Source organism: Heterodontus francisci, chromosome 35 (genome assembly GCF_036365525.1).
Source record: "Heterodontus francisci isolate sHetFra1 chromosome 35, sHetFra1.hap1, whole genome shotgun sequence".
In the NCBI taxonomy this organism is placed as follows: Eukaryota; Metazoa; Chordata; class Chondrichthyes; order Heterodontiformes; family Heterodontidae; genus Heterodontus; species Heterodontus francisci.
In genome coordinates, this window is record NC_090405.1 from 24995942 (window position 1) to 25067845 (window position 71904).

The window sequence follows — 71904 nt, forward strand, 5'->3', positions numbered from 1 at the left end:
CATCAATGTACCGGAAAAAGAGTTGGGGGAGGGGGCCTGAGTAGGACTGGAACAAAGAATGCTCGACATATCCCACAAAAAGACAGGCATAACTAGGACCCATGCGGGTACCCATAGCGACACCTTTTACTTGAAGGAAATGCATGGAGTTGAAGGAGAAGTTGTTCAATGTGAGAACAAGTTCAGCCAGGCGGAGGAGGGTGTTGGTGGATGGGGACTGGTTGGGCCTCTGTTCCAGGAAGAAGCGGAGAGCCCTCAAACCATCCTGGTGGGGGATGGAGGTGTAGAGCGATTGGACGTCCATAGTGAAGAGGAGGCGGTTGGGACCAGGAAACTGGAAATTGTCAAAATGACGTAGGGCGTCAGAAGAGTCACGGATGTAGCTGGGAAGAGACTGGACCAGCGGAGAAAAGATAGAGTCTAGATAGGAAGAAATAAGTTCAGTTGGGCAGGAGCAGGCTGACACAATGGGTCTGCCGGGACAGTCCCGTTTGTGGATTTTGGGAAGGAGATAGAAGCGGGCTGTCCGGGGTTGCGGGACTATGAGGTTGGAAGCTGTAGAGGGAAGATCTCCAGAGGAGATGAGGTCAGTGACAGTCCTTTGGACGGTGGCTTGATGTTCGGTGGTGGGGTCATGGTCCAGAGGGAGGTAGGAAGAGGTGTCTGTGAGTTGGCGTTGAGCTTCTGCAAGGTAGAGGTCGGTACGCCATACAACAACAGCACCACCCTTGTCTGCAGGTTTGATGACCATGTCGGGGTTAGACCTGAGAGAACGGAGTGCCTCAAGTTCAGAGGGGGACAGGTTAGAGTGAGTGAGGGGGGCAGAGAAATTGAGACGACCAATGTCTCGCCGACAGTTTTCAATGAAGAGATCAAGAGCGGGTAAGAGGCCAGGGTGAGGGGTCCAGGTAGAGGGAGAATACTGGAGGCGGGTGAATGGGTCTGCTGGTCGGGGGGAGGACTCCTGGTCAAAGAAGTGAGCCCGGAGGCGGAGGCGACGGAAGAAGAGCTCAACGTCATGCCGAGCGCGAAATTCATTGAGGTGGGGGCGTAAGGGGATAAAACTGAGTCCTTTGCTGAGTACAGAACGCTCAGCATCAGAGAGGGGGAGGTCAGAGGGTATAGTGAATACACGGCAAGGGGTCAGATCAGAAGGGGTGGGGTCAGAGGGAAGTGAAGCGGAAGGAGGATCTGGAGGGGCATTAGTCCCCATCAGCTGCTGGAGCTTGCGTTCCTTAACACCTGAAAGGAAGAAAAAAAGTTTTTTGTTAATGCGTCGGATGAGACGTAAGATGAGATGAAACTTCGGAGTAGAACAGATTTGAGATAAGGTGAGACGGTGCTGCTGGAGAGAGAGGTCCAGTGTGTGCATATGGCGGCGCATAGCACTGAGTGTGGATCTCAGGATGCGGCGAGAGTAGCAGTCCGAGGAACGTTGTATTTCTCGGAGATACCTGTGATCCTGGGTGGTTTCAAAGCATGATGGGTGAAACTGCAGTTGGAATCCACGTGGAATCAGTCGGAGCCGGAGACAGTCACTGAGGAAGGAGATGTGGCTGTGAAAACGAGTTTTGGTAGATACCTTATCAAACACCAGGAGGGAAATAGAAAGCAATGAAGGTGAACAAGGTAAAAGAGACAAACGAAAATCCCGTCGGAGAGAAGAGCAGAACTTCTTCAAGGTAGGCATTCCTGGAAGAGAAGTGGCAGTGAATTAAACACTAAAATAAAAGCAAAATACTGCGGATGCTGGAAATCTGAAACAAAAACAAGAAATGCTGGATTCACTCAGCAGGTCTGGCAGCATCTGTAGAAAGAGAAGCAGAGTTAACGTTTCGGGTCAGTGACCCTTCTTCGGAACTGACAAATATTAGAAAAGTCACAGATTATAAACAAGTGAGGTGGGGGTTGGGCAAGAGATAACAAAGGAGAAGGTGCAGATTGGACCAGGCCACATAGCTGACCAAAAGGTCACAGAGCAAAGGCAAACAATATGTTAATGGTGTTTTGAAAGACAAAGCATTAGTACAGATTAGGTGTGAATATACTGAATATAGAACATCAGCAAGTGCAAACCTGAAGAAAAACAACCTGAAAAAAACAGTGGGTAAGCAAACTGAACAAACTAAGATGAAATGAAATAAATGCAAAAAATGTAAAAAGGAATGCAAAAAAAAGGAAGAAAAAATAACTAAAAATGACTAAAAATGAAAGTAAAGTGGGGGGCTGTCATGCTCTGAAATTATTGAACTCAATGTTCAGTCCGGCAGGCTGTAGTGTGCCTAATCGGTAGATGAGATGCTGTTCCTCGAGCTTGCGTTGATGTTCACTGGAACACTGCAGCAATCCCAGGACAGAGATGTGAGCATGAGAGCAGGGGGGAGTGTTGAAATGGCAAGCAACCGGAAGCTCAGGGTCCTGCTTGCGGACTGAGCGGAGATGTTCCGCAAAGCGGTCACCCAGTCTGCGCTTGGTCTCCCCAATGTACATCTGTTTAAAAAGGGAGTGAGGGATAGACCGAATAATTACAGGCCAGCCAGACTAACCTCAGTAGTGGGCAAATTATTGGAAACTATTCAGAGCGACAGGATAAACTGTCACTTAGAAAGGCACAGATAAATCAAGCATAGTCAGCATGGATTTGTTCTGGGAAGATCCTGTCTGACCAACTTGATTGAATTTTTTGAAGAAGTAACAAGGAAGATAGACGAGGGTCGTGCAGTTGATGTAGTCTGCATGGACGTAAACGTGCGGGTCACGATCCAAGAAATTTGCAGATGACACAAAGATTGTCCATCTGGTAAATAGCATGGAGGATAGCTGTAGGCTGCAGAAAGATATTGATGATCTGGTCAGGTGGGCAGAAAAATGGCAAATGGAATTCAACCTGGAGAAGTGTGTGGTGAAGCATTCGGGGAGGTCAAACAAGGCAAAGGAAGACACGATTAATAAGAACATGCTGATAGGTGTAGAGAAAGTGAGGGACCTTGGAGCAAATGTCCGCAGATCCCTGAAGGTAGCAGGACAGGTCGATAATGTGGTCAGAAGGTATGTGGAATCCTTTTCTTTATGAGCCGAGGTATAGTATATAAGAGCAGGGAGGTTGTGCTGTAACTGTATAAATCATTAGTCAGGCCACAACATGAGTACTGTGTGCAGTTGTGATCATCTCATTACAGAAAGGATGTAATTGCACTAGAGAGGGTACAGAGGAGATTTACGAGGATGTTGCCGGGACTGGAAAAATGCAGCTATGAGGAAAGATTGGATAGGCTGGGGCTGTTCTCCTTGGTACAGAGAAGACTGAAATGTACAAAATTTTGAGGGGTCTGGATAGAGTTGAGGTGAAGGGTCTATTCACCTTAGCAGAGAGATCAGTGACTAGGGGCATAGATTTTAAGTGATTGGTAGAAAGGTTACAGGAGAGAAGAGGAAATGTTTTTTCAACCAGAGGGTGGTGAGGGTCTGGAACTCACTGCCTGAAAGGGGAGTTGAGACAGAAACCTTCAACTCATTCAAAAGGAGTCTGGATATGCACCTCAAATGCCATAATCTGCAGGGCTGCGGACCAAATGTTGGAAGGTGGGATTCGAATGGGTGGAATGTTTTTCATCTGGCACAGACACAATGGGCCAAGTGGCCTCTTTCTGTGCCTTCAACTTTCTATGATTCTATAAATTACCCAGCTGCTTTAGTGGAATTTGAACTCATGTCTTTGGACCATTCGTGGAGACTTCTGGATTACTCGTCCTGTAAAGTAACCACAAAATCACCATACCTCTGAGATTTTTTACTGGTTTGTAATGTGGATTTCAGTATACACAAATGGAATTGATAATCTGTTTCACTCTGATAATGTATGAATTTTTTGACTGGTAAATAATATGTATCTCTGTCTTTGTATTTTTCAATTCCGCAGTCTGGATGAGTTCTGTACCGGCATCTAATTTATATCACAGTTTACACTTCATATCAGTTTTGCTCAATCTAATACTGTATGTGATTTTTGGATTGGCAATGTTTAGATCACGGTGTGGGTGAGTTCTGAACTAGTATCTAATTTGTGTCTCAGGTTACAGTATCTTTCAGCACCTTTGAAGCTTTCACTGTAAAAAATGTTGGACTTATATGTCACTCAAGGTACACTATGGGGATATTTAAACATCCTTTATCATGGGTGTGAGCTTTGGGTATGGTATTTAATTTAAATATCAGGCTATATCATTAGGTCAGATTCTGTGCCATTCAATCAGTACCGTGGGCCAATTCTATCTGATATTTAATTGCTAGCTAAGTCTGCATTATATTTAATAAAAGCAAAATACTGCGGATGCTGGAAATCTGAAACAAAAACAAGAAATGCTGGATTCACTCAGCAGGTCTGGCAGCATCGACATGGTCCATCTCTGACACTTCCCTTCCCTTCCTCGACTTCTCTGTCTCCATCTCTGGGGATAGGTTGTCTACTAATATCCATTATAAGCCCACTGACTCCCACAGCTACCTCGACTACACTTCTTCACACCCTACCTCCTGTAAGGACTCCATTCCATTCTCCCAGTTTCTCCGTCTCCGACGCATCTGCTCTGATGATGCTACCTTCCATGACGGTGCTTCTGATATGACCTCCTTTTTCCTCAACCGAGGATTTCCCCCCACTGTGGTTGACAGGGCCCTCAACCGTGTCCGACCCATTCCCCGCACCTCTACCCTCACCCCTTCCCCTCCCTCCCAGAACCGTGACAGGGTTCCCCTTGTCCTCACTTTTCATCCCACCAGCCTCCATATCCAAAGGATCATCCTCCGCCATTTTCGCCACCTCCAGCGTGATGCCACTACCAGTCGCATCTTCCCCTCCCTTCCCCTGTCAGCATTCCGAAGGGATCGTTCCCTCCGCGACACCCTGGTCCACTCCTCCATTACCCCCACCACCTCGTCCCCGTCCCAGGGCACCTTCCCTTGCAATCGCAGGAGGTGTAATACCTGCCCATTTACCTCCTCTCTCCTCAGTATCCCAGGCCCCAAACACTCCTTTCAGGTGAAGCAGCGATTTACTTGTACTTCTTTCAATGTAGTATACTGTATTCGCTGCTCACAGTGTGGTCTCCTCTACATTGGGGAGACCAAGCGCAGACTGGGTGACCGCTTTGCGGAACATCTCCGCTCAGTCCGCAAGCAGGACCCTGAGCTTCCGGTTGCTTGCCATTTCAACACTCCCCCCTGCTCTCATGCTCACATCTCTGTCCTGGGATTGCTGCAGTGTTCCAGTGAACATCAACGCAAGCTCGAGGAACAGCATCTCATCTACCGATTAGGCACACTACAGCCTGCCGGACTGAACATTGAGTTCAATAATTTCAGAGCATGACAGCCCCCCACTTTACTTTCATTTTTAGTCATTTTTAGTTATTTTTTCTTCCTTTTTTTTTGCATTCCTTTTTACATTTTTTGCATTTATTTCATTTCATCTTAGTTTGTTCAGTTTGCTTACCCACTGTTTTTTTCAGGTTGTTTTTCTTCAGGTTTGCACTTGCTGATGTTCTATATTCAGTATATTCACACCTAATCTGTACTAATGCTTTGTCTTTCAAAACACCATTAACATATTGTTTGCCTTTGCTCCGTGACCTTTTGGTCAGCTATGTGGCCTGGTCCAATCTGCACCTTCTCCTTTGTTATCTCTTGCCCAACCCCCACCTCACTTGTTTATAATCTGTGACTTTTCTAATATTTGTCAGTTCCGAAGAAGGGTCACTGACCCGAAACGTTAACTCTGCTTCTCTTTCCACAGATGCTGCCAGACCTGCTGAGTGAATCCAGCATTTCTTGTTTTTGCTGCATTATATTTAGACTGACACATTGCATTTCAATCTGCTAGTGGGTGTGATTTTGACCTGGGATTGAGGTATCTGACTGTCAATGGGACTGAATTGGGGTGAAATGGAAACAACCTCTTTCTCTCCTGCTTTGTTTGATTGTTGGATTGAAAATGTGCCTCTGGAACTTGGGATCAATGTGAGCCTGACTACTTCTGCAGTCTGAGACTAGGGACCTGATGAACTGTCTGTGCCTCTGTACTCTGAGTGATAATGTACCTACTGTGTGAGAGAGGAGCTGGCTGCACAGTTCCTTGTGCCTCAAGTGCAGGAACCATCACAATTCCTTCAAGTATCTGCCTGCATGAAGAAAAAGTATATCTTCTAACTCAAGAACAGATGCGGTGCAAAATATCAGATGAATTAAATTTCTCAATGAATAATCATTAATAATAGCCACAAATGTAAACCAGTGTCAGTATTTGCCTCCACCGAAGTACTGAAGCTCCCAGCTCCTGCATCACAAGTGTTCTGGGCAGATCCATAGAGTTATAGAGTCGTACAGCATAGAAACAGGCCCTTCAGCCCACCGCGTCCATGCCGACCATAATGCCCATCCATACTAATCACACCTGCCTGCATTAATTCCATATCCCTCTATGCCTTGCTCATTCAAGTACCTGTCCGGATGCCTCTTAAATGTTGCTACTGTTCCTGCCTCCACCACCACCTCAGGCAGCTCATTCCAGATACCCACTACTCTTTGTGTGAAAAATTTACACCTTTGATCCTCTTTAAACCTCCTCCCTCTCACGTTAAATCTATGCCGTCTAGTTTTAGTCACCCCTACCATGGGAAACAGACTCTGGCTATCCACCCACCTATGCCTCATAATTTTATATACCTCTATCATGTCCCCTCTCAGTCTCCTTCGCTCCACGGAAAACAGACCCAGCCTATCCAATCTCTCTTTATAACTCAAGCCCTCCAAACCAGGCAACATCCTTGTGAATCTTTTCTGCACCCTCTCTAGCTTAATCACATCTTTCCTGTCGTGTGGCGACCAGAACTGCACACCGTACTCCAAATGCAGCCTAACCAACGTTATGTACAACTGTAACATGTTGTCCTAACTCTTGTACTCAATGCCTCAGTCGATGAAGTCAAGCATGCCATATGCCTTCTTCACCATCCTGTCTACCGGTGTTGCTACTTTCAGGGAACTATGTAGTTGCACCCCAAGGTCTCTCTGCTCAACAACACTCCCCAAGGCCCTGCCATTCACTATATATGTCCTGCCCTGGTTTAACTTCCCAAAATGCATCACTTGACACTTGTCTGCATTAAATTCCATTTGCCAATCCCTTGCCCACTTTCCCAGTTTATCTATATCCTGTTGTAACCTTAGACAACCTTCTTCACTGTCCACCATACCACCAATTTTGGTGTCATCTGCAAACTTACTAATCATGCCCCCTACATTCACATCTAAGTCATTAATATATATGACAAACAGAGGGCAAAGCACCGATCCCTGCGGCACACCACTGGTCACCGGCCTCCGATCGGAAAAACAACCCTCCACTACCACCTTCTGCCTCCAATCACCAAGCCAATTTTGTATCCAATTTGCTAGCTTACCCTGGATCCCATGTGTTCGAACCTTCCGGACCAGCCTACCTTGCGGGGCCTTGCTAAAGTCCATGTAGAAAACGTCCATCGCTCTGCCCTCATCAATCCTCTTGGTCACCTCCTCGAGAAACTCAATCAAATTCATGAGACATGATTTCCCACGCACAAAGCCATGCTGACTATCCCTAATCAGACCATGCCTTTCCAAATGCATATAAATCCTGTCTCTCAGAATCCCTTTCAATAACTTTCCCTCCACTGATGTAAGGCTCACCGGCCTGCAGTTCCCTGGCTTATCCCTGCTGCCCTTCTAAAATAAAGGCACAACATCAGCTATCCTCCAGTCTTCCGGTACCTCAGCCGTGGCTAACGATGATACAAAAATCTCTGCCAGGGCCCCAGCAATCTCCTCCCTTGCTTCCCATAGCATCCTAGGATACACCTGGTCAGACCCTGAGGATTTATCCACCTTAATGCACTTCAAAACCTCCAACACCACCTCCTTTGTAATGTTGATATGCTTCAGGATATCGCTGTTCCCTCGCTTGAACTCACTAGATTCCATGACCTTCTCCACGGTAAATACGGACGAAAAATATTCATTTAAGACCTCGCCCATTTCCTGTGGCTCCACACATAGATTGCCACACTGATCCTTAAGGGGACCTACTGTCTCCCTAGCTACCCTCTTACTCTTAATATACTTATCGAATCTTTTAGGATTCTCCTTTATAATATCCAGGGAAATCTCATGGCCCCTTTTCAAAGAACAAAGAACAGTACAGCACAGGAACAGGCCATTCGGCCCTCCAAGCCTGCGCCGATCTTGATGCCTGCCTAAACTAAAACATTCTGCACTTCCGGGGACCGTATCCCTCTATTCCCTTCCTATTCATGTATTTGTCAAGATGCCTCTTAAATGTCGCTATCGTACCTGCTTCCACCACCTCCCCCGGCAGCAAGTTCCAGGCACTCACCAACCTCTGTGTAAAGAACTTGCCTCGCACATCCCCTCTAAACTTTGCCCCTCTCACCTTAAACCTATGTCCCCTAGTAACTGACTCTTCCACCCTGGGAAAGAGCTTCTGACTATCCACTCTGTCCATGCCGCTCATAACTTTGTAAACCTCTATCATGTCGCCCCTCCACCTCCGTCGTTCCAGTGAAAACAATGAGTTTATCCAACCTCTCCTCATAGCTAATGCCCTCCAGACCAGGCAACATCCTGGTAAACCTCTTCTGTACCCTCTCCAAAGCCTCCACGTCCTTCTGGTCGTGTGGCGACCCTCCTAATTTCCTATTTCCTTCTTACGTGTAGTCCTACATCCCCGATACTCCTCGAGGGACTCACTCGATCCCAGCTGCCTATACCTGACATGTGCCTCCTTCTTTGTCCTGACCAGACCCTCAATATCCCTCGTCAACCAAGGTTCCCTAAACTTGCCAGCCTTGCCCTTCCATCTAACAGGAACATGCTGGCCCTGAACTCTTCCTATCTCACTTTTAAAAGCCTCCCACTTGCCAGACGTCCCTTTACCTGTAAACAACCTCTCCCATTCAACTTTTGAGAGTTCCTGTCTGATGCCATCAAAATTAGCCTTCCCCCAATTTAGGGCTTCAACCTGAGGACCAGTCCTATCCTTTTCCATAACTGTCTTGAAGCTAATAGAGTTATGGTCACTGATCCCAAAGTGCTCCCCCACTGACACATCAACCACCTGCCCATCCTCATTTCCAAAGAGGAGGTCGAGAGTAGCCCCTTCTCTCGTAGGGCCATCCACATACTGCTTCAGAAAACTATCCTGGACACATTTAAAAAATTCTTCCCATCTGATCCCTTAGCACGAAGGCAGTCCCAGTCAATATGAGGGAAGTTAAAATCACCTACTATTACAACCCGATAATTCCTACACCTATCTGTGATTTCCCTACCTATATGCTCCTCCACTTCCCTCTGACTATTGGGGGGTCTATAGTATAATCCCATCAAAGGAATCACCCCTTTCTTATTTCTAAGTTCTACCCATATGGCCTCACTGGACATTCACCCCGGGATATCCTCTCTAAGTACTGCCGTGATGTCTTCCCTAATCAATAGTGCAACTCCCCCTCCTCTCTTACCTCCACCTCTGTCACACCGGAAGGATCGGTACCCCGGAACATTGAGCTGCCAGTCCTGCCCATCCCTCAACTACAATTCCGTAATAGCTATAATATCACAATCCCATGTACCGATCCATGCTCTGAGTTCATCTGCCTTACCTGTAAGGCTTCTTGCATTAAAATAAATGCAGTTTATCCATCCAGACAAAACACTGCACTGGGATTGTTCCAACTGCTCTATGCTCTACATATATTTCCAACCATCTTGCTTCATATGAATGAAAGATAAATAAAGTCCGATATGTATATCTCTCAATTCCTTTCTCCCCATACACTTGTTCCACCTTCCCTGCATCGATACTATTTGCCTCAACCTCTCCCTGTGATAGCAAATCCCAGCTTCTAACCATTCACTACATAAATACATATTTCATGAATTCCTCATTGGTTTTATGAATGGCGATTTTATATTTTTGGCTCTTGTTTCAGACACCACCACAAAAGTAAACATGCCTCCTTGTACTTTATAAAAGCCGTTCATTATTTCCTCACTTTTTGCATTTGTTCATGGGATGTAGGCATCACTGGCTATGCCAGCATTCATTGCCCATTCCAAATTTCCCTAAACAAAGTAGTAGTGAGCTGCCTTCTTGAGCCGCTGCAGTCCTTGAGATGTCGGAACACCAACAGTGCTGTTTGGAAGGGAGTTCCAGGATTTTTACCCAGCGACAATGAAGGAATGGCGATATAGTTCCAAGTCAGGATGGTTTGTGGCTTGCAGGGGAACTTGGTGTTCCCATGCATCTGCTACCCTTGTCCTTTTAGGTAGTAGAGGTTGCGGGTTTGGAAGGTGCTGTCGAAGGAGCGTTGGTGAGTTGCTGCAGTGCATCTTGTAGATGGTACACACTGCTGCCACTGTGCATCGGTGATGAATGTTGAAGGTGGCGGATGGGGGCAATCAAACAGGCTACTTGAGTGTTGTTGGAGCTGCACTTATCCAGACAAGTGGAGAGTATTGCATCACACTCCTGACTTGTGCCTTGTAAATGGTGGACAGGTGTGGGGAGACAGGAGGTGAGTTATTCGCCACAGAGTTCCTAGCCTCTGACCTGCTGTTGTAGCCACAGCATTTATGTGGCTGGTCCAGTTCAGTTTCTGGTCAATGGTAACCTCCAGGATGTTGATGGTGGTGGATTCAGTGATGGTAATGCCATTGATCATCAAGGAGAGATGATTAGATTCTCTCTTGTTTGAGATGGTCATTGCCTGGCACTTATGTGGCATGAATGTTACTGCCACTCATCAGCCCAAGCCTGGATGTTGACCAGGTCTTGCTGCATCTGATCATGGGCTATCTGAGGAGTCACGAATGGTGCTGAACATTGTGAATATCGCCACTTCTGGCCTTGTGATGGAGGGAAGGTCATTGCTGAAGCAGCTGAAGATGGTTGGGCCTAGAACACTAGCCTGAGGAACTCCAGCAGTAATGTGCTGTGACTGAGATGATTGACCTGAACAACCACAGCCATCTTCCTTTGTGCTAGGTCTGACTCCAACCAGCGGAGAGTTTTACTCCTGATTCCCATTTACTCTAGTTTTGCTCGGGCTCCATGGTACCATACACGGTCAAAGGCTGCCTTGATGTCAAAGGCAGTCACTCTCACCTCACAATGCAGTGTTGCTTTAACCCTAAAACAAAAGCAAAATTCTGCAGCTGCTGGAAATTTGAAAAAAAAAACAAAAATGCTGCAAATACTCAGCCCTTCAGGCAGCAAATGTGGAGAGTGAAACACAATTAAGGTTTCAGGTCTGTGTCCTTTCATCTTACGATATGTTTTATGTCCTGGTATGTAAGGTCAGGTGATAGGCGGGGTATAAAGAGTGGTGAGCCGAGGCCCGAGACCAGAAGCAGTGACAGTGTCGGTGGCGAGAGGAGCTGGGGTATAAAGAGCAGTGAGCCAAGGCCCGAGACCAGAAGCAGTGTCAGTGTCGGTGGCGAGAGGAGCTGGGGTATAAAGAGCAGTGAGCCGAGGCCCGAGACCAGAAGCAGTGACAGTGTCGGTGGCGAGAGGAGCTGGGGTATAAAGAGCGGTGAGCCGAGGCCCGAGACCAGAAGCAGTGACAGTGTCGGTGGCGAGAGGAGCTGGGGTATAAAGAGCAGTGAGCCGAGGCCCGAGACCAGAAGCAGTGACAGTGTCGGTGGCGAGAGGAGCTGGGGTATAAAGAGCAGTGAGCCGAGGCCCGAGACCAGAAGCAGTGACAGTGTCGGTGCGAGAGGAGCTGGGGTATAAAGAGCAGTGAGCCGAGGCCCGAGACCAGAAGCAGTGACAGTGTCGGTGGCGAGAGGAGCTGGGGTCTAAAGAGCAGTGAGCCGAGGCCCGAGACCAGAAGCAGTGACAGTGTCGGTGCGAGAGGAGCTGGGGTATAAAGAGCAGTGAGCCGAGGCCCGAGACCAGAAGCAGTGACAGTGTCGGTGGCGAGAGGAGCTGGGGTATAAAGAGCAGTGAGCCGAGGCCCGAGACCAGAAGCAGTGACAGTGTCGGTGGCGAGAGGAGCTGGGGTATAAAGAGCAGTGAGCCGAGGCCCGAGACCAGAAGCAGTGACAGTGTCGGTGGCGAGAGGAGCTGGGGTATAAAGAGCAGTGAGCCGAGGCCCGAGACCAGAAGCAGTGACAGTGTCGGTGGCGAGAGGAGCTGGGGTATAAAGAGCAGCGAGCCGAAGCCCGAGACCAGAAGCAGTGACAGTGTCGGTGGCGAGAGGAGCTGGGGTATAAAGAGCAGCGAGCCGAGGCCCGAGACCAGAAGCAGTGACAGTGTCGGTGGCGAGAGCTCTGTTCAGTTCTGTGGACTTGCTTGACCAGCAATAATTGAAGTGTGACATCACAGGAGAGCCGGTAAGTGATTGGTGGGTATTTCTTCCATGTCTCTGTTTTTTTTTAGATTAGAGATACAGCACTGAAACAGGCCCTTCGGCCCACCAAGTCTGTGCCGAACATCAACCACCCATTTATACTAATCCTACACTAATCCCATATTCCCAACAAACATCCCCACCTGTCCCTATATTACCCTACCCCCTACCTATACTGGTGACAATTTATAATGGCCAATTTACCTATCAACCTGCAAGTCTTTTGGCTTGTGGGAGGAAACCGGAGCAAACCCACGCAGACACAGGGAGAACTTGCAAACTCCACACAGGCAGTACCCGGAAGCGAACCCGGGTCCCTGGAGCTGTGAGGCTGCGGTGCTAACCACTGCGCCACCCTTTTGGCCAAGTGATTTAAATCAGGAGATGTCATTACAGGTTAAGATTACACTTAAATGTTTTTTTTTAAATACTGCAATCCAAATTAATTCATTAAATAGAATAGAGATGGCTGGGCAGGCGATGTGTTACAGCTGTAGTATGTGGGAGCTGGTGGACGCCGATGCAATCCACGGTGACCACATCTGCAGCAAGTGTTAGCTGATTGAGGAACTTCGGCTCAGAGTTGATGAGCTGGAGTCCAAGCTGTGGACACTGCGACGCATCAGGGAGGGGGAAAGCTACCTGGACACTGTTTCAGGAGACAGTCACACCCCTTAGATTAATTACATCCAATTTGGACCATGGTCAGGGACAGGAGGGTGTGACTGCGAGTGAGGCAGGTATGGGGATCCAGAATTTAGCTTTGGAGGAGCCTCAGCCAGTGCCCTTATCCAATAGGTACGAGATTTTTGCTTCCAATGTGGATAAGGGCACAGGCTGCAGGGAGGATGAGTGAACTGACCACCCTGGTTCAGAGCACCATTCAAGTGGGGGAAGAAAAGAGGAATATTGCAGTCATAGTGGGTAGCATAGTTAGGGGAATAGATACTGTTCTCCACAGCAAAGATATAGAGAGTCCCGAAGATTGTGTTGCCTACCTGGTGCCAAGGTTAAGGATATCTCTTCCGGGCTAGAGAGGAATTTGGAGTGGGAAGGAAAGGATCCAGTTGTTGTGATCCACGTAGATACCAATAACATAGGTCGGACTAGAAAAGAGGTTCTGCTGAGGGACTATGAGCAGCTCGAGGCTAAATTAAAAAGCAGAACCACAAAGGTAATAATCTCCGGATTACTATCTGAGCCACGTGCAAATTGGCACAGGGTAAATAAGATTAGAGAGGTAAATGCGTGGCTCAAAGATTGGTGTGGGAGAAATGAGTTCTGATTCATGGGACACTGGCACCAGTACTGGAGAAAGAGAGAGCTGTTCCATTGGGATGGGCTGCACTTGAACCATGCTGGGACCAGTGTCCTGGCGAATCGTACAACTAGGCTTGTAGATAAGGCTTTAAACTAAATAGTGGGGGGGAGGGTTCAATTGAAGGGAGGTTTATAAAGTTGAAAAGTAACGAGAGAACAGAGGTGCAGGGTAGTGAAGGGGCATACATTAATCAGAGTGTGACCGGTAGGAACAGAGAATACAAGCATAAGAGTACAGCAGAAATTAGAACTAGAATAGGTAAAAATGGGAATAAGTCATAGCCTTAGGCTCTTTATCTGAATGCACATCGCATTTGTAACAAGATAGATGAGCTGACGGCACAGAGAGAAATAAATGAATATGATTTGATAGCTATCACTGAGACGTGGTTGCAGGATGACCAGGACTGGAATCTCAATGTTCAAGGATATTCGACGTTCCGGAAGAATAGGCAGAAAGGAAAAGGAGGTGGGGTAGCTTTGTTGTTAAAGGAAGGGATCAGTGTTGTTGTGAGGAATGATATAGGTGTAATAGATGGTGATGTAGAATCAGTTTGGGTGGAAATAAGGAATAGCAAGGGGAAGAAATCACGGATGGGAATGGTCTAGAGGCCCCTGAGGAGTTGCGCCTCTGTAGGACAAAATATTAATCAGGAAATAATGGAGGCGTGTAAGAAGAACACTGCAATTATCGTGGGTGATTTTAATCTTCATATAGACTGGACAAATCAAATTGGCAAGGGTAGCATGGAAGACGAATTTGTAGAGTGCATCAGGGATTGTTTCTTAGAACAATACATTGCAGAACCTACCCGGGAACAGGCTATTTTAGACTTGGTAATGTGTAATGAGGTAGGATTAATAAGATATCTCGTAGTTAAGGATCCTCTAGGGGGAAGTGATCATAACATGGTAGAATTTCAAATTCAGTTTGAGGGTGAGCAACTGGGGTCTCAAACCAATGTCTTCAACTTAAACAAGGGCAATTACAGAGATAGGAAGAATGAGTTGTCTAAAGCAGGCTGGGAAAATAGACTACGAGGGAAGTCAGTCGATGAGCAGTGGCAGACTTTTAAGCAGATATTTCATAACACTCAGCAAACATTTATTCCGGTCAGAAGGAAGGACTCGAGGAAAACGATGAACCATCCGTGGATAACAAAGCAAGTTAAGGAGAGTATCAAATCAAAAGCAAAGGCATACAAAGCAGCAAAAGCTAGTACTAGGCCAGAGGAATGGGAATTTTTTAGAAACCAGCAGTGCATGACTAAAAAACGAATAAAGAGAGAAAATTGATTGAGAGTAAATTGGCAAGAAATATAAAAACAAACAGCAAGAGCTCGGGGGCCGATAGACCACTCCAATGCGTGATTTCTTTCCCTTGCTATTCCTTATTTCCACCCAAACTGATTTTACATCACCATCTATTACACCGATATCATTACTCACAACTGCACTGATCCCTTCCTTTAATAACAAAGCTACCCCACCTCCTTTTCCTTTCTCCCTATTCTTCCGGAATATCGAATATCCTTGAACATAAAAAGGAAAAGTACATGTGGGACCCTTAGAGGATGAGACTGGGGAATAAATAACATGGAACAGGGGAATGGCAGATAATTTAAGCCAATATTTTGCATCGGTCTTCACGGTGGAAGACACTATAAACATCCCAACAATAATAGATGAGCAAGGTGTAAATGGGAGGGAGGAACTTGTAACAATCTCTATCACGAGGGAAAAGGTGCTGGACAAACTGATGGGACTAAAGACAGACAAGTCGCCAAGACCTGATGGCCTCCATCCAAGGGTTTTAAAAGAAGTGGCTGCAGAGATAGTAGGGGCATTGGTCATAATATACCAAAATTCACTGGATTCCAGTAGGGTGTCAGCGGATTGGAAAACCGCTAATGTGACGCCCTTATTCAAGAAAGGAGGGAGACAGAAGGCAGGAAACGATAGACCAATTAGCTTAACATCTGTCATTGGGAAAATGCTAGAGTCCAATATTGAGGAAGAAATAGCAGGACATTTAGAAAAACATAATGCAATCAAACAGAGTCAACATGGTTTTATGAAAGGGAAATCATGTTTGATAAACTTGTTAGAGCTTTTTGAGGATATAACAAGCAGAGTGGATAAAGGGGAACCAGTAGATGTAGTGTATTTGGATTTTCAGAAGGCGTTCACTAAGGTGCCACATAAAAGGTTATTGCACAAAATAGGAGCTCAGGGTATTGGGGGTAATGTGTTAGCATGGATTGAGGATTGGCTAACACACAGAAGGCAGAGTGTCGGGATTAATGGGTCTTTTTCAGGTTGGAAAGCCGTATTTAGTGGGGTGCCACAAGGATCAGTCCTCGGGCCTCAACTATTTACTATCTATATTAATGACTTGGAGGAAGGGACAGAGTGTAGAGTATCCAAATTTGCTGACGATACAAAAATAGGTGGAAAGGCATGTTGTGATGATGACACAAAGAAACTGTAAAGGGATATGTTAAGTGAGTGGGCAAAAACTTGGCAGATGGAGTTCAATGTGGGAAAGTGTGAGGTAATCCACTTTGGCAGGAAGAACAAAAAGGCAGATTATTATTTAGATGGAGAAAAACTACAAAATTCAAAATGCAGTTCAGAGGGATCTGGGTGTTCTTCTGCAGGAAACACAAAGTTAGCATGCAGGTGTAGCAAATAATTAGGAAGGCAAATGGAATTTTGGCCTTTATTGCTAGCGGGTGAGAGTTTAAAAATAGGAAAGTCTTATTACAACTGTACAGGGTGTTGGTGAGGCCACACGTGGAGTACTGCGTACAGTTTTGGTCACTGCATTTAAGGAAGGATATCCTAGCATTGGAGGCAGTTCAGAAAAGGTTCACTAGGCTGATTCCTGGAATGCAGGGGTTGTCTTATCAAGAACAGAATGAGAGGTGATCTTATTGAAACAAATAAGATTCTAAGGGGGCTTGACAGGGTAGATGTTGAGAATATATTTCCACTGGTGGGGGAATCTCGAACTAGGGGACATTGTTACAGAATAAGGGGGCACACATTTAAAACTGAGATGTGTATGAATTTTTTCTCTGAGGGTGGTGAATCTCTGGAATTCTCTACCTCAGAGAGTTGTGGAGGCTAGGTCACTAAATGTATTTAAGGAGGTGGTAGATAGATTTTTGAAATCTCAGGGAGTGGAGGGTTAAGCGGAGCAGGCCCAAAAGAGGAGTTGAGGCATGGGAGAGATCAACCATGATCTTATTGAATGGCGGGCCAGGCTTGAGGGGCTGAATGGCCTACTCCTCCTCCTACTTGTGCTCAGTTTGCAGTAATGGAAGACTATGTCTTCCATTTTTACCATTTATGAGTTTTGTGGAGTAGTGTGTAACATGTAGCTCAGTCTGCAGTCTTACATTATTGAGATTAATTCTGTACTTTACAATCAGGTCCTGTTTGTCTTTCCCATCTGACATAGAATTTGAAGTTCAGGCTGCACTCTTGTGAGAATGACACAGTGCCTTGCAATCTGATAGTGGGTGTGATTTTGTGCGGAGATTGATGTATCTACCTGGGACAGAGTTGGGGTGAAATGGAAACAACCTCAGTCTGTCCTGCGTGACTGTTGGATTGAATAAATGTGTCTGGAACTTGGGATCAGTGCCGGTCTGACTACGTTTGCTGTCGGTGATTGTGGAACTGATGTCTCTGCTCTCTGTGAGTTGATACTGTACTGACTGTGTGTGAGGAGCTGGCTGCACTTCCCCTTGTGTCGAGGAATCACTACACTTATTCTACTTCCTTCAAGTATTTGGCTGTAGAAAGGAAAATATTTATTATAATTCAGGAAGATGTGTGGTAGAAGATACAAATGTGACCAAAACAATTTTTCAATTAATAATCATTATGAACAATCACAAAGGAAACCCAGCAATGTAAACAGAGTCAGTGTCTGATTCCACTGCAGTCCTGCAGCCCCCAGCTACTGCATACCAGGGGCTTTGGCCATTTTACAACAATTAAATGACATCCAGAAACAATCCACTGGGCCATGAATGGGACTGACCGACGGAGCAGGGACTTTTACACAGGTCAGATTTCCAGTTCCCGCTCCCATGGTCTAACCGTTCAAGCGAAACCAAACAGCCGCTGTTTAAAATGTGTCCTTCACACTTCTCACCTGGTGCCTATAATAGATTCTCTTTGTGTAACTCCCCACATCCCACTGTCCAATAACAAACTATGGGATTAGACTGGATTGCTGCCTTTGCATTGGTGTGGATACGATGGGCCAAATGGCCTAATTCTGTGCTGGAACTTTTTGATGTTTCTGTTTGGTGAATTCTTGCAGAAATCTGCGCCTGCGCTCCCCTCCCCCATCTACCTGTCATGGGGCAGTGCAATGGTTAAAGAATGGAGGGTTTCACCAACTGGATGGTGACGTATATTTAATATAACAGTGACGTGCTGTCTACTACACCACAGAGCCATTCACAGACAAAGCCCAACCACCAGCTCCTTCTCTCACACAGGACGTACATTATCACACACACAGCGCAGAGACACAGACAGGTTATCAGTTCCACAGTCTCAGACAGCAGAAATCGTTCCAGAGACACATTTTCAATCCATCAATCAAACAGAGCAGGAGAGACAGACGTTGTTTCCATGTCACCACAACTCAGTACCACTGACAGGTAGATACATAAATCCCAGTCCAAATTCTCTATCAAATTATCAGTGTGTCAATCCCACAATATTGCAAGCGAATAATGCAAGGCTGGATTTCATCTATTTTAACGCAAGGCGTCTTACAAGTAAGGCAGATGAATTGAGGGATAAAAACAAGAAATGCTCAAAATACTCAGCAGGTCTGGCAGCATCTGTGGAGAGAGAAGCAGAGTTACCATTTCAGGGCATTTGGGGCAGCACAGTGGTTAGCACCGCAGCCTCACAGCTCCAGCGACCCGGGTTCAATTCTGGGTGCTGCCTGTGTGGAGTTTGCAAGTTCTCCCTGTGTCTGCGTGGGTTTTCTCCGGGTGCTCCGGTTTCCTCCCACATGCCAAAGACTTGCAGGTTGATAGGTAAAATTGGCCATTATAAATTGCCCCTCGTATAGGTAGGTGGTAGGGAAATATAGGGACAGGTGGGGATGTGGTAGGAATATGGAATTAGTGTAGGATTAGTATAAATGGGTGGTTGATGGTCGGCACAGACTCGGTGGGCCGAAGGGCCTGTTTCAGTGCTGTATCTCTAAATAAAAAAATAAAAGGTCAGTGACCATTCTTCGGAACTCCGAAGATGAATTGAGGGCGTTGATTAACACATGGCAATATGATATTGCTATCACAGAAACATGGTTGAGGGAAGGGCAGGACTGACAGCTCAATATTCCAGGGTATAGAATCTTCAGGTGTGACAAGGACTGGAGTGGGGGCGAGGGCGAGGGGGTGGGGGGAATGTCAAAGAGGAGGTGGCATTGCACTATTGACCAAGGAATCATTTACTGCAGTAAGGAAGGATGATATCTTAAAAGGTTCTTTAAATGAGGCCATATGGTTAGAACTTAAAAACAAAAAGGGGGCAAGCACTTGGCTGGGAGTGTACTACAGGCCTCCAAACAGTCAGGGAGAGATAGAGGAGCAGATATGTAGGCAAATCTAAGAGGGGTGTAAAAATAATAGGGTAATAAGAGGGAATTTCAACTTCCCCAATATTAACTGGGATAGTCGTAGTGCAAAAGATTAAAGGGGGTGGAATTCTGAAAGTGCATTCGGGAGAGCTTTTTGACCAAGCACGTACAGAGTCCTGCAAGAGAAAGTGGTACTGGACCACATCTCGGGGAATGAAGCCGAACAAGTGGTAGAAGTGTCAGTGGGGGAGCATTTCATGGATAGTGACCATAACTCTAAGATTTAAGGCAGTTATGGAAAAGGACAAAAATGAACTGGAAATAAAGGTACTGTTTTGGGGGAAGGTCAATTTCAATATGATAAAACAGGATCTGGCCAAAGTGGACTGGGAGCAGCTACTTCTAGGAAAGTCTACATCAGACCAGTGGGAGTCATTTATAAAGGAGATAGTGAGAGTTCAGGGCCCACATGTTCCCGTAAAGATGAAGGGTAGGACCAACAAGTTCAGGGAACCCTGAATGTCAAGGGATAGCGAGGATTGAATAAGGAAAAAAAAAAAAGGCTTATGGCAGATTCAGAGAGCTGAAAACAGCAAAGGCCCTAGAGGAGTATAGAAAGTGCAGGTGGGGGGGGGGTACAGTAAAAAAAAAGTAATTAAGAGAGCGAAGAGGGGGCATGAAAAAACACTGGTGGGCAAGATAAAGGAAAATCCCAAGGCATTTTATAAGTATATTAAGGACAAGACGATAACCAGGGAAAGAGTAGGGCCCATTAGGGACCAACGTGGCAATCTGTATGTGGAGTCGGAGGATGTAAGCGAGGTTTTGGTTGGTTACTTTTCGTCTGTGTTCACTATAGAGAAGGACGGTGTTGGTGTAGAGATCAGGGAGGGGGATTGTGATATACGTGAACAAATTAGCATTGAAAGGGAGGAGGTGTTAGCGGTTTTAGCGGGCTCAAAAGTGGATAAATCATCAGGCCCAGATGAGATGTATTCCAGGCTGCTATGTGTGGCAAGGGAGGAGATTGCATGGTCTCTGACACAAATTTTCAAATCCTCTCTGGCCACAGGAGAGGTGCCAGAGGACTGGAGGACAGTGAATGTGGTACCATTATTCAAGAAGGGTAGCAGGGATAAACCAGGTAATTACAGGCCAGTGAGTCTAACATCAGTGGTAAGAAAACTATTGGAAAAAATTCTGAGGGACAGGATTAATCTCCATTTGGAGAGGCAGGGATCAATCAGGGATAGTCAATATGGCTTTGTCAGGGGGAGATCGTGTCTAACAAATTTGATTGAATTTTGTGAGGTGGTGATTAGGCATGTAGATGAGGTTAAAGCAGTTGATGGAGTCTACATGGACTTCAGTAAGGCTTTTGATAAGGTCCCACATGGGAGATTGGTCAAGAAGGTAAGAGTCCATGGGATCCAGGCCAATTTGGCAAATTGGATCCAAAATTGGCTTATTGGCAGGAGGCAGAGGGTGATGGTCGAGGGTTGTTTTTGCGATTGAAAGCCTGTGACCAGTGGTGTACGCAGGGATTGGTGCAGGGACCCTTGCTGTTTGCAGTGTACATTAATGATTTTGATGTGAATATAGGTGATATGATCAGTAAGTTCGCAGATGACATGAAAATTGGTGGGTGTCGTAAATAGTGAGGAGGAAAGCCTTAGATTACGGATGATGTGGATGGGTTGGTAAGGTGGGCAGAGCAGTGGCAGATAAAATTCAATTCTGAGAAGTGTGAGGTGATGCATTTTGGGAGGACTAACAAGGCAAGAGAATATACAATAGATGAAAGGACCACAGGAAGTACAGAGGGACATTGGTATACTTGTCCATTGAACACCGAAGGCAGCAGCACAGGTGGAAAAGGTGGTTAGGAAGACATATGGGATAGTTGCCTTTATTAGCCGAGGCATAGAATATAAGAGCAGGGAGGTTATGATGGAGTTGTATAAAATGCTAGTTCGGCCACAGCTGGAGTACTGTGTACAGTTCTGGTCGCCACACTAGAGGAAGGATGTGATTGCACTGGAGAGGTTGTAGAGGAGATTCACCAGGATGTTGCCTGAGCTGGAACATTTCAGCTGTGAAGAGAGACTGGATAGACCATGGTTGTTTTCCTTAGAACAGAGAAGGCCGAGGGGGGACTTGATTGAGGTATAAAAAATTATGAGTGGCATAGATACGGTAGATAGGAAGAAACTTTTTTTCCCTTAGCAGAGGTGTCAATAACCAGGGGGCATGGATTTAAGGTAAGGGGCAAGAGGTTGAGCGGGGAATTGAGGAAAAACCTTTTCTCCCAGAGAGTGGTTGGAATCTGGAACACACTGCTTGAAGGGGCAGTAGAGGCAGGAACCCTCAACATTTAAGAATAATTTAGATAAGCACTTGAAATGCCATAGCATACAAGGCTACAGGCCAAGTGCTAGAAAATAGGATTAGAATAGATAGGTCCTTGATGGCTGACATGGACACGATGGGCTGAAGGGCCTGTTTCTATGCTGTATAACTCTGACTCTATGACTAACCTCAGCTACAATTTAAATACATATAGAACTGGCACGTGGTTCCCGTTTCAAAGTTACAGAATTAACCTCAATAATGTACTCTGAGATTCAGGTTAAATACCAGCTAAATATTTACACGTTATGAGTTTAGAAGTTGCAGTATTAATTCCCATAATGTATTTATTTTTATTTAGAGATACAGCATTGAAACAGGCCTATCGGCCCACCGGGTCTGTGCCGACCAACAACCACCCATTTATATTAACCCTACATTAATCCCATACTCCCTACCACATCCCCACCATTCTCCTACCACCTACCTACACTAGGGGAAATTTACAATGGCCAATTTACTGATCAACCTGCAAGTCTTTGGCTGTGGGAGGAAACCGGAGCACTCGGCGGAAACCCACGCGGTCACAGGGAGAACTTGCAAACTCCACACAGGCAGTACCCAGAACTGGACCCGGGTCACTGGAGCTGTGAGGCTGCGGTGCTAACCACTGCATCACCCACATTTGGACACTAGTCCATATCTCAACTGCATAATCAGATTGAGAGATTATGAAAAACAGTATAACCTGAGATACAAACTCATATTCCAGTTTAAAACTTATCTGGATTGTGGAACTAAAAGATACAATATAAATTTGATTTGTCTAGTGAGCTATAAGTTTTCTACCAGTCCAAAAACCACATATAGTGTCAGATGGAAGATACTGTACAGTTCCAGACTGAGCTCATTTTACATGCAAGTCCAAAATTATCACTGTCCGACTGAATGGCACTGATCAAATTGCTTCGTACAGTCTGAGTTACACTTGCCCACCAATCCGGTATTAGATTGGAGGATACATTATCTTCCACTATTGTGTTCACAGTGACAGATATTTAATACTAGGCAAAACCTCAAACGTATTGTCTGCTTAAAACCAACCACATCAGTGGCCTGTTGCTGTGCTGACATTTTATGTAGAATGAATCCAGACTTGCAAACAGTCCCAGGGACAGAAGATTATATAATGAATCCCATACTCATACAGAGTACCAGACACTGCCAGATAGAGAGTGATGCTGAAACACATGCTCAGTGCCAGGTGCTGAAAGGCATCAGTTGATGACTGCACTCACTCACAATTCCTCAGCCTGAGTCATCTAAAGCAATCTAACACACAAATAGTAGCACTGAGAGATTGAGAAAGAGTCCAAAACTCACATGGAGCACTCGATGCTGACAGATACAAACTGAAGACTATACACTCATGGATCTAGGATTAGCTAACTCACAGGAAACAGAGAGTGGGGATAAATTGGGCATTTTCATTTTCGCAATTTGTAACTAATGGAGTGCCACAGTGATCAGTGCTGGTGCCTCAACTATGTATGGTCTATATTAATAACTTACATGAAGCGATCAAGTGTATTGTTGCCAAATTTATGGATGTGACAAAGATCGATAGGAAAGCAAGTTATGAGGAGGATAAAGTGTCTGCAAAGAGATATAGATAGGTTAAGTCAATGGGCAAAGGTTTGGCAGCTGGAGTATAATGTGGGAAAATGTGAGGTTGTCTAATTTGACAGGAAGAATAGAAAAACAGAATATTACTTACATAGAGAGAGAGACTGCAGAATGCTGCTGTACCGAGGGATCTGGGTGTCCAGGTACATGAATTACAAAAAGTTAGCATGAAGGTATAGCAAGTAATTAGGAAGGAAAATGGAATGTTGGCATTTTTAGCAAGGGGAATGGAGTATAAAAGTAGGGAAGTTTTACTATAACTGTCTAGGGCATTAGTGACAACCCAACTAAAGGACTCCATACAGTTTTGGTCTCCTTACTTAAGGAGGGATATACTTGCATTGGAATCAATTCAGAGAAGGTTCACTAGGCTGATTTCTGTGATGAAGGATTGCCTTATGAGACAATGTTGAGCAGGTTGGGCCTATACCCACTGTAGTTATAAGATTGAGAGGTGATCTTATTGAAACCTATAAGATTCTCAGTGGGCTGGACAGGTAGATGCTGAGAGGATGTTTCTCCTTGTGGGGGAATGTAGGGGCGAGAGTTTCAAGCTAAGTGGTCTTCCATTCAAGAAGGAGATGAAGAGGAATTTCTTCTCTCAGAGGGTTGTTCATCTTTGGAATTCTGTTCCCCAGAGGACTGTGGAGGCTGAGTCATTGAATCAAGGCTCTGTTAGACAAATTTTTGATCTACATGGAAATCAATGGTTGGGAATCAATGGTTATGGGCGCAGGCAGGAAGGTGAAATTAAGGTCACAATCAGAAGAGCCATGATCTTATCGAATGGCAGAGCAGGCTTGGTGGGTCAAATGGCCTATTTCTGCTCCTATTTCGTATGTTATTATATTCTTACACACACACACACACACACACACACACAACCAGTGTGTGGCAGATCTAGAATTCATCTCACTTTCATACACAATACCAGTGACTGAAAGGTACAAAATCAATCCCACAGATGCATACAGTACCACCGACAAGTACAGGATGAATCCCATGCTCACACACACCACTAGGTATCGAAAGATACATGTGATTCCCACTCGCACATGACAATATGAGACGGAGTTACAGAATGATTTCCACATTCACATAGAGCACCACTGACTGCTGATCAATTCATCCCACAATCTCACACACTACCAGAGGCTGAGAGATACAAAATTAATCCCACACTCCGATGTAGTAGCAAAGACTGACACATACAAAATCAATCACAAACACTCCTACAGTACCACTGGCAGATTCAGTAACTGCCAAAATTACCAGAGACTGACAAATAAATCGTGAACTCCTACATATTGTGAGGTGCTGACACAGATAGCTTGAATTCCACACATACAGAACCACTGACAGATTCAGAGCAAGTCCCAAATTCACGTACCATCCCAGAGACCGACAGATACAGAATGGATGTCATACTCAAACACAGCACCAGAGTCTGACAGATAGAGAAGGAATCCATACAGCACCAGAGACCGAGAGCTACCGAATTACATAACATGTGCAAACACAGTACCACAGACTAAAAGCAGTGGAATTAATTACACATTCACATGCAATAGCAGAGACACAACGACACTGAATCTTCAATAAGTGTCCTCCCACCAACAGCCAGGACATTTCCAGGGAGCTGTACACAGGGAGCGGCTCTTTCAATATCAACTGGGGCCGGAGAATCTTCGTGAAATATCCTTCCTGATTGCAGGAAGGGTGTTTGTGATTGGTTGCAAATATTTATTCTGATTGGATGGGGAAAAACACCAATTAGAGAATTACAGTAAAAAAACCTTTATGACATCACTCCCAATCACCCAATCACAATCTTTACTTTCCCCCCATCCCTCATTAGCATAGAGCTGTGGGATTGTCTATTTAATCCGCACTCGGAAGGGGTTTGGTTTATTTCTGTGTCTGAAATTGAATCTGAAGATGGTTGAGGAGAAGAAGAAAACAGCTGCTAAGAAGGGCGCCAAGAAAACTGTGAGTAAACCGTCAGCAAAGGGCGGCAAGAGGCGGAGAAAGTCGAGGAAGGAGAGTTACTCCATCTACATCTACAAAGTGATGAAGCAGGTTCACCCCGACACCGGCATCTCCTCCAAGGCCATGAGCATCATGAACTCGTTTGTGAACGATATTTTCGAGCGCATCGCGGGTGAGGCTTCCCGCCTGGCCCATTACAACAAGCGCAGCACCATCAGCTCCCGGGAGATCCAGACCGCCGTGCGCCTGCTGCTGCCCGGGGAGCTGGCCAAGCACGCCGTGTCGGAAGGGACAAAGGCGGTGACCAAGTACACCAGCTCCAAGTAAAACTGCACAATGGACTGAAAAACAGATCAAACACAACGGCTCTTTTAAGAGCCACCCACAATCTCTCTGAAAAAGCTGCATCCGACATCTCCATTAAATTATTTTAAAACCATGTATAACATAATAACGTTCCCACTGCTGTTCCTGTGTCTCCTGTCCCATAAACTGTACACGGACACATAATCCGGTCGTCCGCCTTCGCTTTTTTGCTTAAAGCTGTTATTATGGCACAGCTCCTGAATGACTGCATTAACAGCTGTTTTTAGCTGCAACGGTCAGACCTCAGTCCCTTCACTCTATTCCTGAAATGTGAACTAATTCATCGTTTTATTCACAGCAACTCGCCGGAACAGGAACAGAGCAGATTAAGCAGATCCGGCTTCCTCTTTTCAGAGAAGGACACTGGGCTCTGATTGAAGACTAAACTGAGTGTTTTCCTTCAGGGAAATGCTGTGAACAGGGATTTATTCCCACCTGGAACAGTTTGTGATTGGTGACGGAAAGAATAGAATAAAACAAAAAAAAGAGAAGGGATTTGAAATCTTTGACTAAGGATGACATTTATTTTAATCCGCTCTTTTCCGGAAATGAAATTGGCGGGCTTTGTGAAATTGACAAATTCTCTGCTTCTGGTCGTGTGGCGGGTAAATCCCGCCCTCTTCTGTTTGTGTCCTGATTGGTGAAGAATATAGGCAAATGAGGTGAATTAAGTACCGACCAATGAGATGAGTTCTCAGTCTATAAGTACAGTAAATGCTGCAGAAAATAACCATTCTTTGTGAAAGTATTTGTGAGATTGTGAAAATGACTGGAAGAGGAAAGACCAGCGGGAAAGCTCGGGCCAAGGCCAAGTCTCGCTCCTCCCGGGCTGGACTGCAGTTCCCGGTGGGCCGGGTTCACAGGCTCCTGAGAAAGGGTAACTATGCTGAGCGTGTGGGTGCCGGAGCCCCGGTCTATTTGGCTGCTGTGCTCGAGTATCTGACCGCTGAAATCCTCGAGCTGGCCGGTAACGCGGCCCGGGACAACAAGAAGAGCCGCATCATTCCCAGACACCTGCAGCTGGCCGTCCGCAACGACGAGGAGCTCAACAAGCTGCTGGGAGGAGTGACCATCGCTCAGGGCGGGGTGCTGCCTAATATCCAGGCCGTGCTGCTGCCTAAGAAAACCAGCGCTCAGAGCTCCCAGAAAAAGTAAAGCGGCCATAATGTCATCCAATAAACCAAAGGCTCTTTTCAGAGCCACCCACAGTCTCTGTGAAAGGGCTGGTTACTGTCAGGAGGGAATCAGAGATGGAGTTATTGTAACAGTGGATTGACCTGTTTCGCATACAGACAGTTTGAATTCTGTTTTTTTTCTCTCTCCGGCTTCTCAATGAGAATTTGCTCCCGGAACAGAGTAAATGCAGGAAGGAAGAGGCCATTCTCGGGCTGTGTGTTTCTCTCCTAACCTGATCTGTTTAGACCGCACTGTTCCCAGAGGACGGAATCTGAGAGTTGCTCACACACGGGAGCTGAGTCCATTGCAGCGCTTTAATATGTGCCTTCCCCCCGGCCCTCCGTATTCTCCGGACACAAAGCTGTCTAATCCCCCGGCGGCGGGAGAGTCGGGGATTCTCTCCCCGCAGTGTCAGGGTTTGCAACCCTGGGCAACTGGCGGTTCGAGTCAGTGACCGAGCTGCCTCACCTGTCCTGTGTACCGATTTCCAAGGGATTCAACTATTAGCGAACTCATTGGGTAATGTTTGTAAATAACCCTCATGTGAACGGAGCTGGCTCCATTAATTCCTTCCAAATAAAACTGGGATCTATTTATTTTCCCCAAATGTCAGCTAACGGATCCCAGGAGCAGGGTTGAGATTGTGCTGAACAGCAATGAGTCTCCGGTAATGCTGCTTTCTAAATTCCAGATCAGCTCTCAGTCTTCCAGGCCTTTACCAGAAACCATGTGGCCGCCCCTCCAATCTAATGGGTTTGATGATGAACAGAGATGGCAGCTCTTTCCTTTGCTGATTTGGTGGCTCTGAAAAGAGCCCTTGTTACACTTGTTACTGAAGCCGGGTTTTAGGCGCGTTCCCCGCGGATGCGGCGGGCCAGCTGGATGTCTTTGGGCATGATGGTGACTCGCTTGGCGTGGATGGCGCACAGGTTGGTGTCCTCAAAGAGCCCCACCAGGTAAGACTCGCTGGCCTCCTGCAAGGCCATGACGGCCGAGCTCTGGAAGCGCAGGTCTGTCTTAAAGTCCTGAGCGATCTCTCTGACCAGGCGCTGGAAGGGCAGTTTGCGGATGAGCAGCTCAGTGGATTTCTGGTAGCGGCGGATCTCCCTCAGAGCCACAGTGCCGGGTCTGTAGCGATGAGGCTTCTTTACTCCACCCGTGGCTGGAGCGCTCTTCCGGGCCGCTTTGGTAGCCAGCTGTTTGCGAGGAGCTTTCCCTCCGGTCGATTTACGCGCTGTCTGCTTTGTCCGGGCCATTTTCTCAACGGATTCTGCACAATCTGAGACACACAGACTGTTAATACTGATTCTGCTTCACATCCACCTTTTTAAACTCTGTGAGGAACCGCCCTGAGCAGTAATTGGCTGGAACCCGACACCCAGTCAGTTTAAACCAAACTCCGATAATGAACAGAAACACAGGAAACTGTTGGCTCCGATTGGCCGATTATTACTGATACATCAATTTTTTAAAAACCGCCAATATCAGTGCCGGAAACAACGGTTTTGACAAAGGAAAAATTTGCTTTAATTCATCTTATGAACATGATCAGAACATTTCAATGATATTTGTCAGCAAAGATCTTTTACAGCAAAGATTTTAAACTCTTTCTCTTGTATTATTCTACACTTTGTCACAAGTTCCAGACACACATTTCCAATCCGGTATCTATTCGGGTTTATTCTCCGTCCTTTTTGAAACAGTCTGTAAGCGGAGGCAGAAAGTCTCATTCACAGCATTCTGCAAGCGGATACATTTCAGATCAATCTTTGTCAAGATACCGCATCACTGATTCTAGATTGAACCTATTTGTGGGAGACAAAAGCGGAGAGAAGATTTTTACTGTCAGGTGTTGAAATGTGAGACTGAGGGTTCCTACAACAGCGGGGTTTCCAGATAATGTACTTATTAATTATTGAGGCCAAGCTTGAACAAGGGAAACAAGTGACTGAGAACTGATGTGTCAGCTTTTATTAACGGAATACAGGAAAGGGGCCGAATATGAACGCGTCCGAAATCAAAGCGCACTTGGGTCAGTGGTCAGTAATTAATTTACACAGCATTATTAAGTAGAGACACAAAGATCTCACAGACAGTGAAAGTGAATTACTCACATATAGCTGGGATAAAACAGATCACAAAGGCAATTAGAAAGTTCCAGACTTTTCATATATAAAAAACAAAACAACCCGATACCATAGAGATGAAGTTGTAGCTTTTTCAGAGAGATTGTGGGTGGCTCTTAAAAGAGCCGTTGTGTTTGGGATGTTTTTCAGTCCATTGTGCAGTTTTACTTGGAGCTGGTGTACTTGGTCACCGCCTTTGTCCCTTCCGACACGGCGTGCTTGGCCAGCTCCCCGGGCAGCAGCAGGCGCACGGCGGTCTGGATCTCCCGGGAGCTGATGGTGCTGCGCTTGTTGTAATGGGCCAGGCGGGAAGCCTCACCCGCGATGCGCTCGAAAATATCGTTCACAAACGAGTTCATGATGCTCATGGCCTTGGAGGAGATGCCGGTGTCGGGGTGAACCTGCTTCATCACTTTGTAGATGTAGATGGAGTAACTCTCCTTCCTCGACTTTCTCCGCTTCTTGCCGCCCTTTGCTGACGGTTTACTCACAGTTTTCTTGGCGCCCTTCTTAGCAGCTGCTTTCTTCTTCTCCTCAACCATCTTCAGTTTCAATTTCAGACACAGAAATAAACCAAACCCCTTCCGAGTGCGGATTAAATAGACAATCCCACAGCTCTATGCTAATGAGGGATGGGGGAAAGTAAAGATTGTGATTGGATGATTGGGAGTGATGTCATAAAGGTTTTTTTACTGTAATTCTCTAATTGGTGTTTTTCCCCATCCAATCAGAATAAATATTTGCAACCAATCACAAACACCCTTCCTGCAATCAGGAAGGATATTTCATAAAGACTCTCTCCAAACCCAGTTTATATTGAAAGAGCCGCTGCCCGTGTACACCTCCCTAGAAATGTCCTGGTGTTGTTGGGAGGACACTTACGTGTCCTTGTGTCTCTGCTATTGCATGTGAGTGTGCAATTAATTCAATTATTTTACTCTCTTTTGTGTTTGAGTGTGTTCTGTCATTCGGTAGCTCTCAGTGTCTGGTGCTGTATGGATTCATTCTGTATCCTCAGACTCTGGTACTGTGTGTGAGTTTGACATCCATTCTATATCTGTCAGACTCTGGTACTGTGCTTGAGTGTGACATCTATTCTGTCTCTCAGTCTCTGGTAATGTGAGTGTGAGGAGATGAGGTGGAGTGTTGTGGCGAGGATGATAGAAAAGAGCATTGGTGTGATGACACAGCCTTGCTTGAGCCCAGTTTATATTAGCATTGGTTCAGTGGTAGGGCTGTTGGGAAGGATTACAGCTTGCATGTCCTCATGCAGTCATCGGAGGATGGTGACGAATTTCTCCAGGCAGCCAAATTTGAGGAGGACGTTCCATAATCCCTCTCGGTTGGTAGAGTCGAAGGCCTTTGTCAGGACAGAGAAGGCCATTTATAAAGGTTGTTGCTGCTCCCTACATTTTCTTGAAGTTGTCTTGCTGTGAAGATTATGTCCACTGTGTCTGTTGATGGACAGAATCCACATTGTGATTCCAGTAGGAGGTCTTCAGCCATGGGGAGGAGGCAGTTGATAAGGACTCTTGTGATGACCTTCCCTGTGGTGGACAGCAGGGATACCCCTCTGTAGTTACCACAGTCTGTCTTGTCACCTTTTTTTGAAGATGATCACAATTACGGCATCTCAGAGATCCCCTGTCATGCTCTCTTCCTTCCAGATGAGAGAAATGAGACCATGTATTTGTGTCAAGAGTGCTTCTCTGCCATATTTTAGAATTTCAGTGGGAATTCCATATACGCAAGCGGCCTTATGGATTTTTAGCTGTCAGTTTGCCTTTTCAGTCTCTGTCAGTCTGGAATTGTGCTGACAGCACGGTGGGTACCATGCATTGGAATGTAGTCAAGGACGGGGGCCCGTCATTTTACTTATATTTTTAGTTCTTTTTTACATATTTTACAATTTTTTTTCTTTTGTTCATTTCATTTCATTTCATTGTAGTTTGTTCAGTTTGCTTACCCACTGATTTTTTTTCATGTTTGTACTTGCTGCTGTTCAATCGTCAGTTCGTTAATACCCTATCTGTACTAATGCTTTGTCTTTCAACACACCATTAACATATTGTTTGCCTTTGCTCCATGACCTCTTGGTCAGCTATGTGGCCTTGTCCAATCTACTCTTTCTCCTTTGTTATCTCTTGCCCCACCCCCGGCTTACTTGCTTATAACCTTTGACATTTCTAATATTTGCCAGTTCCGAAGAAGGGTCACTGACCTGAAACGTTAACTCTGCTTCTCTTTCCACAGATGCTGCCAGACCTGCTGGGAAACTGTTTAACCTATGTTGCCTCCAGTCCAGATGCAAGGCTATTCCAACCTCTGTCATCGAGCTGCAGTATGCTGATGACGCTGGCATATGCACACCCTCAGAGGGCAAGCTTCAAACCCTTATCGATGCATTCACAGAGGCATATGAAATAATTGGCCTTAAGCTAAAGATCCAGAAGACAAAGGTCCTCTACCAACCTGCTCCCTGATACTGCCCCCCGACTATCAAGATCCACGGCGAACCACTGGACAATGTGGATCACTGCTCATATCTTGGGAACCTCCTGTCACCAAGGACAGATATCGACGATGACACTCAGCATCGCCTCCAGTGTGTCAGCGCAGATTTCAGTCATCTGAAGAAAAGAATGTTTGATGACAAAGACCTCAAATCAGACACCAAGCTCTTGGTTGACATGGCTGCAGTGTTACCTGCCCTCCTGTATGTGTCAGAAACATAGATACTGTACAGCAGACATCCCAAAGCCCTGGAGAGATATCACCAGTGGTGCCTCCGCAAGATCCTGCAAATTCAGTTGCAGGACAGGCGCTCCAATATCAGTGTCCTCTCTCAGGCCAACATCCTCAGTATCCAGACACTGGTCATGGTGAGTCAGTTATGTTGGGCAGGCTACATTATTCGCATGCCCGACACCAGAGTCCCAAAACAAGCTTTCTACTCTGAGCTCCGTCAGGGCAAGAGGCTACTAGGAGGGCAGAGCAAACGTTACAAGAATTTCCTTTCAACACTCCCTGAAAAAACGTGACATCTGCACTGATTCATGGGCATCTCTTGCCTGAGACCACCCAAAATGGAGAAGAAGCATCCGCGAAGGTGCCAGCCAGTTCAAAATTCATCGACATGCCCAGTAAGCAACCAAATGCAAACAGTGGAAGGAGTACTTGGAAATTGGAGAATCCCATTATCCCACCTCACCAAGCACCATCTGCCCCACCTGTGGCCGAGTGTCTGGATCCAGAATTGGACTATTCAGTTACCTAAGGACCCACAAACCCTGGAGTGGAAGGAAGTCATCCTCCTTACCGAGGGACTGCCTAAGAAGAAGTTTAGTGTGACATCCATTCTGCATCTGTCAGTCTCTGGTATTGAGTATGAGTGTGGGATTCATTCATTATCTGTCGGTATCTGGTACTGTGTTTGAGTGCAGTTTTCAGGCTGTATCTATTGGTATCTTGTGTGTGAGTTTTGTATTCATCTGTATCTTTTAGCCTCTAACACATTATTTGAGTTTTGCAGTTATTCTGAACTAACCCTTGGTAATGTATGTGTGTTTGAGATTGACGGTTTACCTGTTAATCTGTTGTACTGCACATGAGTGTGAGATTCATTCTGTATAACTCTATCTCTGTTCCTGTTACGTGTGTGTGATTCATTTTGTATGCTCCATCTCTGGTATCACATATGTGTGTGGTATCAATTCCATTTCTGTTATTTCTGGTACTGTATGTGAGTGTTTATTTCATTCTGTAACTATCAGTCTCTGGCACTGTCTGCACGTTCTGGATCCATTTTGTAACGATCAGTCTCTCGCAGAGTGTGAATGTGGAATTAATTTTGTATCTCTCCATCTCTAGTGTCATGTGCAAATTTGGAATTCTTTCTGAATTGGTCATTGGCACTGGATCTGCCATTCTCTAGTACAGTTTGTGAATTTGGGATTCATTCTGTACCTGTCACTCACTAGTACTTTGTGAAAGTGAGCGATACATTCTGTATCTGCCAGCCTCTGGTAGTGTGTGTGATTGTGGGATGAATTAATTAGCAGTCAGTGGTGCTCTATGTGAATGTGGAAATCATTCTGTAACTCAGTCTGATATTGTTCTGTGAGGGTGGGAATCACATGTATCTTTCAATTCCTGATGCTGTGTGTGAGCATGGGATTCATTCTGTCCCTGTCGGTGGCACTGTATATAGCTGTGGGATTAATTCTGTACCTTTCAGTCTCTGGTATTTTGTACGAAAGTGGGATTAATTCTAGATCCGCCACACACTGGTTGAGTGTGTGTGTGTAAGAAGATAATAAGAGACAAAATAGGAGCAGGAGAAGGCCATTTGGCCCATCGAGCCTGCTCCGCCATTCAATAAGATCATAGCTGTTCTGATTGTGGCCTTAATTCCACTTTCCTGCCTGCGCCCATGACCATTGACTCCCTTGTAGGTCAAAAATCTATCTATCACAGCCTTGAATATATTCAATGACCCAGCCTCCACAATCCTCTGGAGAGCAGAATTCCAAAGATGAACAACCCTCTGAGAGAAGAAATTCCTCCTCATCTCCTTCTTGAATGGGAGACCACTTATCTTGAAACTGTGGCCCCTAATTCTACATTCCCCCACAAGGAGAAACATCCTCTCAGCATCTACCTGTCCATCAACTGAGAATCTTATAGGTTTCAATAAGATCACCTCTCAATCTTCTAAACTCCAGTGAGTATAGGCCCAACCTGCTCAACCTTTTCACATAAGACGGCACAGTGGCGGCGCAGTGGCCCAACCTGCTCAACCTTTTCACATAAGACGGCACAGCGGCATATAGGGTGGCACAGTGGCGCAGTGGTTTGCACCGCAGCCTCACAGCTCCAGCGACCCGGGTTCAATTCTGGGTACTGCCTGTGTGGAGTTTGCAAGTTCTCCCTGTGTCTGCGTGGGTTTCCTCCCACATGCCAAAGACTTGCAGGTTGATAGGTAAATTGGCTGTTAAAAATTGCCCCTAGTATAGGTATGTGGTAGGGAAATATAGCGACAGGTGGGGATGTGGTAGGAATATGGAATTAGTGTAGGATTAGTATGGATGGGTGGTTAATGGTCGGCACAGACTCGGTGGGCCGAAGGGCCTGTTTCAGTGCTGTATCTCTAAACTAAACTAAAAATGCCACTCAGCATCACCTCCAGTGTGTCAGCACAGCCTTCAGTTGTCTGAGGAAAAGAATGTTTGATGACAAAGGCCTCAAATCAGACACAAACGCATGGTTGACATGGCTGCATTGTAACCTGCCCTCCTGTATGTGTCGGAAACACCAACACTGTTCAGCAGACATCTCAAAGCCCTGGAGAGATATCACCAGCGGTGCTTCCGCAAGATCCTGCAAATTCAGTGGCAGGACAGGCGCTTCCAATATCAGTGTCCTCTCTCAGGCCAACAACCCCAGTATCGAGACACTGTTCATGGCTAGTCAGTTATGTTGGGTGGGCCACATTATCCGCATGCCTGACACCAGACTTCCAAATCAAGCTTTTTACTCTGAGGTCCGTCAGGGCAAGAGACTACCAGGAGGGCAGAGGAAACGTTACAAGAATTTCCTTAAAGACTCCCTGAAAAAAAAGTAACATCTCCACTGATTCGTGGACATCTCTTACCTGAGACCACCCAAAATGGTGAAGAAGCAACCGTGAAGGTGCCAGCCAGTTTGAACAAGGTCGGCATGCCCAGGTAGCAACCAAACGCAAACAGTGGAAGGAGTATTTGGAAATTCAAGTATCCCATTCATCCACCTCACCAAACACCATCTGCCCCACCTGTAGCCGAGTGTGTGGATCAAGAATTGGACTATTCAGTTACTTAAGGACCCACAACCCTGTAGTGGAAGAAAGTCATCCTTGTTCCCAAGGGACTGCCTAAGAAGAAGTTTGAGTGTGACATTCATTCTGCATCTGTCAGTCTCTGGTATTGAGTATGAGTGTGGGATTCATTCTATATTGTCAGTCTCTGGAATTATGTGCGAGTGTGGGATTCATTCTGTATCTGTCGGTCTCCAGTACTGTGTTTGAGTGTGGCTTTCAGGCTGTATCTTGTGTTTGAGCTTTGTATTCATCTGTATCTTTCAGCCTCCAACACATTAATTGAGTTTGTTAGTCATTCTGAACTGACCCTTGGTAATGTATATGTGTTTGAGGTTGATATTTTACCTGTTAATCTGTTGTACTGTACATGAGTGTGAGATTCATACTGTATAACTATCTCTGTTCCAGAATGTGATTCATTCTGTATGCTCCATCGCTGGTATCACATATGTGTGTGTTATCAATTCCATTTCAGTCATCTCTGGTACTGTATGAGAGTGTTTAATTCATTCTGTAATTGTCAGTCTCAGGCACTGTCTGCAAGTTCTGGATCCACTTTGTAACTATCAGTCTCTCGCGGAGTGTGAATGTGGAATTAATTTTGTATCGGTCCATCTCGAATTTCATGTGTAAATTTGGGATTAATTCTGAATTGTCATTGGTACTGTATCTGTCATTCTCTAGGACAGTTTATGAATTTGGGATTCATTCTGTACCTGTCACTCAATTTGTGAAAGTGTGAGATAGATTCTGTATCTGTCAGCCTCTGTAGTGTGTATGATTGTGGGATGAATTAATTAGCCGTCAGTGGTGCTCTATGTGAATGTGGAAATCATTCTGTAACTCAGTCTGATATTTTTTTTAGATTAGAGATACAGCACTGAAACAGGCCCTTCGGCCCACCGAGTCTGTGCTGACCAGCAGCCACCCATGTATACTAATCCTACACTAATCCCATATTCCTACCAAACATCCCCATCTGTCCCTATATTTCCCTACCACCTACCTATACTAGTGACAATTTATAATGGCCAATTTACCTACCAACCTGCAAGTCTTTTGGCTTATGGGAGGAAACCGGAGCACCCGGAGAAAACCCACGCAGACACAGGGAGAACTTGCAAACTCCACACAGGCAGTACCCAGAATCGAACCCGGGTCCCTGGAGCTGTGAGGCTGCAGTGCTAACCACTGCGCCACTGTGCCGCCCTAATTGTTCTGTGAGGGTGGGAATCACATGTTTTTTTCAATCCCTGGTGCTGTGTGTGAGCATGGGATTCATTCTGTACCTGTCACTGGTACTGCGTGCATCTGTGGGATTAATTCTATACCTTTCAGTCACTGCAATTGTGGATGAAAGTGGGATTCATTCTAGGTCCACCACACACTGGTTGAATGTGTGTGTGCAAGAAGATAAGAAGATACAAAATAGGAGCAGGAGAAGACCATTTGGCCCATCGAGCCTGCTCCGCCATTCAATAAGATCATAGCTGTTCTGATTGTGGCCTTAATTCCACTTTCCTGCCTGCGCCCAAAACCATTGACTCCCTTGTAGATCAAAAATCTGTCTGTCACAGCCTTGAATATATTCAATGACCCAGCCTCCACAGTCCTCTGGGGAACAGAATTCCAAACATGAACAACCCTCTGAGAGAAGAAATTCCTCCTCATCTCCTTCTTGAATGGGAGACCACTTATCCTGAAACTGTGGTCCCTAATTCTACTTTTCCCCACAAGTAGAAATATCTTCTCAGCATCTCCCCGGCCAGCAACTGAGAATCTTGTAGGTTTCCAGAAGATCAACTCTCAATGTTCTAAACTCCAGTGAGTATAGGCCCAACTTGCTCAACTTTTTCTCATATGACAATCCAACATCCCAGGAATCAGCCTAGTGAACCTTCTCTGAACTGATTCCAATGCAAGTATATCCCTCCTTAAGTAAGGAGACCAAAACTGTGTGGAGTTGGGATGTCACTAATGCCCTGTAAAGTTATAGCAAAACTTCCTTACTTTGATACTCCGTTCCCCTTGCTAAAAATACCAACATTCCATTTGCCTTCCTAATTACTTGCTCTACCTTCATGCTAACTTTTTTGTAATTCATGTACCTGGACACCCAGATTCCTTGGTACAGCAGCATTCTGCAGTCTGTCACTGTGTAAATAATATTCTGTTTTTCTATTCTACCTGCCTAAGTAGACAATCTCACATTTTCCCATATTATACTCCATCTGCCAAACGTTTGCCCGCTGACTTAACCTATCTATATCTCTTTGCAGACACATTGTGTCCTCCTCACAACTTGTTTTCCTACCTATCTTTGTACCATCCATAAATTTGGCAACAGTACACTCAGTCCCTTCATGCAAGTTATTAATATAGACCATAAATAGTTGAGGCCCCAGCACTGATCCCTGTGACATTCCATTAGTTACAGTTTGCCAATCTGAAAATGCTCCATTTATCCCCACTCTGTTTTCTGTGAGTTAGCCATTCCCATATCCATGTGCGTGTAGTTTTCAGTTTGTATCTGTCAGTGCCTGGTACTCTATGTGAGTTTTGGACTCATTCTCAATGTCTCACTGCAACTATTTGTGTGTTAGGTTGCTTTAGATGACTCAGGCTGCGATACTGTGAGTGAGTGCAGTAATCAACCTATAACTTTCAGCATCTGGCACTGAGCATGTGTATCAGAATCACTCTGTATCTGTCAGTATCTGGTACTCTGTGTGAGTGGGGGATTCATGATATAACCTTCCGTCCCTGGGACTGTTTGCAAGTCTGGATTCATTCTACATAAAATGTCAGCAATGCAACAGGCCACAGATGTGATAGGTTTTAAGCAGACAATATGTTTGAGGTTTTACCTGATATTAAATATCTGTCACTGTGAACACAATAGTGAAAGATAATGTATCCTTCAATCTGATACAGGATTGGTGTGCAAGTGTAACTCAGGCTGTACTAATCAATTTGATCAGTGCCATTCAGTCTGACTGTGAGTGAGAATCTTGGACTTGCATGTAAAATGAACTCAATCTGGAATTGTACAGTATCTTCCAACTGACACAGTATGAGGTTTTCGGACTGGTATGTTATTTATAGCTCAGACTACACAAATCAAATTTATATTGTAACTTTTATTTTCATAATCCAGATGAGTTTTAATGTATATGTCTGGACACATTATGGCAATTAATACTGATAAACTCAGAACGTGTTGGGCTGGTATTTAACTTGAATCTCAGAGTATATTTTTATATTATTTAGAGATACAGCATTGAAACAGGCCCTTCGGCCCACTGAGTCTGTGCCAACCAACAACCACCCATTTATCCTAATCCTACATTAATCCCATATTCTCTCCCACATCCCCACCATTCTCCTACCACCTACCTACACTGGGGGCAATTTACAATGGCCAATTAATCTATCAACCTGCAAGTCTTTGGAGGTGGGAGGAAACCGGAGCAGCCGGCGGAAACCCACGCAGACACAGGGAGAACTCGCAAACTCCGCACAGGCAGTACCCAGAACTGAACCCGGGGGTCGCTGGAACTGTGAGGCTGCGGTGATAACCACTGTGCCGCCCATAAACACACATAATGCCTCCATTATTGAGGTTAATTCTGTAACTTTGAAACGGGAACCATAATTTGTAGCTGAGGTTGCACTATCGTGGGATTGGCACAGTGATAATTTGATAGTTGGGTGAGAATTTGGACTGGGATTTATGAATCTACCTGTCAGTGGTACTGAGTTGGGGTGACATGGAAACAACGTCTGTCTCTCCTGCTCTGTTTGATTGAGGGATTGAAAATGTGTCTCTGGATCTATTTCTGCTGTCTGAGACTGTGGAACTGATGACCTGTCTGTGTCTCTGCGCTCTGTGAGTGATAATGTACGGACTGTGTGTGAGAAGGAGCTGGTGACACTCTTCCTTGTAACTTGGGTGGAGGAAACATCACATTTATTCTGGTTCATTCAATTATTTGCCTGTTTGAACAAAAGTATGTTTATAACTGAAATACAGGGAAGGTAGAACATGCAGGATTTTAAAGAATTTAATCTCTCAAATAATAATGATGAACGCCCGCAAAGGAAGCCCAGCCATACAAATATTATCATTGTTTGACTGCACTGCAGTAACAGGTTCTTCCCATTCCGTCTCCTTTCCCTGTCCACACACAGCCCGAGAATGGCCTCTCCCTTCCCCCACTCACTCCATGTTCCGGGACCTGTTCCTGCTCCATTCCACCTCTTACAAACAGCCCCCGCCTCCCCCTGAACTTGCCCCGGACTCGATGCTGATCTCTGAGTCCATCTGCGGACACGCTCCCAAAGCGATGTGCTGCTGGAAGGAGGCTGCTGTTTGCTCCCTTTCCCCGGGACTGGGATCTCTCCATTCGCGGCTGTTTTAAACCATCTCCTTCCGCTCACAGGCGGTGCTGGGGGAGGGGAGCGCAGGCGCAGATTTCTGCAACAATTCAGCAAACAGAAACATGGAAAATTTCCGGCGCAGAATGAGGCCATTCGGCCTATCGTGTCCGCGCCAGCGCAAAGAGAGCGATTCAGCCTCATCCCACAGTTTCTTGTTATTGGACAGTGAAGTGTGGAAACAGAAGCGGACAGTCAGGATGTGGGGAGTTACACAAAGAGAATCTATTATAGGCACCAGGTGAGAAGTGTGAAGGACACATTTTAAACAGCGGCTGTTTGGTTTCGCTTGAACGGTTAGACCATGGGAGCGGGAACTGGAAATCTGACCTGTGTAAAAGTCCCTGTTCCGTCGGTCAGTCCCATTCATGGCCCAGTGGATTGTTTCTGGATGTCATTTAATTGTTGTAAAATGGCCAAAGCCCCTGGTATGCAGTAGCTGGGGGCTGCAGGACTGCAGTGGAATCAGACACTGACTCTGTTTGTGTTGCTGGGTTTCCTTTGTGATTGTTCACAATGATTATTCATTGAAAAATTGTTTTGGTCACTTTTGTATCTTCTACTACATCTCTTCCTGAATTATAATAAATACTTTTTTCTTTCCATAGGCAAATACTTGAAGGAAGCAGAATAAATGTAGTGATTCCTCGACACAAGGGGAAGTGAAGCCAGCTCCTCACACACAGTAAGTACAGTATCAACTCACAGAGAGCAGAGACATCAGTTCCACAATTACCGACAGCAGAAGTAGTCAGACCGGCATTGATCCCAAGTTCCAGAAACATTTATTCAATCCAACAGTCACTCAGAGCAGGAAAGACTGAAGTTGTCTCCATTTCACCCCAACTGACCAGTAGATACATCAATCCCAGTCCAAAATCACACCCACTATCAGATTGCAAGGCACTGTGTCACTCTCACAAGTGTGCAGCCTGAACTACAAATTCAATGTCAGATACAGCAGACAAACAGAACCTGATTGTAAAGTACAGAATTTATCCCAATAATGTACCCAGACTGCAGACTGAGCTCCATGTTACACACCACTCCACAAATCTCACAAATAGTCAGAGTGGAAGACACAGTATTAATTCCATTACTGCAAACTGAATGAACCTGACCATTACATACCAGGACATAAAACATATTGTAAGATGAAAGGACACAGACGTGAAATGTTAATTCTGTTTCTCTCTCCACATACGCTGCCTGAACTGCTAAGTATTTCCAGCAATTTTGTTTTTTTTAATTTCAGATTTGCAGCATCTGCAGAATTTTGCTTTTATTTTAGAGTTAAAGAAACATTGCCTTGTGAGGTGAGAGTGACTGCCCTTGATATCAAGGCAGCTATTGACCATGTATGGCATCAAGGAGCCCAAGCAAAACTGGAGTAAATGGGAATCGGGCAAAACTCTCTGCTGGTTGGAGTCATGCCTAGCACAAAGGAAGATGGCTGTGGTTGTTCAGGTCAATCATCTCAGTCTCAGGACATTACAGCTGGAATTCCTCAGGCTCATGTTCTAGGCCCAACCATCTTCAGCTGCTTCATCAATGACCTTCCCTCCATCACAAGGCTGAAAGTGGAGATGTTCACTGATGATTGTGCAATGTTCAGCACCATTCATGACTCCTCAGATACTGAAGCAGCCCGTGCCCAGATGCAGCAAGACCTGGACAACATCCAGGCTTAGGCTGATAAGTGGCAAGTAACATTCACGTCACATAACAAATGAAAAAAGTGAGGAAATACTGAAGGGCTTTTATGGAATACACGGAGACATGTTTCCACTTGTGGTGGTGTCTGAAACAAGAGCCAAAAATATAAAATCATCATTCCTAAAGCCAATGAGGAATTCATGAAAATTGTATTTACGCAGTGAATGGATAGAATCTGGAATTTTCTATCACATGGAGAGATTGAGGTGATGCACTTAAGGGGAGGTGGAACAAGTGAGCAAGTGTATGGGGAGAAATGAATTGAGCAATATACATATCAGGCTTTATTTTTCTTTATTTGTGCAAATGATGCAGGATGGCTGGAAATATTGTGTAGAGCATAGAGCAGTTGGGACGATCCCAGTGCAGTGTTTTGTCTGGATGGATCTGCCCAGAATACATGTGATGCAGGAGCTGGGAGCTTCAGTACTTCAGTGGAGGCAGATACTGACACGGGTTTTCAATTGTGTGTGTTCTTAATAATTATTAATTCAGAAAGTAAATTCACATCTTTGATATTTTGCACCTCACCTGTTCTTGAGTTATGAGATGTATTTTTTCTTCATACAGGCAAATACTTGAAGATATTGTGATGAATGTGATGGTTGCTGCACTCGAGGCACAAGGAACAGTGCAGCCAGCTCCTCTCACACACAGTAGGTACATTATCACTCAGAGTACAGAGGTACAGATGGTTCATCAATTCCCTAGTCTCAGACTGTAGAAGTAGTCAGGCCCACATGGATCCCAAGTTCCAGAAACACATTTTCAATCCAACAATCAAACAAAGCAGGAGAGAAAGAAGTTGTTTCCATTTCGCCCCAATTCAGTCCCACTGATAGTCAGATACATCAATCCCAGGTCAAAATCACACCCACTAGCAGATTGAAATACAATGTGTCAATCTAAATATAATGCAGACTTAGCTAGCAATTAAATATCAGATAGAATTGGTACACGTTACTGTTTGTTATTGATTCCATCAATATCGGCGACCACACTCTGGAAGTGGTTCAAGAGTTCACCTACCTAGGCTCAACTATCACTAGTAACCTATCTCTCGATGCAGAAATCAACAAGCGCATGGGAAAGGCATCTGCTGCTATATCCAGACTGGCCAAGAGGGTGTGGGAAAATGATGCACTGACACGGAACACAAAAGTCCAAGTTTATCAAGCCTGTGTCCTCAGTACCTTGCTCTACAGCAGCAAGGCTAGACAACGTACATCAGCCAAGAGTGACATCTCAACTCATTCCATATTTGCTGCCACCGTAGAATCCTTGGCATCAGGTGGCAGGACTGTATCTCCAATGCAGAAGTCCTCGTGACGGTCAGCATTCCCAGCATATACACCCTACTGAGCCAGCGGCGCTTGAGATGGCTTGGCCATGTGAGCCACATGGAAGATGACAGGATCCCCATCTCGCATTGTGCAGGAACTCGTCACTGGTATCAGACCCACCGGCCATCCATGTCTCCGCTTTAAGGACGTGTGCAAACGCGACATGAAGTCCTGTGACACTGACCACAAGTCATGGGAGTCAGTTGCCAGAGATTGCCAGAGCTGGCGGGCAGCCATAAAAGCGGGGCTAAAGAGTGGCGAGTCGAAGAGATTTAGCAGATGGCAGGAAAAAAGACAGAAGCACAAGGAGAGAGCCAACTGTGTAACAGCCCCGACAACCAATTTTATCTGCAGTGCCTGTGGAAGAGTTTGTCACTCTAGAATTGGCCTTTCTAGCCACTCCAGGCGCTGCTTCACAAACCACTGACCGCCTCTAGGCACTTACCCATTGTCTCTCGAGACAACGAGGCCAAAGAAGAAGAAGACTGATTGATTGGCACAGAATCTAACCGAATGATGTACCCTGAGATTTAAATTAAATACCATACCCAAAGCTCACACCCATTGATTATAAAGGATGTTGAAACATCCCCATGGTGTACCCTGAGATACAAGTCCAACATTCATTACAGTGAAAGTTTCAAAGGTGCTGAAAGATATTGTAAGCTGAGACACAAATTAGATACCAGTTCAGAACTCACCCACACTGTGAAATGGAAAGATACAGAATCAATTCCATTAGTGTAGATTGGTCTAAACATTATATACCATTCTAAAAACTCATACAATACCAAACTGAAATACAGTATCAATACTATTCATGTAGATTGATCTGAACATTGTATATCATTCTAAAAACTCATACAGTATCAATTCCATGAGTGCAGATTGATCTAAACATTACATACCATTCTAAAAACTGATACAATATCAAACTGAAATACAGTATCAATTCCATTACTGTAAATTTATCTAAACATTGCCAGTCCAAAAATCACATACAGTATCAGACTGAGCAATGCTGATACGAAGTGTAAACTGTGATGTAAATTAGATGCCTGGGTAGAACTCACCCAGACTGCAGAATTGAAAAATACAGTTGACTGTGATCCACATTATTTACCAGCCAAAAACATCTCATACATGATCAGAGTGAAATAGATTATCAATTCCATTTGTGTAGACTGAACTCCACATTACAAACCAGTAAAAACTCTCATACAGAGGTATGGTGATTTTGTGGTTACATTAAAGGACGAGTAATCCAAAAGTCTCCACTAATGGTCCAGAGACATGAGTTCAAATTCCACTGCAGCAGCTGGATAATTTATAGAATCAAAGCAAGTTTATGGCACAGCAAGAGGCCATTTGGCCCATCATGTCTGTGCCAGATGAAAAACTTTCCACCCATTCTAATCCCACATTTCAGCATTTGGTCGGTACCCCTGCAGATTACGGCATTTGAGGTGTATATCCTTTTGAATGAGCTGAGGGTTTCTGCCTCAACTACCCTTTCAGGCAGTGAGTTCCAGACACCCACCACCCTCTGGCTGAAAAAATGTTTTCCTCATCTCCCCTGTAATCTTTCTGCCAATCACTTTAAATCTATTCCCCGAGTCACTGATTTCTTTGCTAAGGTAAACAGGCCCTTCACTTCAACTCTATCCAGACTCCACAAAATTTTGTACATTTCAGTCAGATCTCCCCTCAGCCTTCTCTGTGCCAAGGAGAACAGCCCCAGCCTATCCAATCTTTCCTCACAGCTGCATTGTTCCAGTCCCAGCAACATCCTCGTAAATCTCCTCTGTACTCTCTCTAGGGCAATTACATCCTTTCTGTAATGAGGTGCTCAGAACTGCACACAGTACTCAAGTTGTGGCCTGACTAATGATTTATACGGTTCCAGCATAACCTCTCTGCTCTTATATCTATCCCTCGGCTAATAAAGGAAAGGATTCCATATGCCTTCTTACCACCTTATCGACCTGTCCTGCTACCTTCAGGGATCTGTGGACATTTACCCCAAGGTCCCTCACTTTCTCTACACCTTTCAGCATTTTCCTATTAATTGTGTATTCCTTTGCCTTGTTTGACCTCCCCAAATGCATCACCTCACACTTCTCTGGATTGAATTCCATTTGCCATTTTTCTGCCCATCTGGCCAAACCATGAAGATCTTCCTGCAGCCTACAGTTATCCTCCTTGCTATTTACCACATGGCCAATCTTTGTGTCATCTGCAAACTTCTTGATCATGCCTCCTACATTTAAGTGCATGTAGACTACATCAGCTGCACTGCCCTCAACTATCTTCCTTTTTAATTCTTCAAAATTTTGATCAAGTTGGTCAGACAAGATCTTCCCTTAACAAATCCATGCTGACTATCCTTGATTAATCTGTGCCTTTCTGAGTGACATTTTATCCTGTCTCTCTGAATAGATTCCAATAATTTTCCCACTACTGAGGTCAGACTGACTGTCCTGGAATTATTCGGTCTAGCCCTCACTCCCTTTTTAAACAGAGGTACAATTTTAGCAGTCCTCCAATCCTCCAGCACAACACCTGTATCCAGTGAGGTCTGAAAAACGATGGTCAGACCTTCCGCTATTTCCTCTCTTGCTTTTGAAGAGCCTGGGGTTCATTTCATCCGGCCCTGGTGATTTATCAATTTTCAAATAAGCTAATTCCATTAATATGTCCTCTCTCCCTCTGTTGATCACATCTAATACTTCACACCCCTCTTCGTTATCTACAGTATCTGCATCATCCCCCTCTTTTGTGAAGACAGATGCAAATTATTCATTAAGAACAATGCCAGCATCTTCTGCCTCTACACATAGGTTGCCTTTTTGGTCTTTTCTGTGCCCAACTCTTTCCTTAGTTCTCCTTTTACTCTTACTGCATTGATAAAACATTTTTGTGTTCACCTTGATTTTGATTGCCAATATTCTTCCATGCCCGCTCTTAGTTTCCCTAATTTCGATGTTGATTCCGCATCCCCATTCCCCCCCCCCCGCTCCACTCCACATTCTATACCCCTCTCGGCTTACTGTAGTATTGAGTTCTCTATGTCGGGCATAATTTTTCCTTTACTGTCTTATCATACCCATAAGCTCCTTGACATCCATGGGGCTCTAGATTTGGCCGTCCCACCCTTTTTCTTTGAGGGAACATGTTGACTCCGAACCCCTTGAATCTCCCCTTTGAATTCTTCCCACTGCTCTGACACTGATTTACCTTCAAGTACCTGTTTCCAGTCCACTTTTGCTAAATCACTCTTCAGCTTAGTAAAGTTGGCCTTGCCCCAACTGAGAACTTTAACTCCTGTTCTATCCTTGTCCTTTAATAATTATGTTAACTCTGACTGAATTATGATCACTCCCACCAAAATGCTCTCCCACTGCCACTCCTTCCACCTGCCCATCTTCATTTCCTAAAACTACATCTAAAACTTCACCCTCTCTTGTTGCACTTGCTACATATTGGCTAAAAAAAAGTTCTCCTGAATGCATCACAAGAATTCTGCTCCCTCAATTCCTTTCACACTAAAAGTATCCCAGTTCATGTTGGGGTGGTTAAAATCCCCTACTGTTATTGCCCTATTGTTCTTGCACTTCTTAGAGATTTGCCAACATATCTGCTCTTCTATCTCCCTCTGACTGTTTGGGGGTCTTTAGTACACTCCCAGCAGTGTGATAGCACCGTTTTTTTTCCTTCGCTCAATCTATACGGCCTCATTTGATAAACCTTCCAACATATCATTCCTTCTCACAGCTGTATTAGTTTCTTTGACCAAAATTGCCACTCCCCCTCCTTTCTTATCCTCCTCCCTATCGTGTCTGAAAACCCTGTAACCAGTAATGTTGAGCTGCCATTCCTGTCCCTCCTTAAGCCATGTTTCTATAATAGCTATGATATCATACTGCTACGTGTCTATCTGTGCCCTCAGCTCATCTGCTTCGTTTTCTATACTCCTTGCGTTGAACTTGATACTCTTGAGCACTGCCAAACTTTAAAAAAAATTTCTAACCTTTGTTTCCTCTGTCTTCCAGACTCATCCATTAATTTTCTGCCTTCCATTTTCATTTTTAATTTTGTCCCATCTGAGTCTACCTTCCAGTCCCCACCCCCCTGCCAAATGAGTTTAAACCCTCCCCAACAGGACTGGAAAATGTCCCACAAGGAACTCCATCCAGGCTCTGTTCAGGTGTAACCCATCCGAGCTGTCCCAAGAATCTAAAGCCCTCCCTCCTGCACCATCTTTCCAGCCAGGCATTTATCTGTCTTATCCTTCTATTCCTGTACTCATTTTTGCCTGGCACTGGGAGTAATCCGGAGAATACTGCTTTTGATGCTAATTTCTTACCTAGCTCCCTAAATTCTGACTGGAGGACAACATCCTTCTTTCAACTTTGTCATTGGTTCCGATGTGGACCACAACTGCTGGCTGTTCACCCTCCCCCTTTAGGATGCTCTGTAACTGCTTAATGACATCCTTGACCCTGGCAGCAGGGAGGCACCACAGTTTTCTGGGATTCACGTCTACAGCCACAGAAATGCCTGATTGTTCCCTTGACTATTGAATCATCTATCACTATGGCTTTTCCAGTCTGTACTCCCCTTTGCAGCTGAGCCACCCGTGGTGCCATGGATTTGGCTCTGGCTGCACTCCCCAACTGAAGCATCACTGTCCTCTGTATTCAGAACCTGTTGGAGAGTGTGATGCACTCAGGGTGTCCTGCACTACCTGCCTGATTCTCTTTGACTGCCTAGTGGTCACCCATTCCCTCTCTCCCTGCATACTCTTAATCTGTGGGGTGACCACATCTATAAACATGCTATCCATATAACTCACTTCTCACGAATGCACCGCAGTTTCACCAGCTGCCGCTTAAGTTCCAAACCCAGAGCTTAAGCAGCTGCAATTGACAATACTTCCTGGCACAAATGGTTCTCCAGGATACGGGAAGCATCCTGGAGCTCCCACATAGCACAAGAGGTGCATTCTCGAGGTTGAAGCACCCCTGCCATTCCTTTATGTTAGCCCTTTTTCTGCTGCCACAGATCATGATGGGCCAAGTGGCCTCTTTCTCTGCCTTAAACCTTCTATGATTCTATCATGTTCACTAACATTATCCCCCTTCATATACAGCACCACAGAGAGAGAATAAGTCCGACCATTCCTAACAGTGTGCCCATATCACACTGTATTACACATTCATATGTATCATCAGAGACAGTATCAGTAACACAATAAAGTGCACACGTATCACACTCAATAACTTTGATAACAATAATGTATCCCAAACATATGTACAGCATTTAGAGAGGAAGAGAGACAGTATCAATAGTGCATTTTCTATCAGTATGTCCATATCACACCCAATAACTGGATCCCACGTTTATAGAGAGCACTCGAAACAGAGCTGATAGTGAAAAATTGAGAGAGACGGGGGCAGGGTGGAAACGGGCGGGGGGTGATGTGAAGTGAGACAGAGAGAGATCCCCATCAGCAGTTACAGGCTGACCTGGAAGCCTCATTTTATCTTGAAAGATCCGTGGGAGACAGACGGTGCAGTCTCATCTCTAACTGATACTATGTCATAAACAGACACATTATTATTCCTCGACTCTGTGAAACAGTTCGTGAGTTGAACAATGTTCCAAATTTAACGCTCTTGGCCCTGTTGATCTCTGCAATCTTTCAGCTCACACCGTTCGATATGACTGTCAGTGAGGGACAGTTTCAATGTGATGACATTAATCTGGGACTGTTACTGTCAGATATTAACTCCTGCGCGATCACAGCAAACACAGCGACTCCCTCGGAGGATTGCTTTGAGAAGACGGGTGAATGAAGAGCAAACACACTGCAGGGAATGATCTCAAACTGAGCTTCAGAAAGGGGGAATCCCCCAGCTTGAAACGTTCTCTGACCTTTCCCCAAAGCCCCAGTTCCTTTGCTCAAACTCGGAGAAAACTGAACTGGGGAAAGTTCCAATTTATTTTTGTTTTCTGAATGATTGGGGAAAGAAGCGCATGCGCGATGCAGTCCCGCCCGCCTCGCTGATTGTTCAGGAGCATCCCCTTGCCGTGTCCTTTCGCGTCATTTACTCTGTGAGCGGAAGAAGTTTGTTTGAAACAGATGGGAGTCCTGGTGTAAGCGAGTAAACAGCAGTCTCCTTCCAGCAGCACGTTGTTTTGTGAACCTGTCCGCAGAGGGGCTCAGAGATCAACAAGGGCGGCACAGTGGCGCAGTGGTTAGCACCGCAGCCTCACAGCTCCAGGGACCCGGGTTCGATTCCGGGTACTGCCTGTGTGGAGTTTGCAAGTTCTCCCTGTGTCTGCGTGGGTTTTCTCCGGGTGCTCCGGTTTCCTCCCACAAGCCAAAAGACTTGCAGATTGATAGGTAAATTGGCCGTTATAAATTGTCACTAGTATAGGTAGGTGGTAGGGAAATATAGGGACAGGTGGGGATGTTTGGTAGGAATATGGGATTAGTGTCGGATTAGTATAAATGGGTGGTTGATGTTCGGCACAGACTCGGTGGGCCGAAGGGCCTGTTTCAGTGCTGTATCTCTAATCTAATCAAATTGACTCTGGAGCAAGTTCGGGGGCTGTTTGTAAGAGGCGGAGTTGAGCAGGAACTGGTCCCGGAACATGGAGTGAGCGCGGAAGGAGAAGCCTTTCTCAGGCGATTTGTGGACAAGGGAAGGGAGACAGAACGGGAAGAAGCTGCTGTTGAAAATAATTGTTGTTTTCTATCCTCAAACCTGTAATGCATGTTCCTGGTTTAGCTCCAGTTTCACACTGTTTGTTGTTATTGAGCAGTGAATAGAGGGAACAGAGCCGGACAGTAGGGATGGGGACAGTTATGCAAACGACACTTATGGCTGGCACCAGGTGAGAAGTGTCAAGGGTTTGAACAGCGGCTGTTGGTTTCGGTTGAATGGTTGGTGGAATGAGAAACAAGGAAATGGCAGAGACTTTGAACAAGAATTTTGCATGTCTTCACTGAAGACACTAAAAGCATCCCAAGAATAGTAGAAAATCAAGGCGGAAAAGGAGGGAGGAATTTGAAACAATCACTATCACTAGAGAAAATGTACGAAGAAAACTAATGGGACTAAAGGCTGACGGGTCCCCTGGACCTGATGGCTTGCATCGGTTTAAAAGAAGTGGCGACAGAGATAGTGGACGCATTGGTTGTAATCTTCTTAAATTCCCTAGATTCTGGAACAGTTCCAGTGGATATTAAAACCACAAATGTAACGCCCCTATTCAGGAAAGGAGGAAGAGAGAAAGCAGGCAATGACAGGCCTGCTAGCCTAATGGGTGTCATTGGGAAAATGCTGGAATCCATGATGAAGTAAGGAGCAAAAGAACATTTATAATACAATCATGCAGAGTCAACATGGATTTATGAAAGGGAAATCATGTTTGACAAAATTAGTAGAGTTCTTTGAGGATGTAACAAGCAGGGTAGATGCAGGGGAACCAGTAGATGTAGTGTATTTGGACTTTTAAAAGGTATTTGCTAAAGTGCCATGTATAAGATTACAACACAAGGTAAGAGCTCATGGTATTGAGGGGTAATATATCAGCATGGATAGAGGATTGACTATTGAACAAGAAACAGAACTGGGATAAATGGGTCATTTTCAGGTTGGCAAACTGTAACTAGTGGGGTGCCACAGGGATCAGTGCTGGGGCCTCAACTACTTACAATCTATATTAATGATTTGGATGAAGGGACCGAGTGTGAAAGGGAGTTCAGTCACCCTCTGTCCATAATAGACCACACGAGACTCAAGCTCTTTGTTCACCGGTTTATTGCATGCATCTGCAAGGGAGACCGTACCCATTCGAGATGGTGTACGAACTCCCCAAATAGTTCCAAAAACATCATTTTTATACCATTTTACAGATAGCAGCTCATTTACATTTACCAATCATTCTGTTACACAGTCTTGTCTCTTATCTCAATCCAGTTGTGTCTACTTGTACATAGCTAGGTTACCCAATTACATTCTAAGCAGGTATACATTATACTATCCAATCATTAGCAAGGCACGAACACATGAAACTTTCACCCTTGTCTGGTTTATGTCAGACATGACTACTCGTGGTTCATCAGGCCTTCTCCTTTGTTCACTGTTACATGTCCTTTTCCCTTTCACCTCCCCCTTCAGAATGTATTGTAACTAAATTTACTGATACAAAGATAGGTGGGAAAGCAAGTTGTGAGGAGGACACAAAGAGTCTGCAAAGGGATAAAGACAGGTTAAATGTGTGGGCAAAAATTTGGCAAATTAAGTATAGTGTGGGGAAAATGTGAGGTTATCCACTTTGGTAGACTGTATAGAAAAGCAGAATATTATTTAAATGGAGAGAGACTGCAGAATGCTGTGGTACAGAGGGATCTGGGTGTCCTTGTGTATGCATCCCAAAAAGTTAGCATGAAAGTACAGCAAGTAATTAGGAAGGCTAATGGAATGTTGGCCGTTATTGCAAGGGGGATGTGGTATAAATGTAGGAAAGTCTTGCTGCAACTGAACAGGGTGTTGGTGAGACCTCACCTTGAGTGTTGCCTACAGTTTTGGTCTCCTTATTTAAGGAGGAATATATTTGCATTGGAGGTAGTTCAGGCAAGTGTCACGAGGTTGATTCCTGGGATGAATGGTTCTCTTGTGAGGAAAGGTTGACTTGGTTGTGCTACACTCATTGGAGTTCAGAAGAATGAGAGGTGATCTTTTGAAACATATAGGATACTGAGGGGCTTGATGATGTTGAGATGATGTTTCCCCTCAAGAGGGGAAACAAGAACTCGGGGGAACAGTTTCAACATAAGGGATCTCCCATTTTCGATGGAATTGAGGAGGAATTTCTTCTCTCAAAGGGTTGTTGTTCTTTGGAATTCTCTACCCAAGAGGATGGTGGAAGCTGGTCATTGAATATATTCAAGGCTGAGTTAGACTGACTTTTGATTTACAAGGGAGTGAAGTGTTATGGGGACAGGCAGGACAGTGGAGTTGAGACTATGATCAGATCTGCCATGATCTGATTGAATGGTGGAACAGACTCGACTGGCAGATGGCCTAATCCTGCTCCTAGTTCTTGCATTATAATGCCAGCTGGAATTAAAAACCTGACTTGTGCAAATATCCCTGCTCCAGCAGGTATTCCCATTATTGGAGCAGTGCAGATGTTGGGTTGTTCCTGGATGTCACTAAATTGTTATAAAACTACCAAAGAAGACCTGATCAGCAGAAGCTGAGTGCTGCAGTGGAATCAGACACTGACACTCTTTGTATTACTGATCATCCTGTGTGGTTGGTCATAATGATTATTAATTGAAATATTACATTCATGTCTTTTCTAGTTTCCACCTCAATTGATCTTGAGTTACAAGAGATATTTTTCTTTCTTTCTGTCGGCAAATACTTGAAGGAACCAGAAGGAATGTGATGATTCCCCGGCACAAGGACATGTACAGTCCACTCCTTCTAACACAGAGTAGGTACATTATCACTCCCAGAGCTCAGAGACACAGACAGGCCATGAGTTCCACAGTCACAGAGAGCAGAAGCAGTCAGACTCACACTGATCCCAAGTTCCAGAGACACATTTTCAATCCAGCAGACAATCAAACAAAGCAGGAGAGGCAGAAGTTGTTTCCAATTCACCCCAACTCAGTCCTGCTGAAAGGTAGATCCATCAATCTCAGTTCAAAATCACACCCACTATCAGATTGAAAGGCACCGGATCAATCCCACAAGAGTGCAGCCTAAGCTACAAATTAAATATCAGGTAGAGCAGCTGATGGAAAGGTACAGAATGAATCCGAATAATTTAGCACAGACCCACAGCAATGTGGTTAACTCTTACATGCCCTCTGAAATGGCCCAGCAAGCCACTCAGTTGTACCTAACCGCTACGAAGTCAATAAAAAGGAATGAAACTGGACGGACCACCCGGCATCGACCCAGGCACCGGAAGCGACAATGGCAAACCCAGCCCTGTCGACCCTGCAAAGTCCTCCTTACTAACATCTGGGGGCTTGTACCAAAGTTGGGAGAGCTGTCCCACTGACTAGTCAAGCAACAGCACGACATAGTCATACTCACGGAATCATACCTGACAGACAGTGTCCCAGACACTGCCATCACCATCCCCGTGTATGTCCTGTCCCACCGGCAGGACAGACCCACCAGAGGTGGCGGCATAGTGGTATACAGTAGGGAGGGAGTTGCTCTGGGAGTCCTCAACATTGACTCTGGACCCCATGAAGTCTCATGGCATCAGATCAAACATGGACAAGGAAACCTCCTGCTGATTACCACCTACTGCCCTCCCTCAGCTGATGAGTCAGTACTCCTCCATGTTGAACAGCACTTGGAGGAAGCACTGAGGGTGGCGAGGGCACAGAATGTGCTCTGGGTGGTGACCTCAATGTCCATCACCAACAGTGGCTCGGTAGCACCACTACGGACCGAGCTGGCCGAGTCCTAAAGGACATATCTGCTAGACTGGGTATGTGGCAGGTGGTGAGGGAACCAACAAGAGGGGAAAACATACTTGACTTCGTCCTGACCAATCTGCCTGCTGCAGATGCATCTGTTCATGACTGTATTGATAGGAGTGACCACCGCACAGTCCTTGTGGAGACGAAGTCCCGCCTTCACATTGAGGATACCGTCCACCGTGTTGTGTGGCACTACCACCGTGCTAAATGGGATTGATTTTGAACAGATCTCGCAATGCAAAACTGGGCATCCATGAGGCGCTGTGGGCCATCAGCAGCAGCAGAATTGTACTCAACCACAATCTGTAACCTCATGGCCCGGCATATCCCCCACTCTACTCCATCAAGCCAGGAGACCAACCCTAATTCAATGAAGAGTGCAGGAGGGCATGCCAGGAGCAGCACCAGGCATACCTCAAAATGAGGTGTCAACCTGGTGAAGCTACAACACAGGACTATCTGCGTGCCAAACTGCGTAAGCAGCATGCAATAGACAGAGCTAAGTGATCCCATAACCAACGGATCAGATCTAAGCTCTGCTATCCTGCCACATGCAGCCATGAATGGTGGTGGACAACTAAACAACTAACTGGAGGAGGTGGCTCCACAAATATCCCCATCCTCAATGATGCAGGAGCCCAGCACATCAGTGTGAAAGATAAGGCTGAAGCATTTGCAACAATCCTCAGCCAGAAGTGCCGAGTTGATGATCCATCTCGGCCTCCTCCTGAAGTCCCCAGCATCACGGATGCCAGACTTCAGCCAATTCGATTCACTCCACATGATATCAAGAAACGACTGAAGGCACTGGATACGGAAGACACGTAAATCTCAATGGAGAAAAGACTGCTACATCAGAACCTGTGCCCCAACAAATTGCAAGACCTATCGACAACCAAAGACTCCACATTGAACTTAAAGGACTGTAACTACCAGATATTGCCTCAAACTTTTCCCATTTATTCCTTCTACTTTTTCTGTCTCTATCTGCGTGTGTTTATCGTATATGCATGCTTGCCTGGTCGCATCGCATGTTCATAATCGTTAACCTGATTAGAGGTTAAGATTAATAAACTTTTACCTTGTTTAAATCTAAGGAAACCTATTTGATTTCTTTGCCTTACAATTGGAGCAGTGAACAAAGATTCACTAAGGGGGAGCTAAAAACACAGTGTTTTAAAAATTAACCCCTGTTACAGTTAAACCAGGCAAAGGCTGAGAGGGAACCCCTCGACCCCTTCTCACCTAGTCATAAGAGAAATTTGGGGGCGAGCATCTGAGATTTTACCCATAGACAAAAGGGAAATTGGAAGTGGGAAGCCAATATTTTCCCAATCAACAAAGAGAAAAGATTTCAATACAGGTTTTCTCGTGGTTGTGTGTGCTGGAATACTAACATGTCTGCGATGGAAGCTAGTAGCTCCCCAAGCCAGGGGGAAGTAACTTGGAATAAGTTAAAAGCACTGACTATGGAGGAGTTGAGGAAAATGGCTGAGCAGTGTGGGATCACTGTACGTGACAAGGTGAGGAAGTCTGAACTCCTAAGACCAGTGGCCAATCATTTTTCCCTTGAATCTGAAGAAGCAGAAACAGGGTTAGAAGTAGACTCTGACAGGGTATTGCTAGCAAAGGTACAATTGGAACAGAGGAAACTTGAATTAGAAGACAGGGAAAGAGAGAGAGAGGAGAGGGAAAGAGAAAGAACCTTCCAGAAAGAATGCAAAGAAAGAGAGCTGAGATGGATTGAGTTAACTCAGGGGCGACAGAGTAACCACAGTGAAAGCATGGCCAATATGGAGGAACACAATTCAGGGCTGGGTACAGGATTGTTAAAACTTTCCCAACTGATCCCAAAATTCAATGAGGGAGACATGGAAGCATTTTCTGTGTCTTTTGAAAAACTGGTAAGGCAGTTAAAGTGACCAGCTGAGGCTTGGACTCTGTTGTTACAGAGCAAATTAGTGGGAAAAGCTGATGAGGTTTATTCCATGTTGCCAGATGAGAGTTCATGAAATTATGAACTGACAAAAAATGCTATCTTCGGGTCATATGAGTTAGTACCAGAAGCCTATCGCCAAATATTTAGAACCCTCAAAAACAAGCTGATCAAAATTACCTGGAGTTTGAGAGAAATAAGCAGGTGGCTTTTGACCAGTGGCTGAGGGCTCTTAAAATACAGCTCAGCTATGAAAATCTCAGAGAGGTAATTTTGTTAGAGGAATTTAAAAACTCTCTCCTGCTCTCCATAAAGACACATGTGGAGGAACAAAAGGCTCATAAAGCACAGCAGGCAGCAGTCCTGGCCGATGAGTTTGCTCTCATTTATAAATCAGTTTCCCAGGGGAAAACCTTTCCTAATCACCCCTACAAATCCGAAAAGGACAGAGGGTGGGAAGGTGATAGAAGCCCAAGCAATCCTGGGAGGGGAAGAAAAGCAGGAAACACAGGGGACCCTCCTTCAGCCAAAAAGGAAAGTGCTGTAAGTAGGAGTGAGACCCGGAGACCTGTGTGCTTCCATTTGTAATAAAGCAGGGCATTTAAGAGCTGACTGCTGGAAACTAAAAGGAAAACCTGTAGGGTTAATCAGGGCACACCCGCTCAGTGAAGAAAGGACCCTGATGGAAAGCACAGCAGAACAAGTTATGGCTTTAACTGCAGTAAGAGTGAGACCCAGGAAGTCTACCGTTGCAAGTGCAGGAAAATGTAATAGGATTCCTGAAGGTTATCAGGGTTGTGTGTCTGAAGGAAGAGTAACCCCATACCACTGGAGTGGGGCCAGCAAGCCCATAGTAATTCTCAGGGACACAGGGTCACTAGATCCCTTTTACTGGGAAAAGGCCTGACCTTTGCCCCAGAGAGTGCAGTAAACTACGGAATGGTGGTAAATGGTATAGGAGGGCAGCGTATGCCTGTACCTTTACACCAGGTGCACTTGGAGTGCGACCTATTTTTAGGACCGGTGACCATAGGGATTGTCCCTAGTTTGCCTGTGGATGGGGTTGACCTGCTCCTAGGTAATGATCGGGCAGGGACAAAGGTGGTAGCTTCCCCAGTAGTGAAAGAGAGACCGCAGGAGGTGAGAGAGACAGGGCAGTGGCAGGAGATGGTCCTCTGCAGTTTCTCTGAATGTAATGAGTGAGGCCATGATCAAACCAGCTCCCCCAGAGGAGACTGAATTGGCACTGCAGGCAGATGACCATGAGGTCTGCCTGTCCGAGACTTTCTTTGGGAAGTTAGAAGACCCAGGGAATCAGTTAAATAGATCTTCCCTAGCTGAGGCTCAGCGAGCTGACCCAGTATTGAGAGAGTTAGCACAGGCTACCTATTCTGAAATTGAAGCAGAGGGAGTCCCTGATTGCTACTGTTTAAAGAATGAGGTACTGATGAAGAAGTGGAGTTCTCGTCACAGACCTGAGAGCAAGGAGTGGACAGTGGTTCACCAGTTAGTGCTGCCACAGAGGGACCGGAGAGAAATATTAAGAATGGCCCACGGGACTACAGTGGCTGTATATGTCGGTATACAAAAACCCAGAGCCCACATAGCACAGCGGTTTGACTGGCTAAAACTCTACAAAGATGTAGTGGAGTACTGTAGGAGTTTCCACATGTGCCAGGTTGAGGGGAAACCCCAGCCTGCAGTGAAATCTACACCTCTAAGTCCTGTATCGGTGTTTGGAGGCCCCGACAGCAGAAGGCTGGTGAACTGTAAGGGACTCCTGCTGAGAACAAAAGGGAATAGGCCAGGCACCAGGCTGGCAAAAGGTTAGAAAGGAACGGGGGAAAAGGGACCAAGAGGGCAGGTTAAAGGAAGTCTGGAAAGAATCCCGGATGAAACCCCCACTGTCCAGTCAGCAAACCCCAAAATGTTTGAAAAATTAAACACCACATCCTCCTATGTAAATGCAGACACTAGAAGCACCCCGCCAGAGTTGCTAGCAGCATTTGCAGGCACCTGCAGAGACAAATAAAGTTCTCAAGAGGCAGAGAAACATTGCAGGTGATGCCTCACCTAGTCGAAGTAACGCAGGGGATTGCAGCAGAAATTGGACAAATACCTGCAGGCAGGACTGTCCCAGAGGAGAATGGGGGGGATTAGCAAACAATCCACCCCCACAGTCAGGAAAAAAGGGAATCAGCCGTTCCCTGAGTGAAGAGCCCTTGCATGACTCATCAAAGCACTGAAAGAGAATTCAGAGTGGAACTGCCCACTGCCCCCACCCCTGAGCAGAACTCTCACCGAGGGCTACTTAAACCTAACCCTCCCCTCTGCAGACCTCAACATAAAGGCCTGCTCAGATCACAAAAAAAACCCAACCCGAATCCGACAGAATCACATTGGACCCAACCCGGCCTGAGTTCCCTCCATTTTCCCCCCGAGCCCAGCCCGACCCGACCCGACCCCCGCAATGTTCTCTTTACTTCCCTTCCGACTCCCAATCTTCAGGAAGCTGCAGCACAAGCGTGATGACGTCATAAAGATGCTCACTGCGCAGATTCAGAGTTTCCCTGCTTGACATTCTGGACTCGCAGCTCAGGTACGTTTTTAACTCTTAACACTTACCTGCAATTCTTGCAGTGTGCGTCCGGCCCGACCCGGACCCAGCCCAACCCAACCCGAGCCCAAAGGCGGACCCGGAAGAGCGGCCTGACCCGAACCCGACACGTCGTCGGGTCCCGTCAGGTTCGGGTTGGGTCGCAGGCTTTTACCTCAATTGGAACAAAGACACCTTAGACAATCTTGGAAATATGTAAACTGGAAAAAAACTTCCCCAAAATCCACATGTTTATTGGGATGTCAAAAAATGCCGTTTAAAGCAGCACTGCTACCAAGAAAAGACAGCCTGTAACAATCGTTCGGGTTCTGAATGAGTGGGAGAGATGAGTGTATGTGTTCCATTCCTAATTTTCTCTCTAGTACCTTTTAATGAAATGCACTTTAAAAACAATTTGCATTTCATTTCGCTGGCCCCCACCTGCCAAGAATGAGGCATATTACTTTTGTCAAATGAACATTGATTTTAAACTGTTGCTGGAATGAAGAAATAACTTGCTTGAAGATCACCAGACACTGGGCTGGAAGGTTATTTACATACTAAGAGATGCTGCATGTGGAGATAAAGGACTGTTTCCCTGCTCTAATTAACCCCAAATGGATTTTGATCACCAGACATTGAAGGTGTAAGGAAGCACATTCCAGGCCCTGCTAAGATGATGCAATTCACAGAGTCAGGACCGGTTAAACCAGCTGGTCACATGACTAACTGGCTGGTCCAGGTTTTTTGAACTTGCCACAGGACAGTTTGAATTCAGAAGGCGGTGTGCAACTGTAGTTGAAACAAACAAGTCTCTCGCCTGGCTCTCCTCCTTTCACCCAAGCCACCAGACCCACAGAAGACACATAAACCTCAAGAGAGAAAAGACTCCTACATCGGAACAAGTTGAAGTGTGAAATCAGCCCCAACGAATTGCAAGACTTACTGGCAACCAAAGACTTCATGTTGAACTTAAAGGACTGTAAATACCAGATATTGCCTCAAACTGTTCCCCCTTTATTCCTTCTATGTATTCTGTCTCTATCTGCATCTGTGTTTATCGGGTATGCTAGCCTGGTCACTTCGCGTATTCATAGTCATTAACCAGATTAGAGTTTAAGGTTAATAAACTTCTAACTTTCTTGTTTAAGTCTAAGGAAATCTGTTTGATTTCTTTGCCTTACAACTGGAGCAATGAACAAGGATTCACTAAGGGGGAGCTAAAAGCACGGTGTTTTAAAAATTGAACCCTGTTACGACTAAACCAGGCAAAGACTGAGAGGGAACCCCTGGACCCCTTCTCACCTGGTCGTGACAGTATACAACCAATTTAGTCAGCTCTCATCATAGTACAACACTCTAATCTCCGGAATCAATCGAGTGAATATTCATTTCACCATCTCCAATGCAAGTATATCCTTCCTTAAATATGGAAACCAGGAAGAGTGCACACAGCTGCATGTGTGGTCTCATCAAAACCCTCCACAATTGTAGCAAGTCTTCCTTATGCTTGGACTCCAATGTCCTTTTAATAAAGGCTAACATGCCATCTGCCTTCCTAATTGGTTGCAGTATTTGCAAGCTGACTTTGTGTTCCTTGTACGACTGCACCCAAGACTCTGAACTTCAAGATTTAAAAGTTTCACAAAGAGTAACAGAGACTGTCAGACCCAGAAATAAATCCCACAAAACATGCAGTAACAGTGAGTGACAGTTGGAGAATAAATCTCATATTGACATACATCACCACAGCTTGACAGAGATACAAAATGAATGACTAATTAACATACAATAGCACAGAAGAACATTTGGAAAAATGTGACAGACTCACATACAGCACATTGCGGACAAGCACAGATTTAATTTCATACTAACGTACAGCACTGGAGACTATGTTGTACAGATTTAATCTAACTCTCACACAGTACGAGAGACTCACAATTACATATTCACACATTCACATGTAGTACCAGAGACTGACAGATTAAAATTAATCCCACAATGGCACATAGCAATACGGACTGGCAAATATAAAAATATTCACACTCTGACACACATTAACACAGAAAGACACAGAATAGATCAAGTTCAAGCGACTGACTGACACTTAATGAATCTCACACACACAAGCTGCCTCAATGAGTATCAGATATAGAACTGTGACAGTTATCAAACAACTGAAAGCTGAGTTGGTATTTAATGGACAGAAATTGTGGTAGTAATTCACAATTAAAAATCTGAAAATTAGCAGGATTCTGTGAATGTAATTGAATTTTAGATATTTTGACAAATGCAAGAGTTAGAAATAGGTGAGGGGTTGGGTGTAGATGTGGTTGGTGTTCTGGTCATTGAAAGTAAATACTAAACACACACACACACAGAAATAATCATTTAAATGAGACTAACAGATATAGATTAAAATAAACATGCCCACATCAGGGACTGACAGATACAGAGGAGTTTAACTGAGAGACACATTCCAAGGTGAAGATACAAGATTTGTACACAATAAAACACACACTTATCTACTGGAAACTGACAGATACAGTGTGAAAAGCACATTAAAAAGTATTTGAAAAGTTTAAATAAAGATTAAAATCCTCACTCACAAAACAGAAACTGACATGTACAGTGAATAAAATAAACCACTCATATACCAGAGACTGCCAGATACAGAATAAACCAGTTTCCCAAAACAAAGATGGACAATTACAATGTAAAACACACAGACATATACCAAAAACAGAGAGGTCCAGAGTAGAATCAATTCCTCTATAACAAAAATTGAAAGGTAAGAATGACACGCAGACGTTGATAGCTACAGAAAAACACATACACATGAATCAGAAACTGAAAGATGCAAATTAAAACACACAGTCACATACCAGAAACCAACAGATACAGAGAAGAGCTGCTACTCATATGCTGGAGATTGAATGATACAGAATAAACCCACGCTCACATACCCAAAACCTACAAGCACAGATTAAAACTGATACTCAGATACCAGAAACTGACAGGTACAAAGTAAAACGCACTCAAGTAACAGATACTGAGAGGTACAGATCAAAAGCCCCAACCATATACCAGAAAAATGACAGGTACAGATTAAAATAGCAGACACGTACCAGAACCTGGCAGATACAGATTGAAACCCAGACTCACATACCAGAAACAGGCAGTAAAATTGACATTTGCATCCCAGAAAATGAGAGATACAGAATAAAACACACATTTACACACTGACAGATGCAGAGTGAAATCCATACTGAAATACTGGAAATTGACAGGTATAGAATAAAAATCTCTCATACATACCAGAACCTGACATGTACAAAGAAAACCCTATTCTCACACTTCAGACTCTGACAGATACAGAGTAAAACCCACACACAGTTAAGCAGATTTATATACCAGATACAGATCCAGACTACAACTTGCACTCACATATTAGAAACTGACAGGTATGGAATAAAATCTACAGTCCGATACCAGAGAATGAAATGTATGGAGTAAAAATCACACCAACATGTCAGAAACTGGGACACAATGATTAAAAATCACAATCACATCCTAGACAATAAGAGATATGGTGTAAAATCCACACACGTACCAGAATAAAACCCCTACTCCCATCAGAGAATGACATGCACAGATTAAAAATCACACCCACACATTAGCAGTGGACGGGTACTGGTCAAAATTCAAAATTCAGACAATAAAAGATAAAAAGTGAATCCCCACTCATAAACCAGAAATGAAAAATAAAGAGATAGACCCATACTCATACCAGAAACTGACCAGGACAGAGTACAAGCCATAAACACACATCAGAAGCTGAAAGATACAGAATAAGACCTTTCTCACAAAATAGAATTTGACAGGTACAGATAACACCGCACTTAAAATCAGAAACTGACAGATATCGAGAAGCCGTAGACCAGAGATTGAGAGATATGGAGTGAAACACACACTCACAGACCAGAAATTGAATGATAACAGTAGAAAAAGAAAGAAAACATAACTCGCCTCCCAGAAAAGTATAAAACCATGCTGACATACCAGAAACTGACCGGGATGAAGCAAAACCCACACCCATTGCAGAAAGTGACAGGTACGGAACAAAATACACATTTACAAAAACTGACAGGTCCAGACAAAATACACATTTATATACCAGAAACTGACAGGTATGAGTACAACCCATATCTACATACTAGAAACTGACAGGTACAGAGTAAAATTTATACTCATATTCCAGAGACTGACAGATACAGAGTGAGCCCACAATTGATTAGCAGGAGTTGGCAGATCCAGTGTAAAAGCTGTAAAACTCTATGACTCTCATCCACATCCATACAGTAAGGTCTTCTTCTTCTTTGGCCTCCTTGTCTCGGGAGACAATGGGTAAGCGCCTGGAGGTGGTCAGTGGTTTGTGGAGCAGCGCCTGGAGTGGCTATAAAGGCCAATACTCGAGTGACAGACTCTTCCACAGGTGCTACAGAAAAAATTGGTTGTCGGGGCTGTTACACAGTTGGCTCTCCCCTTGCGCTTCTGTCTTTTTTCCTGCCAACTGCTAAGTCTCTTCGACTCACCACACTTTAGCCCCGCCTTTCTGGCTGCCCGCCAGCTCTGGCAAATGCCGGCAACTGATTCCCACGACTTGTGATCAATGTCACAGGACTTCATGTCGCGTTTGCAGACTTCTTTAAAGCGGAGACATGGACGGCTGGTAGGTCTGATACCAGTGGCGAGCTCACTGTACAATGTGTCCTTGGGGATCCTGCCATCTTCCATGCGGCTCACATAGCCAAGCCATCTCAAGCGCCGCTGACTCAGTAGTGTGCATAAGCTGGGGATGTTGGCCGCCTCGAGGACTTCCGTGTTGGAGATGCGGTCCTGCCACCTGATGCCAAGGATTCTCCGGAGGCTGCGAAGATGGAATGAATTGAGACGTCGCTCTTGGCTGACATACGTTGTCCGGGCCTCGCTGCCATAGAGCAAGGTACTGAGGACACAGACTTGATACACTCGGACTTTTGTGTTCCGTGTCAGTGCGCCATTTTCCCACACTCTCTTGGCCAGTCTGGACATAGCAGTGGAAGCCTTTCCCATGCACTTGTTGATTTCTGCATCGAGAGACAGGTTACTGGTGATATTTGAGCCTAGGTAGGTGAACTCTTGAACCACTTCCAGAGCGTGGTCGCTGATATTGATGGATGGAGCATTTCTGACGTCCTGTCCCATGATGTTCGTTTTCTTGAGGCTGATGGTTAGGCCAAATTTGTTGCAGGCAGCCTCAAACCTGTCGATGAGACTCTGCAGACACTCTTCAGTGTGAGATGTTAATGCAGCATCGTCAGCAAAGAGGAGTTCCCTGATGAGGACTTTCCGTACTTTGGTCTTCGCTCTTAGGTGGGCAAGGTTGAACAACCTGCCACCTGATCTTGTGTGGAGGAAAATTCCTTCTTCTGAAGACTTGAACGCATGTGAGAGCAGCAGGGAGAAGAAAATCCCAAACAGTGTAGGTGCGAGAACACAGCCCTGTTTCACGCCACTCAGGATAGGAAAGGGGTCTGATGAGGCGCCACTATGCTGAATTGTGCCTTTCATATTGTCATGTAATCAGGTGATGATACTTAGTAGCTTTGGTGGACATCCGATCTTTGCTAGTAGTCTGAAGAGACCACGTCTGCTGACGAGATCAAAGGCTTTGATGACATCAATGAAAGCAATGTAGAGGGGCATCTGTTGTTCGCGGCATTTCTCCTGTAGCTGACGAAGGGAGAACAGCATGTCAATGGTTGATCTCTCTGCTTGAAAGCCACACTGTGCCTCAGGGTAGACATGCTGGGCCAGCTTCTGGAGTCTGTTTAAAGCAACTCGAGTGAAGACTTTCCCCACTATGCTGAACAGGGAGATTCCACGGTAGTTGTTGCAGTCACCGCGGTCACCTTTGTTTTTATAGAGGGTGATGATATTGGCATCGCGCATGTCCTGTGTACTGCTCCCTCGTCCCAGCACAGGCAAAGCAGTTCATAGAGTGCTGAAAGTATGGCAGGCTTAGCACTCTTGATTATTTCAGGGGTAATGCAGTCCTTCCCAGGGGCTTTTCCGCTGGCTAGAGAATCAATGGATTCACTGAGTTCCGATTTTGTTGGCTGTAAGGTACAAAGGAAAAAAGGCTCACAAAGAACAAAAAGAACAAAGAACAGTACATTCGGCCCTCCAAGCCTGCGCCGATGTTGATGCCTGCTGAAACTAACACCTTCTGCACTTCCGGGGCCCATATCCCTCTATTTCCTTCCTATTCATATATTTGTCAAGATGTCTCTTAAACGTCTCTATCGTATCTGCTTCCACCACCTCCCCTGGCAGCAAGTTCCAGGCACTCACCACCCTCTGTGTAAAAAACTTGCCTCTCACATCCCCTCTAAACTTTGCCCCTCGCACCTTAAACCTATGTCCCCTAGTAACTGACTCTTCCACCCTGGGAAAAAGCTTCTGACTATCCACTCTGTCCATGCCGCTCAGAACTTTGTAAACCTCTATCATGTCGCCCCTCCACCTCCGTCGTTCCAGTGAAAACAATCCGAGTTTTTCCAACCTCTCCTCATAGCTAATGCCCTCCAGACCAGGCAACATCCTGGTAAACCTCCTCTGTACCGTCTCCAAAGCCTCCACATCCTTCTGGTAGTGTGGCGACCAGAATTGCACGCAATATTCTAAGTATGGCCTAACTAAGGTTCTGTACAGCTGCCACATGACTTGCCAATTTTTATACTCTATGCCCCGACCGATGAAGGCAAGCATGCCGAATGCCTTCTTGACTACCTTATCCACCTGCGTTGCCACTTTCAGTGACCTGTGGACCTGTACGCCCAGATCTCTCTGCCTGTCAATACTCCTAAGGGTTCTGCCATTTACTGTATACCTCCCACCTGCATTAGACCTTCCAAAATGCATTACCTCACATTTGTCCGGATTAAACTCCATCTGCCATTTCTCCGCCCAAGTCTCCAACCGATCTATATCCACACTTCAGAGACAGACAGATACAGAGCAAAACCCAGACTCATATACCAGAAACTGACAGGTACATAACAACATACGGATTTACATAACAGAAATTGACAGGTACAGGATAATATACATTTGTATAAAGCAGAAACTGACAGGTACAGTGTAGAACTCACAAATCAGAAACTAGCAGATATACATTTACATACTAAAAACTGCCACGTACAGAGTAAAACCCATACTCACATACAAGAGACTGACAGATACAGAGTGAAACCTAGATTCGAGTAGCAGAAACTGGCAGATAGAGAATAAAATGCATATTTACATACCACAAACTGCCAGTGTTACAGCCATGTGGTTTGATGTGAGTGGTTCCCATTCTTCAACTCCCCACCTGACCACAGCAAGTGTATTTGAATTTGTGTTTAGCATCTTGATGTTTTATTTTGCAAATAAACAGAAAGCGACAGATTTTCTTGTAGATTCTAAAAACAGAAAATCAATTGTTTATTGATAACTATGCTTTATCCTGAAATTGTGGCAACCACATCCACTCATGCATTCGCGCGCACACACACAAGAAGATAGATCGAGAAGGGCAAATGGAAGATGGTTTTTAGTGGGGGAAAGGTTATGATAAACCTGTTGAATACTCTTGGAAATCAAGTTCTCGATGAATTCAGGCCTGAGATGAGTGTAGATTTCTCTCTTGATTGAAGGTTCTGTTGAAAACGATGGGTTACTTCCAGCTCTCACTGCTAAAAAAGGGAGATGTTGGATTTTTTCAGCAGGGCACGTGCTTCTTTGCTTGGCTGGAATGAAAGCTGTTCTGATGTTGCTTTTTGCTCCTGGGTGAGTCTCTCTCTCTCTGGCTCTTTTTCAAGGAAATGCTGTTATCTCTCAACTCTTGTTGGGAGGAACTCTGGTTTCCTCCGCATGGTGATTGCACAATGGACCAGGACATGGATACTTCACACCTCCTTTGTTTCATAAGAAGACATTCAATTCTGGAATGTTTTAGGATAGATGTAGGATGGGTTACCTCAACACCTTTTAGATTCGAAGATTTGTCCTTTGCCTTTGTCAGACAGTTTGAGCACACAAAAGGCCAATCCCCTTTTTCTTCGGTGGCCATTTTGGACCATTGTTCACTTTCTAACATAAAGGTTTATTTTTTAAAGACAAAGTCCGTTTGTCATAACACTTCAGAGCTATTCCATGGTTGTGTATCATCGCAGTTCCGGTGTGCATGACAGCAGGTACAGTGCATTACACACCAGAGACTGGCATATACATTGATAGATTAGAGGAGTTTTGTCTGTTCCACTTAGAGAAGAGATGGTTGGAGGGGATTTGATAGAGCTATTCAAAATCATGAGAGCTCTGGACAGAGTGCATAGGGAGAAACTGTTCTCGTTGGTGGAGAGTTTGAGAACCAAAGTACACTAATCTAAGGTGACTGGTAAAAGAACCAAAGCCAACATGAGAAAAAACTTTTTTTTTATGCAGCGACTGGTTAAGATCTGATATGCACTACCTGAGATTGTAACAGAGGTAGATTCAACCATGCCTTTCAAAAGGGTATCAGATAATTATCTGAAGAGAAAAGAAAATTGCAGAGCTTCATGAATACATGAGGATGTGTCCTGAGCTGAGTAGCTTGTGCAGAGAGGCAGCACAAGCACGACAGGCTGAATGGCCTCCTTTTGTGCTGTAACTACTCTACGATCTATGATTCAATACAGAGTAAAACCAACACTCCGAGACCAGAAACTAACAGTTACAGTGTAAACCTTACACTAACATACCAGAGACTGACAGATACAGTGTGAAACCCACAAACCCATACGTTGAGGAACCGGCTAGAGAGCAGGTCATCCTAGACTGGGTATTGTCTAATGAGAGAGGAATAATTGACAGTCAAGTTGTGCGAGACCCCTTGGGGGTGAGCGACCATAATATGATAGAATTCTTCATCAAGATGGAGAGTGACGTAGTTGATTCTGAGACTAGATCCTGAATCTTAAAAAATGAAAGTACGAAAGTATGGGCGGCACAGTGGCGCAGCGGTTAGCACCGCAGCCTCACAGCTCCAGGGACCCGGGTTCGATTCTGGGTACTGCCTGTGCGGAGTTTGCAAGTTCTCCCTGTGTCTGCGTGGGTTTTCGCCGGGTGCTCCGGTTTCCCCCACATCCAAAAACTTGCAGGTGATAGGTAAATTGGTCATTGTAAATTGCCCCTCGTGTAGGGAGGTGATAGGGAATATGGGATTACTGTAGGGTGAGTATAAATGGGTGGTTGTTGGTCGGCACAGTCTCGGTGGGCCGAAGGGCCTGTTTCAGTGCTGTATCTCTAAATAAAAATAAAATAAAAAATATGAGACTCGAGTTGACTATGATGGATTGGGAAACGTTACTTAAAGGGATGTCGGTGGATAGGCAATGGCAAACATTCAAAGTGCACATGGATGAAGTGCAACAATTGTTTATTCCTGTCTGGCGCAAAAGTAAAACGGAAAGGCAGCCAAACCATGGCTTACAAGGGAAAGTAGAGATAGCATTCGATCCAAGGAAGAGGCATACAAATTCGCCAGAAAAAAACAACAGACCTGAGGATTGGGAGTAATTTAGAGTTCAGCAAAGGAGGATCAAGGGATTGATTAAGAAGGGGAACATAGAGTACGAGAGTAAGCTTGCAGGGAACATAAAAACTGACTCTAAAAGTTTCTATAGGTATGTGAAGAGGAACAGATTGGTGAAGACAAATGTAGGCCCCTTACAGTCAGAAACAGGGGAAATTATTCTGGGGAACAAAGAAATGGCTGACCAACTAAATGTATACTTTGGTTCAGTCTTCACAAATGAGGACATAAATAACATATCAGAAATGTTGGGGAACACAGGGTTTAGTGAGAGGGAGGAACTGAGAGAAATCAGTATTAGTAGAGGAATTGAGTTGGGGAAATTGATGGAATTGAAGGCCGATAAATCCCCAGGGCCTGATAATCTATATCCCAGAGGACTTAAGCAAGTGAGCCTAAAATAGTGGATGCATTGGTGGTCATCTTTCAAGATTCTGTAGACTCTGGAACAGTTCCTACAGATTGGAGGGTAGCTAATGTAACCCCACTATTTAAAAAGGGAGGTAGAGAGGAAACAGGGAATTATAGACCAGTCAGCCTGACGTCGGTAGTGGTAAAAATTCTGGAGTCCATTATCAAAGATTTTATAGCAGAGCACTTCGAGAACAGTGGTAGAATCGGATAGAGTCAGCATGGATTTGAGTCAGCATAGATTTACGAAAGGGAAATCATTTTTGACAAATCTACAAGAATTCTTCGAGGATATAACTAGTAGAGTTGATGAGGGGGAGCTAGTGGATGTGGTTTACTTGGACTTTCAGAAGGCTTTCGACAAAGTCCCACATAAGAGGTTAGCATGTAAAATTAAAGCGCATGGGATTGGGGATAGTGTACTGCAATGAATACAAAATTGGTTGGCAGATAGGAAACAAACAGGAGGAATAAACGGGTCTTTTTCTGAATGGCAGGCAGTGACTAGTGGGGTACCGCAGGGATCAATGCTAGGACCCCAGCTATTCACAATAGATATTAATGATTTAGAAGAGGGAACTAAATGTAATATCTCCAAATTTGCAGATGACACAAAACTGGGTGGGAGGGTGAGTTATGAGGGGGATGCAGAGAGGCTTCAGGGTGATTTGGGCAAGTTGACTGAGTAGGCAAATGCATGGCAGATGGAGTATAATGTGGATAAATGTGAGGTTATCCACTTTGGTAGCAAAAACAGGAAGGCAGATTATCATCTGAAGGGCTATAAACTGAGAGAGGGGAATATGCAACGAGACCTGGGTGTTCTCATACACCAATCACTGTAGGTAAGCATGCAGGTGCAACAGGCGGTAAAAAGGGCAAATGGTATGTTGGCCTTCATCGCGAGAGGATTCGAGTACAGGAGCAGGGATGTCTTGCTGCAATTATACAGCGCCTTGGTGAGGCCACACCTGGAATATTGCGTGCAGTTTCAGTCTCCTAATCTGAGGAAGGATGTTCTTGCTATATAGGGAGTGCAGCGAAGGTTTACCAGACTGATTCCTGGGATGGCGGGACTGACGTATGAGAGATTGAGTCAGCTCGGATTATATTCGCTGGAGTTCAGAAGAGTGAAGGGGGATCTCATAGAAACCTATAAAATTCTAACAGGACTTGACAGGGTAGATGCAGGAAGGATGTTCCCGATGGTGGGGGAGTCCATAACCAGGGGTCATAGTCTGAGGATACGGAGTAAACCTTTCAGGACTGAGATGAGGAGAAATTTCTTCACCCAGAGAGTGGTGAGCCTGTGGAATTCGCTACCACATAAAGCAGTTGAGGCCAAAACTTTATATGTTTTCACGAAGGAGTTAGATATAGCTCTTGGGGCGAAAGGGATCAAAGGATATGGGGGGAAAGCGGGAACAGGTTACTGAATTGGATGATCAGCCATGTGCATAATGAATGGCGGAGCAGGCTCAAAGGGCTGAATGGCCTACTCCTGCTCCTATTTTCTATGTTTTTATCACTTAGCAGGAGTTGGCAGTTAACGTGTAAAAACCTCTCTTCCATATCCAAACTGCAAGGTCCAAAGGAAACTAGGTACAAATCCAGGCTCACACTTGGAAGAGTGAGAGATACAAAGCAAAACACAGACTACAAGAGACTGACAAGTATAGAGAACACTTAGAGGAGGTATGTAATGTAACAGAAACTGGTAGGGATAGAATCAAACCCTTTCTCACATATTAGAAACTGATAGATATCAACAAAAGCTGATGCTCACATACAAGTTGTTGAAATACATGTGGTGAAACTCACATGACAATAGCAGAAACAGTCACAATGGCGCAGTGGTTAGCACCGCTGCTTCACAGTTCCAGGGACCAGCGTTCAATTCTGGGTACTGCCTGTGCGGAGTTTGCAAGTTCTCTCTGTGACTGTGTGGGTTTTCGCCGAGTGCTCCGGTTTCCTCCCACCGCCAAAGAAATTGGCCATTGCAAATTACCCCTAGTGCAGGTAGGGAATATGGGATTACGGTAGGGTTAGTATAAATGGTGGTTCTTGGTCGGCACAGATTCTGTGGTCCGAAGGACCTGTTTCAGTGCTGTATCTCAAAATAAAAACTGAAACATACCGAGCAGAAGCCCACTGTCTCACACCAGAAACTCACGGTGACAACGTGAAGCTGGCTCTCTCCTCCCAGGTACAAAAGAAAACATGCAGTAACATACCAGGAACTGAAAAGTACGAAATAAACCCTGATTGGCATTAATGACAGGTGTGGTTACCGAGAATGCTCTGCGCTCCGGAATCCGCCCTGTCTGTTCCAGGAGCGGGGGCACGCAAGCGCGGTTGGGGCTGAGTTCCGTCAGCAGTTGGAGCTCCGGCTCCGGAGCGGGAGCGGAATATTCACAAAGTGCGGGAAGACCGTGCTCATTGCGGGCTCACACAGCTGGAGCAGGGCCTCAGGGCCACAATATAATGGAACAATCCCGTCTGTGTCCCTGCGGATGGCGGCGGTGAAGCTTTTCCTGGTGAGGCTTCTCGGAAACTGCCAGCCAGACATGTCGGGCAACTGGGCAGGGAGCGTCTGTAAATGGATAAGTATTGAGGACTGGGCAGGGAGTGTCTGTAAATGGATAAGTATTGAGGACTGGGCAGGGAGCGTCTGTAAATGGATAAGTATTGAGGACTGGGCAGGGAGTGTCTGTAAATGGAGGGAAATGGGAACTGGTCAGGGGACTTTTTTTGTTCGTTCGTGGGATGTGGGCGTCGCTGGCTCGATCTCAGCTAGAGTAATGTATCCAGTTCTGGGCACCAGGCTTTAGAAAGGACATCACAGCTTTTGAGACAGTTCAGAGGAGATTTACTAGAATGATACCAGAGATGAGGGGTTTCAGTTCTCTGGACAGGCTGGTGAAGCTGTGTTTGTTCTCCTCAGAGTAGAGAAGGTTAAGGGAAGATTTAATAGAGGTGTTCAGAATCATGAAGGATTTTCATAGGGTAGAGAGGGAGAAACTGTTTCCACTGTCCTGGGGGTCAGTAACCAGAGGACACAGATTTAAAATAATCGGCCAAAAACGTCAAAGACAGTCGAGGAGAGATCTTTTTACCCAGTAACTGATTCGGATTTGGAATGAATTGTCTGACAGGGTGGTGGAAACAGATTCAATTAGAACTTTCATAAAGGAATTGGACAAGTATTTCAAAGTGAAATTCTCCAGGATTATGGGGAAATAGGCACTGAGCGGGACTAATTGCATAATTTTTTTTTAGAGATTCAGCACAGGCACAATGTGCCGATTGGCCTCCTGTGCTGTATGATTCTGTGAAATAGTGACAGTCAGGGAAAGTCTGTATAAGAAGGAGAAATGGAGAGGGGTCAGGGAGAGCACGTCACCAAAACTGGGAGATACTACGTTGAACCGGGAGGATCAGCGTGTTGGGGTTGGCGGGGGGGGTGCGAAGAGAGAGCATGTACACACAGACAGAATCAGCACCTTCAGTGGAGGAGAGGGAGGGGAAGCAGTGAGTGTAGAACTGAATCAAGCCAGAGTCAGCACCTTCAGGAGAGGAGAGAGAGGGGAAGCAGTGAGTGTGGAACTGAACCCAGCCAGAGTCAGCACCTTCAGGAGAGGAGAGAGAGGGGAAGCAGTGAGTGTGGAACTGAACCCAGCCAGAGTCAGCACCTCCAGGGGAGGAGAGAGAGGGGAAGCAGTGAGTGTAGAACTGAATCAAGCCAGAGTCAGCACCTTCAGGGGAGGAGAGAGAGGGGAAGCAGTGAGTGTAGAACTGAATCAAGCCAGAGTCAGCACCTTCAGGAGAGGAGAGAGAGGGGAAGCAGTGAGTGTGGAACTGAACCCAGCCAGAGTCAGCACCTCAAGGGGAGGAGAGAGAGGGGAAGCAGTGAGTGTAGAACTGAATCAAGCCAGAGTCAGCACCTTCAGGAGAGGAGAGAGAGGGGAAGCAGTGAGTGTGGAACTGAACCCAGCCAGAGTCAGCACCTCCAGGGGAGGAGAGAGAGGGGAAGCAGTGAGTGTAGAACTGAATCAAGCCAGAGTCAGCACCTTCAGGAGAGGAGAGAGAGGGGAAGCAGTGAGTTTGGAACTGAACCCAGCCAGAGTCAGCACCTTCAGGGGAGGAGTGGGAGGGGAACCAGTGAGTGTGGAACTGAACCCAGCCAGAGTTAGCACCTTCAGGGGAGGAAAGAGAGGGGAAGCAGTGAGTGTAGAACTGAACCCAGCCAGAGTCAGCACCTTCAGGGGAGGAGAGAGAGGGGAACCAGTGAGTGTAGAACTGAACCCAGCCAGAGTCAGCACCTTC

General features: G+C 45.2%; 4 protein-coding genes across 7 annotated transcripts; 2 read left to right on the top strand and 2 right to left on the bottom strand.

Moving 5' to 3' along the window:
• The first annotated feature begins 25367 nt into the window (after window positions 1-25367).
• On the top strand, window positions 25368-26025 carry LOC137350564 (histone H2B-like). The gene has a single exon (XM_068015223.1). It carries the CDS (start codon window positions 25375-25377, stop codon window positions 25750-25752), a length of 378 nt encoding a protein of 125 aa, XP_067871324.1. The 5' UTR covers window positions 25368-25374; the 3' UTR covers window positions 25753-26025.
• A 91-nt stretch (window positions 26026-26116) lies between these two features.
• Window positions 26117-41755, top strand: LOC137350562 (histone H2A-like). Of its 4 annotated transcripts, none has more exons than XR_010969452.1 (4): window positions 26117-26942; window positions 31347-32471; window positions 39996-40072; window positions 41674-41755. XR_010969452.1 is itself a non-coding variant. In XM_068015221.1 (2 exons), exons 1-2 carry the CDS (start codon window positions 26506-26508, stop codon window positions 31375-31377), a joined length of 468 nt encoding a protein of 155 aa, XP_067871322.1. In that variant the 5' UTR covers window positions 26117-26505; the 3' UTR covers window positions 31378-38181. The 4 variants fall into 4 exon arrangements, 1 of the variants encoding a protein (XP_067871322.1); XR_010969453.1 differs by lacking the exon at window positions 41674-41755 and adding an exon at window positions 40643-40746; XM_068015221.1 differs by lacking the exons at window positions 39996-40072; window positions 41674-41755 and having other exon boundaries at window positions 31347-38181.
• On the bottom strand, window positions 27636-28281 carry LOC137350563 (histone H3-like). Its single transcript, XM_068015222.1, has one exon. It carries the CDS (start codon window positions 28221-28223, stop codon window positions 27813-27815), a length of 411 nt encoding a protein of 136 aa, XP_067871323.1. The 5' UTR covers window positions 28224-28281; the 3' UTR covers window positions 27636-27812.
• LOC137350565 (histone H2B 7-like) lies at window positions 28326-29543 on the bottom strand. The gene is made up of 2 exons (XM_068015224.1): window positions 29262-29543; window positions 28326-28772 (listed from the first exon to the last, which is right to left on the bottom strand). Exons 1-2 carry the CDS (start codon window positions 29501-29503, stop codon window positions 28730-28732), a joined length of 285 nt encoding a protein of 94 aa, XP_067871325.1. The 5' UTR covers window positions 29504-29543; the 3' UTR covers window positions 28326-28729.
• Window positions 41756-71904: the final 30149 nt, after the last annotated feature.

Coding starts and splice junctions, on each gene's coding strand:
- LOC137350564 (XM_068015223.1), top strand. CDS start 25,375: ATGGTTGAGGAGAAGAAGAAAACAGCTGCTAAGAAGGGCGCCAAGAAA.
- LOC137350562 (XM_068015221.1), top strand. CDS start 26,506: ATGCTGCAGAAAATAACCATTCTTTGTGAAAGTATTTGTGAGATTGTG. Junction 26,943..31,346: donor GCTCAGAGCTCCCAGAAAAA/GTAAAGCGGCCA, acceptor CTCTTTCCACAG/ATGCTGCCAGACCTGCTGGG.
- LOC137350563 (XM_068015222.1), bottom strand. CDS start 28,223: ATGGCCCGGACAAAGCAGACAGCGCGTAAATCGACCGGAGGGAAAGCT.
- LOC137350565 (XM_068015224.1), bottom strand. CDS start 29,503: ATGAAGCAGGTTCACCCCGACACCGGCATCTCCTCCAAGGCCATGAGC. Junction 28,773..29,261: donor ACCAAGTACACCAGCTCCAA/GTAAAACTGCAC, acceptor TCCCACAAATAG/GTTCAATCTAGAATCAGTGA.